We start from the raw sequence: 72,089 nt of genomic DNA, 5'->3' as shown, positions 1-72,089 counted from the left end.
AGTTAGGTATATTAATTTATATTAATATCTTACAAGATATTAAGCCTAAATGGTTTTAGATTCTGACAATTGAACGAAGCGATGAATGTATTCATCTTTTAGTGATATTTTTTTTTTTAGCTGTCATCTCCTTTGGGAATAGTAAAAATATTTCTATTTTCAACTTTGATAGTCGTAATCAAAATAAAATTTTATTTAAATGGTACTTTAAGAAGTAAAAAGTTGTTAAGTAAAAAATTCTTGGTACTTTTCAAAATAACAAAAACAAAATTAAGCAAAACAGGGATTTTTACGAAAAAATAAAAATCAGTACTTGACAAAATTAATTTTGTTTTTTTTATATAAGTAATTCAAAAAAAAAAAATTAACTAGAAACATTAACTAGAGATTGAAAAATTTCCTTAAATTTTTATACTAGCATTTTCTTTACATAATTAATTTTTAAAAATATTTGACTCTTTTTGAGTTCCATGTATATTGTATATAATATATATATGTATATTATATTATATATATAGCAATTTTTGATTTTTGTTAAAGTTTGTTTTTCTGTAATAGTCGATCAAACATTTTTTGCTTGGTCAAATATTTGAAAATTGTATACATAGTACCTCATTAGATATAATTGTTGGAATTAAAAACAGAAATTGTTGAGAGTCATAAAACAAGTTATAAGTTTTATAAGCATTTGATAAAAATTTTTTACGGAATTGGATATTTACGCAAAAAATTTCGATTTCTCATCAAAAGCTTTATTTATTTCATTGTAATTCAAAATAAAATTACCAAAAATATTTAAAATGTTCACCAAATGTTTATTTTATTATTTTTTACATATTATTGTTTAATTTTGTATTATATAATTTAATATAAAATAATTAAAAATAATAAGTTTAGACAAAAGTAAATATTAGACGAAAATTAATGACTAGGTAGGTAGGTAGGTAGTTATTTTTTCGAAATTTATAAAATATACTAATATGTTATATTAATACCATATTTTATACACTCAATACAATTTTAAAATCCGAATTTCTCGTAAAAATCTACCATATTACTTATTACAAAATAATTAATTAGTTTATTATTAATATTAATATGTAATAAAATATACTTAAGAATATACAATATAGACAGAAGACCATCATTTCTCAGGACTGTTTTTCATATGCAATAAGTTATTACTGAATTGATAGAAACAAACATAATAGTAACTTAATCAATGACAAAGTAAACTTCACACAGCCTTCTCTAAATTCTATAGAAAAGCGGGGTTTTTTATTATTATTATTATTATTAATATTTAAAATATGTATGAAGTCATACATTACTTTTCTAAGGAAATACTTTAATATCTACTCTAAGTCTACAGTTTAAAACAATAATAAATAAATATTAGTCGAAGTTCATATATGTATAGTATAAAGCCATTATTTTATTATACACAATTTTTGTATTAACATAAGACTTTTATCCTTTTTGATAACAAAGTAAATTCTATTAAAACAAAAATCATAAGATTTATCCTTGTTGTATCGAAAACATTCTTTAAAATTTAATTTTAACTCAATTTTAAACATACTTTTTTTTATGTTTTTTTAGATTTATGGGAACCTGGACGCTAAAATCAGAGAAAGATGGTGATACGGATGATGGCGAAGTGGTAGGCTCTTTAAGCTGTTATAACTCCGCGGAATTTCTTGGAGTGCCAGCAAGGATGCCTCACCATTATGGCCCTGAAGCTCCGATGCAATTTCGACCGGAACAACGTCTAACTAGAGATGCTATGGAGAGATATCTACGAGATCGCAATGATTTAGTGCTGGTTATTCTTCATGCTAAAGTAGCTCAGAAATCTTACGGTAATGAAAAACGATTTTTTTGTCCACCCCCTTGCATATACTTATTTGGCGATGGCTGGAAACTTCGACAAGAACAATTGTTAAGAGAAGGAGTGTCTGAAGCTAATTCTCAAATGAGCGCCTTTATTGGTATTGGAAGCACCGATCAAGAGTTACAGCCACTTGACCTTAACAACGGAAAGCAATATTGTGCTGCCAAAACGTTGTTTATTTCAGATTCAGATAAACGAAAACATTTTATGTTAATGGTTAGAATGTTTTATAATATTGGTTATGATATTGGTACATTCCATAGTAAACGAATAAAGGTTATATCAAAACCATCAAAGAAAAAACAATCGTTAAAAAATGCAGATTTATGTATAGCAAGTGGAACAAAAGTAGCGTTATTCAATAGGTTAAGGTCTCAAACAGTCAGTACACGATATTTGCACGTTGAAAAAGGTAATTTTCATGCCAGTTCGACGCAATGGGGTGCATTTACTATTCACTTGTTAGATGATGATGAGAGTGAGAGTGAAGAATTTAATGTTAGAGATGGATATGTGCATTATGGTAGTACTATCAAGCTAGTCTGTAGTGTCACTGGTATGGCATTGCCTCGACTTATAATAAGGAAAGTCGATAAGCAAATGGCTCTTCTAGAAGCCGACGATCCAGTATCACAACTGCATAAGTGTGCATTTTACATGAAAGATACGGAGCATATGTATTTATGTTTATCCCAAGAGCGTATAATTCAGTTTCAAGCAACACCTTGTCCTAAGGAACCCAATAAAGAAATGATTAACGATGGTGCTTGCTGGACGATTATAAGCACGGACAAGGCCGAGTATCAGTTTTACGAAGGCATGGGTCCCGTAAACTCGCCAATAACACCTGTCCCAGTTGTTCATAGTTTGAACTTAAACGGCGGTGGTGATGTGGCAATGTTAGAATTGACCGGTGAAAATTTTACCCCCCACCTACAAGTATGGTTTGGTGACGTTGAATCTGAAACTATGTATCGTTGCCAGGAGAGTATGCTAGCTGTTGTACCAGACATATCTTCATTTAGGGGTGATTGGCTGTGGGTGAGACAGCCAACCCAAGTACCAGTATCTCTAGTGAGAAATGATGGTATCATTTACGCCACAGGGCTGACATTTACATACACTCCAGAATCTGGACCTAGAAATCACATACAACCCACAGACGACATTATGCGAGCGCCACATCCTCATAATAGGTTACAACCAGCCATAAATGATGTTCCGTGGAACCAACATCCCAATATTAAAGAATATCAATGATGAAGAATAGCGTGATTTGGACCAATGAAAAATACCTAGATGGAGTGTTGTTAAGAATTAAAAAATGTAAGAAACATGTATTGGAAATTATTTATACGTTTTCTTTGCATTTTAAGCCTTACGAATAAATAATAATTTACAAACACATTCTAATTATGGTACAACACTGTAATATTTTGGCGTACATTCATGAAGTTTCTAAAGAATCACATAAAAATAAAATGAGAATATCTAACTTATTCATTTTTTTCATTTCTTAAATATGAAAATATTCATTCATTTTAATTGTTCAATTTATTGGAGAGAGTATGTCAAAGTGTAGACAGTGGGTGGTAATTATATTTATAGTTGAATTCTAATCAATAAGTTTATTTTTATTTGAATTATAATTTATAGTTTCACATAATTGTTCGCAAGTTGGTTCCTTTTAATTTTTTTGTCCAATTATTCTTGTGAACGATTTTTTTCCGTCCATTTGATTGGCTAAACAAGCGAATTTCTTACTTAACTCCAAGATCGTAATGAAATTAGATACGTTGGCATGAAATTGGACGCTACACCTGTTCTGTTATTATATGATTGTGCAATGTCATTAAGATACGTTTTGGGAGAACCATTATAGATACTGCACGTTACTGCATATCTTATAGTTGAAATTATACATTTGTAATTTGGTGTGTGGATCTCACAATATAATATCTTGAATTTCAAAAGTGAATCAATTACTATGCAATATTCATCCCGGTCTTAGCTCCCGTTACAAACGGTTTTGATTTTAATGACTTACCTTAATTATCTATAAGCTTCTCACGAAATTACTAGTTACTGACATAAATTAGTCTTGTCTACAAATCGACAAGAGTAAGAACAAGTTTGATCGTTAATTGAAGTTGTTAACAGCTTTCAATTTTAAGTCAAATAAATGTTACAAAACATATAATTATGAAACGATCAATACAATAAATTAAAAATAATGACTTTCGTATCTAAAAATTAAAGAGAGAAAAAAGTAATTACTTTACTATTGAAATTCGTGACCCTTTTAATTTGTATTATTTTTAAGTTTATTTTTTAAGTATAGAAAAGCAAAATGCATATTCTAAGGTGCTTTAAATTATATGTTAAAAAAAATAAATAAAACAATATTATTGTGCAAATGTGCAATGGTCAATGATATTTTGTTTCCAAATCCAATTTTGTAGTTTTAATTTAGGCATATTTTGAAACAAAATAAACTTATTTTTTTGCATTTTTTTTTATCATTATGATTATTGTAATTAAGAGTGCGTGATAGTTATGGATATAATATAGTTTGAAAACGGTAGTATTATGAAATCTGATCATTGTAAATTAATGTTATTAGTTTTAGTATTAAAAATTATTAGTTTGTGGTAAAAAAAATGTATTTTTAATCCACGGCGTAATCTCGAAATGATCCGTTTATTTTCTTGTACATCATGTGTAGTACCTATACTTACTACACAATTTTGTACCAATTATATATTTTATTTATTTGATTATTTTACTACTTATATATTATATAATATGATACGTATGTAATACTTATTGCTGTACCTGTACTTGACTGATTTTATAAACAAAGCGTAGCATTTTTTTTTTTTTTTTATTTTTAACCTGTTATAACTAAAACTTGGTTGATTTTAATTACCTACTAGTTTTGCCGCCATTCATGCCAAACACTTGATGACTATAATTTATTACTGTATAATTGTATTTTATATAATGTAACTATAAGACAGTAATGCCAAAGAAAATTTAGTTTGTAATGGTTGTGATCGATATTTTAGAGCATTTATTTTGTTATTCTTGTATAGCTTTCTTCCCGTAGATATTTTCATGAAAAATCTGTTGTCTATAAACACACACACACACACACACATATATATATTATATTATAATATTTATTGTATTGTAATTTATTTCTTCGGTGGGTATATTTTGTTTGTGATTTATTGGGGCTGTTCGATATGTTTTTATCTATTTTCTCATTTTCTTTTTTCGATTTATATGTTTTTATAATGAATAAACCACATGTGTAATATTTAATTTATTTAATTGTTTTTATTTTAAAAATGAATACCTATATTCAATTGTATACCAACAGTTTATACAATATAGTATTTTTTTTCGTTGTTATACCTTATAAAAATGTAATGTTTCATTGTATTTTACTTCATTTATGATCTATAATACATTTACTGAATTAATAACGTATGAAATCATATAAGCTACTTATTTAATTCAATTTATTTAAAAAAACACGAAATTTAGGTACACATTTTGTAATAAGTATGTTAAATAATTTTGTAAATAATATATAATGTTATCAGCTCTAATAAACAATTATAATTTTATTTTTAACGAAAAATACTTGTCTTGATAATTATGAATTATTATACAAATATATAATGTGAGTATTATAAAACGTTTTAATATTCTATGTGTATAATATATATATGTATAAAGGTACTTGTATAAGTACACGTATGTTTATATATATATATGTGAATGAAAAAAACGAATTAATCTATCAAAATGTTTGTCGGTCGCGTACTTTATTGTCTTACAATATGACATTTTCAAGTTTTTCCTAATTGATTTCCATAAAAAAATAAAATAATAATAATAATAACAACAACAAGCCCATTTATAATAATATTAATAGGTTTCAGTTGAGTTGTATAATATTATACTTGAACACTGCTCGCGTCATTTATACCAAAAATGTAGTAAAATGCGATGGAACGTACACAATCAAGTCAGAGGCTTTAAAAATGGAATATTTATTTCGGTTAAAGTAATTATATTAGGGCTGAATGACATAATGTAAAGTAAATTTTTCGGAGCAATGATAATATTATATAGATTGTTTACCCAAAAATTTGAAAAATAAATCATTAAACGCTCGTTAAGTTTTCGAACAGAAAGAAAAAAAAATAATATAGGTAAATTATACATTCTGGTCACGGCGAGATGTTCAGGTTCAATAATTATATGATTATTGTGACATTATATAATGAACGTGATTGGATTTGATAAGCGTGATGCACGGGCAGTAAATAGGAACCCAGTCGCCAGCTCACCCGTAGCGAATAGCGACGATATATTAAAATATAATATAAGTGGGCATGCTTAGGTACCTCTTATAATGTGTAAATGTAGGTACCTATATAGCTGACACGCAGTCATTAATCACACATGCGGCAAAGGTTTTTCATCCACCGTATAATATTCGAATTAAAAATAAATATTCTTATTATTATTGGGTACATTACGGATAAGTATATTATAATTTTAAAATATTTAAACCGTTCGAAAACACACACACACACACACACACACACACACACACACACACACACACACACACACACCACACACACACACACACACACACACACACACACATAATATCACATATTATTATAATATTATAACACGCGCGCCAATTCCTTGTCTCACTGTTTAAACTGTATAATGATTATTATTCGCGGTCTTGCGTGTAATTGGTGCCTACCCGTGTATCATATATTATTGTAATTTCAATTCAATTATTGTGCGGGAGAAGGTTGCGCGCGTGTGTAGTATATAATATTATGATATATAGTGTATCGTCGGCGTCCAATGTATACCTACATTAAAAAATAGTCCTCGTAGAGGAGCATCGGTATTTTCTATATAAATTACTACTATGGTTTGAAGAATCCATAATCAGAAATTTATATATACGCCAACATATAATATATCAGAATGGTATTTTATACGTGAATAATGTATATCATGATATTATAATGTTTGATTTCACGACAAAAATTACCTATGAACCGGCACGTTTTATAAATCGACACGAATAATATCGAATACAATACAATATTATAATATAATAATAATTGGTATATTATTATTTATTATAATATATTGCTTATTGTTTAATTTATTTATGGCACACAATATCAATTATTATTACCTATATTCGCACATAAATGTGATTGTCCAGTGTCCCACCTATTTGTGCGTATAGGTATAGAGATAGGTATACTTAGTGTCTAATGAAATTTTTTTTTTTTTGTTATTTGTGCATGTTATAAAATGAACGGTAGATTGTCATCAGACCATATTATATACATTGATTTTATGCTATATATACTATATACATCATTATAAGTTCACTAATCAATAAATCAATCGTTAAAACCTATACATAGGTAAGCACATTATAACGTATTACATGTGTAGAGGTTCAATGGTATTATTTTTTTTAAAAACTAGGTATATAAAGGTATTTATTTCATTACTATATTAGAAAAATATTTTTTTTGTTTCTATTTTTTAGATTAAGTAAATTAAAAGTTCTATAAGCAGTGAAAACTATTCCCGAACTGGAACAGCCCGTAGGATCATGGGTATTAGAACCGCAGCTTCAAAGTATACTAATACGCGAATATGCCGGTCACTCAAAATATGTATACTGATGCTTTTAAATATAGTATATAGTATATCGTATATTGCGTAATATCGCTTAAAAAATTTAATGGAATGAAATGAAATTATAATTTAATAAGCGTTCATTTACAAGTGTTCAAAAATGATGATATTTAACCGATGCCGTCGCTGTATGCAGCACAGATATATCTAGATTGTAATTTATAGGTTATAAAAAATACCTTGTATTTGATCGTATATATTTATGTTAGCATATGTATAGACATTATAAAATAAGCTGCATAGTAAACAGTATAAACTGTATTTCAGGTAAACGGTGAACATGCTGTTCGAATAATATATTATATGTTATTAACTTAATATTATACTTATTAAAATACTATAAGTACGCGCTGAGAATTCAAAAAATATCACCGCTAACGCGAAGCACTCAATATGCTGTATTCCGTGTTTCCGAGATACTCGCGGATAATATTTTTTATCACTCACCGTTAGTCGTCAATATGAAAAATAGTATAGGTACATTACATATTAAATTTTCTGTTAAAAGTTATAACTTTCACGGTAAGAATTCCGTTTGTAAATCCGTTAAGTGTATAATGTAGACATGCAGTGCACTGTATAATATCGTATATAAGTACACCAAGTAAGTAGGTAATCAAGTAAGGAAGTTTATAGAAAAAAATGAAAGCCAAACACTGAAACAATCATAATATATATAGCACGTAGGTACAACATTCAGTATGAAATTTTCATTTTGTAACGATTTTATAGGATATGCATATTCAAAACATATAATTAATTCAATTGGTAATATGATTGAATTATACGACGAAGTTTCGTAACTTGTAATTTGGAAATCAATATCACTTGTTCAGCTATGCATCATAATATACTCATTTCTATAGGTACTTATAACGGTGTCGACTAAGTGAATACAAAATGTGAGAGATCTGAAGCGTAGGTAGAGCTATTTAAAAAGACAAAAATCTTATTGAGTACATCGAATTATAAATTTCAATCAAATTGTTTGTTTTGTTTTTTTTTTCAAATTGGAAAATCTTAACAACTAATCACTATTGATAACCTATAACAAAAACTATAAAGTGATATTAGTAGCCTATATATTATTAGCCTAAGTGGGTGTTACACTTACCCAACTTTACAATTAATGAAAGATAGAAAAGTATGAGTAATAAATAAGATACAAATATTAGTAATAACTAATAACTAATAATATACAGCATAATAAATAAATAGACATATTAAATAACTATTGGTAGATTCATACCAATAATAGCAACAACATTTATTACTAAATATTAAACAACTAATCGTAGGTATATATAAATTAAAAATAAATATTTACTCTCTTTAATGAAATTATAAAAATTGAAAAAAAATGTATGATCTAAAAATTAAAAATTACGAGTGTAGCAGCAGCCAATAAATATATTATAAATTATAATATTAATTAATAAATAGTTAATATAATATTATAAGCTGTCGTATAAACTTAAGTCGCTACTATGCATGCACCATACGAAAATTAGTTCCAAAAGTGTCATTCATTTCGTTATCTATTAATATTATAATATTAATAAAAAATTAAAAAAACGTATTTACGAGTGTTTTTATCCCCCGCGGTTGGATTTGTATCGCAAATATCTAGTTCATTTTTTTTTTTAATCGATTTTTGAAATATAACTACAATCAAACTTCCACATACATTTGGATGCTTATGCGCATATTGACTTCATATTTATGACTTATTTAACTTATTTGTAATTTTTTTCTCTTGTAGAATTGTAGTACCTATATCATAATATTGTTTTAGTAATTTACAAAATGTATGTACCTAATAACTAAGCCTAGGTTTTATACGCAATAAAAAATTAAAAACATGCATTTGGTTCATTAAAAATATAAAAAAATATGTAATTAATATTATATAAGTAAGCAAAAAAATATGAAATATACACTAAAAAAAAAAATTAACATGTTTTAATGTTAATAAGATATTATTCTTAACTATTAACGCTATTAAAATGTATTACCCGAAATAATTATGTATATTAGGTATTTTCAAAACTGAACGATTTTCTATTAGACTTTAATATGTTCTTATAATATTCACTAAAACTCCGTTCGACACCACATGATATAAAACCGTCTAGCAACGAAACATATCATAAAACATGCATTTTTCACATTTTTTCAATCGAAATATACAATAATATTAATTTTATTCAAAATAATTATACTATAAATATGCATTTTGGCAAAAATATGAAAAATAAAAATACCATCATTTACCGCCGGTTACATCATAATATATATAAATTTATTCACTTTTAAAAGCAATTTTTGGTCTTTCGCCTGTAGGTATTGTGGGTATGATGGATATAATGTCTGTGGAAATCAGTATAAAAAAAAAATGATTTGATTCATAGTAGGTATATAATACCTGTATAATAATACATGTAGGTACGAATTATATTTCGCATACCTATACCTATATGTGTAGGTATATTATTATTGTGGTCGTTGTCAGGCACACGTATTTTCTTCTTTTTCTTTTACGTATAATTATGCAAAACATGATCATTTTAAAACTTTATGTTATTATCCTTACCTATATCGCAGAAAATTTAATCGATTTTTAAACTCGCTCGTCGTTTCAACACAATTATTTGAATAATTGCATGTAGTACACTATATTGCATAAGATATTATTATATCTGCAGTAAACCAGGGTAATTATACGTACTTTTTATTATTTAATTAAATTATATCATTTTACGTGTATATAGAATAATAATATAATGTATATTCTAATACGCGTAATGCATCATGTTCTCATGCAGTCGTCTATTGCATTATATTTTTTTATTATTGTATTTAGTTTATATTTTTATAATAAATAATAATTATTATTACCCTTCTGCATGTATATAATATATAGTTATGGCCGTTCGTCCCGTAGGTAAAATATTTCGAATTATTTTCATTGAGATTTCTTGTAGGTACCTGTATAATAGCTATCATTAATATCAGACAATATCCATAAAATATGAAGAAAGAATGATTATAACAAGGTAATTTTTAAAACGATTAATACGTATACCTCTCTATATGTACTGCACAAAACTAGCTTTATATTATTATTATTAAAATGTCCCACGCATATGAAAATAATTATCAAGTAACGACCAAAGTGTTTCGTATACCTACATATATTGTTATTTTTTGTGTATAATAAATACGTACGCCTTGTCCAGGACGAATCCATAAGGGTTAATGAGTGACATATTACTATATTAGGTAATCGTAGTGTTTTTGGGTTCACATCGCTCCACCACTTCAATAGTTTTTCAACGCAGCAATACGATTTTAAAAATGATTTTTTTGAAGACAAGACATTATACTTTTTTTTTTTTAAAAATAAAACGTTTTCAATCGAATTCGTTGTTCTTGTTATTACAAGTGTTTTATGAAAAATTATCTTTTATTGCGTTCGTTTAAAGTATTTATCATCGTCCCATGCATCATGCATAGATGATACATTTCACATGGACTCTAACAGGATACGGATAAAACATCATGCGGGTAAAGCATGTGTGCAGTAATTTCATGTATTATCTAATATTAATTTTATATTGTATTATATTTTAATAACCATAAATTCAGTTTTTCATTTTTGTTCAGTATATAACACTGTGTAATTCTACTTTATACGATGGAGGCCCGATACAAAAGATTATTAATTTTGTCTTTCTAGGATTTTTAATGGAGAGGATAGAAAATTGATTGAAAAGTTTGCTATGGGGTCATAACCTCTACAACCACCCACAATAACAACGTATAGAATTATATACCTATATATTAAACGCCAATAAATATTATTTTTAGTATGTCTCGTGTTAAAAAAAAATTTACTACATGCTGCAATTATCTCTCGGGAGTTTTCGTAGACACTTGATATATAGTGCATAATATTTCAAATTATTGGTAAATATTGAACGATTATTGCATATATATGGGTACGTAATAATAGAGTCTATTATGGTTGTTTTAGGAAATTTACATATCTTTCAGTTTTGTCTGACATATTCTTAATTCTGCAATATAACGTCGATAACGGTTTATATGTCTGAGTTAACGCGTACAATGTAACACGTTTTTCAAATTATTATTACCCAATAAAAATAAAAGGAAAAATGTAGATAACTGGTCTGCTGTATAGTATGAACGTAGAGTGTACCTCGTCATTGAGTATAGGTCACTGTATTGAATTTGCTAAATTTTTTTTTAACCGATAATAATCAATCGTACACGAAAAAACGATTCTGAACGGAGATTGTCTTGACATGCTTTGTTTTCAACTTTTTACTTTGAAGATAGTTTCTGATAACAAATTCGATGTAGTTAAATACAGGTCAAACACAAAAAAATTTAGAATTTTTACCAAATGCTTGTGTTAAATTTTTACTCTTTTGGAGCATTTATACTTTATAGACATTTGGAATTTGAATTTTTTTATTCTATATGAGTAAATAAAGATAACAAATTTTCTGTGTCAAATTTTTTAAAATTTAATACAAGATGTTACATAATTTATTCTTATATCTGTATAAAATTATAAAAATATATAAATACATTTTTTTTCGACAAATGTTCAACACATTTTGTAAAATTCGTCAAAATCCCAACAATTTACAAGCTACAAATACTTTGAAATAAACTGCAATTTATAAAAATTTTAAATTTTATAGATGAGGTTTGGAAATAATATATTGTCTTTCTTAAATAGTTCATACTAGAGAGTTAAAAAAATCTAAAAAAAAACAGTTAAAGAGGTGTGGACGAAAACACATATCTTAACATATGAATAACGATAATATGATGTGTTAATTGTTATATTATAATTCAAAAACATTATTCGTGGTGACTTCAAACTTTTACATAGGTAATATAACCTGTGTTATCAATTTTATTACACACATTGCCATTTTCAAATTTATGTAGATTAATTAGAAGACATTATTTATTTATACTATGAATCTATTCAGACTATTTTATAGTAAGGTAGTATTAACTCAAACATTAATAACAAATAAATAATAATATATCTAATATGATATAAATACATATTCTAATAATTAATTATATTATACTAATAATATAATTAATGCAATGTTTTTGATAAAAACTAAATCAATCTATTATTATAGTGTAATATTAATAGGTAGTATAAAATATGTTAAAATCATGAAATATAATTAATTTTACTTAAATATATGAATTTAAATCATACAACTATTAAAAAAAAATTACTTGCTTATTCAAATTAAACTTAAATAAATAAAAATGTTACTTCAATTTTGTATTTTTTATCACCTAAGCATATGCAATTATATAACTCACATCATTAATATAACTCATTATGATTAGTGATAATTAGTACGTTTGTATATTTGTTTTTTTTTAATATAAATTAGATCATCGTTATTTTATAGTAGGTATTTAACAAATAATTATATTAAACTTATTACAAATTAAAATCCATTCTAATTAAAAAATTAATTAAATTTGTATACAAATAAAAATAAATGGCCACATAGTAAATTATATATTATACATTCATAGGAGTGCAAAGACTTTAATTTCAGAGGTAGGTATATCTACAGAATTTTTGCCCTTTTCTCAATTTATTTCTTTGAATCTTTAATATCAATTTCTATGATAATTTTAGTTTTTATTCATGATTTTTACCTTTGTAAAACATCTAGCTGCTTAACATAATAAGTTTTTTCATGTATCGGAATCCATCATATGTATAAAAAATTACATTTCTAGGATTTCAATTTTAGGACCCCCAATTACAAAATGTGTGCACGCCTATGTGGGCTAGACGACGTATAAAATGTATATTATACAAACATAGTATACCTATTTATACTCACTCCACGGCACGAAATTAAATTACATTTTTAATTAATACACATTTTATACATTTATATCCATAGGTATATCTATGTATTATTAAAAATAATGAATATAATCGGTTTAAATTATTAATTTAAGACCAAGCTACATATAGGTATATGTATAATAGCATAAACACACACAATATTATATATACCTTTATCATAGGTATTAAAACATAAGTAATACATGTATAAACTGTAATTGTATACCTAATATACATTTAGAAGTTATCGTGCTATATACTACATACGCATAATAATAATTAATATTATATTATAAATATGTATAATACGTCTATACATACATAGTTTATCTTATAGCATTTATAAAATTCCGTTTGAATATTTTTAACTAATAATACCTAACTAGGTATATGTACCTAATAGCTCATACTACGTAACTACTAATATATGTAAACATAAAACGATGAGTATAATATAATATTAATAACTGTGGTCATTATGCATATTTTTGACAAAATGGTAAAAGCATATTATTGTATACTTTGTATAAAATAAATATTGTTGCGTATTTCGATTATAAAAACTCGACAAATGTATGTTTTATTTTATAGTTCGTTACTGGCCGTTTTTACGTCATATTATGTCGAACATACATAAAATATAAGAACATATTAAGGTGTAACAGAATATCGTTCGGTTTTGACACTTTTAGACTTCGTGTAGGTATAATTAACCATGTATAATATTGTAATACATTCGAACAGCGTTAATTTCTAATAATAAAATTAAATATTATATTATAATTTTTAATAATTATAATATTTTGTTGATTTTAAAAGTATTGATTTAATTTTTTAGTGTATATTTTACATTTTTTTTTTTGCTTATATAACATTAATTGCACATTTTCGCATATTTTTAATTAGCCAAATTTTCATATTTTATAGTTTTTTATTGCATATAAATCCTAGCCTTATCTACTTATAATATTATAAGATCTTTGGTATAATGTTTATTATTCGCATTATTCGATTTATTATTTAAATAAATTTGCATGTAACTGGTTTATGTATGTATATAAAATGTACATTTATGCCACATATTAACCGCGTGGACTACCGTAATGGCATAAACATGATGCGGTTTGTATGCATGGATACGGTCGTTTTATGTATGGTCTATAGAATTATTTTTTTTTTTCATATGAAAACTCAATGTAAAAATAGGTAGGTACTCAAACATCAAAATTGGAGTAGAGGGGTAATAAATATAATATATATTTAAATGTGCAGCAACGGATGAATATGTCACGGTATGTCTACACACATACATACATCAGAAACTGTAATTCAAAATTACATGGATGGTATATTATTATTATTATTTAATATTGTTCCGTAAAAATTATATTTAATATAATGTTCGATTTGTACATTTATAATGTCATACACGCAATTTTAAATATTAAATAAACATCTTTTTTTTGATATAATACACTATACCTACAATACGTATGTAGTATATATTACACTAGTATTACTGTATACATATATATATATATATAGGATTATGTATTATATGTAATATGTTACAAGTGTGAATAACAACGAAAGGTAATATCGGAAGCAAAGAAACTCCCAAACGCGCACCTGTTAATCAGTGGGATTGCACTCGTGGGAAAAAAGGTCCGTGAGAATTCCGCTCTGTACAATATTCAACGGTGGCACATCGAAATTTTTGAGTGAATTGAACCGGTTTCCCACGGTCAATATATTTTTTTACTTATATTTATTTTGAAAAACTGAGACATTTTTTACCTAAACATTATGTATTTTTGTTTCGTACATTATAAATATTACTTTTATATATTTACTATGTACGCCTACATAATATAATGTGAAATGTTACATATAATATAGGTATACGTTGTATATAGGTATAATATCTATTGTAATAGGTAGTACAACAGTTTGTGCTAAAAAATTATCTATTGATGAATGATGGTGATTGTGATTAACAAAATACCCATATATTATTCGTACATGGTTACAACAGTATAGTAACAGCTGCCTACTCCATAAATTAACCCGATCCCAATTATTGTTTAATACGTCGATCAAACTATATTTTAAAGACGAGATTTTTGATATCGATAAAGGAATTATTAAAATATATTTTCCATTTATTTGACTTAATTGTTATTGATGTTATATTAATTATTAACTAGAATTATAGAATATTGTGCAACTATACCATTAAAGATGTTATGAAACCTGTGTATTTAGAATAAAAGTGATGATACATTACTGTATTGTTATTTATATCTAGTATTATCTACTTATTATTTAAGGATTTTAATAAGTATAGAATGTTAATATATGAAATAAATAGTTGACATAGATACTAATGATACTAATGTTTATGTATTTTTTTTTTAATTTGATATACTATTTGATATTTGCAGTGTAATTAACGAGTAAACATTAAAATAGAGAAGTCACAAAGCCCTATATTGATCTAACAAAAATTGATAAAACATATGAGTACCTACCTATTCTTTTTCTTATGTTGAAAAATCATTGGTATAATATTTTATTAAGTTTTTTTTAAGTGTAAAGATATTTACTATAGTTTAATTATTAAACATGTCGTTATACGTGTGATAATTATGTTTGCGTTTAACACAACTTATTGAATATATTATAATGCATCATATTTAGAAAATAAATTGTTTATGGTTTTATAAATAAATTACATTATTCGTTTTGTATTAATTATTAATTTAATAATGGTGATATCATATAATTACCATATAATTAATTCAATTACAATTTCCCGCATGCTGTTAAAATGTTGTTTATTTTATTACCTATATAGCTATACGTTTATAGTTGTTGTATTTTATAATTGCTTTTTCGTTATTTCTGTTCATTTTTTTCCATTCCATTTATTAATCATTACTACTGATAAATATTATATATTTAATAGGTAATAATAATAATAACAGTAAAAATTACACGGGTTATATAGTTATATTATATTAATAAGTAATAACACTACTTATTGAAATTTTAAAATATGTAATTATATTATACTATTATAGGTATCGATTTTAATTGGTGTGTTATTAAATGTGCAAATGTGGGGTACTCGTCTAACTCGGGTATTCGAAGACAGACGTGTATCTAGCTACGAAAATTAGGTGTAGGACAGTAGGAAAATATTCACCAATACAAATAGAATAAACCGGTGTTTCCTAGTTGTGGACAAAGTAATAAAAGCCATGTGAGTGCGGTCGAAATCGACGAAATCTAAAAAGGTAATATGCGAATGGCGGACACATTTTCAATCATTATTTTTAGTATAACGATTGCGGAATGCGGATGTTGGGCAATTATTGTATTTTATATTGACGATTATTGCCTATTGGACTGATTATTTATCAGAGACGATCATTGTGGTTAGCTAAAGTATATATATATATTGTACTAGCATTGATTATAGAATAGATACTAGAATAGTCTATTCTATAATCAATGGAACTAGGAATGAAAAGAGAAACTTTTTAATAATAATTTTTGGACTACCATTTTTTTCTTCTGATGAAGTGGAAAAATCCATAATATTTACAAAACAAAAAACATTAAAATATTTTAAGAACAACAATTGCTCTTTTGCAAGACAGAAATATTTTTTAACCCTACCTACCAATGTTTTTGGTAGGTAGCTGGTCCGAATTCCTGAAAAAGTGGTAGGTTAGGGAAATATTTGTGTCCGCAATTAATATTATGATAAAATGTGTCCTTAATTGTTATGTTATAATATTGACCTCAATAATTCGTCCGCAACTAGTATATTTTAGCCGAATTCACAAAAACAATGCCGGATTTATGTGGACATGAGCAGTAGCGAATCTATAACAACTATAACAATTCAGACAATATAGGTATTTGAGGTGCTACGAATAATATTTCATACAATTATCTAGCATTCTAGCATAAAAATGATGATAAATAATGTAACTTTTTATTGTAAAAAACAATATAAAAATTAACTGCATAGATCATGGTGGAGGTGGGGTATTCCAAAATCCTATGAATTGCTAGAACCCCTCCTGGACATAAGACCCGGAGACAGAGTGTTATGTGTTTCAAAATCATAAGTTCGATTTCATTTTATATTCAAACACAAAATGTACGAAAAGATATACCTATTATGGAAAGGTCATATTATAAATATATTATATATTCAAAAAAATATAGACATATAATATGTTGTAATAAAAGATTATTTATAAAATAACATTTTCATTTTATATTAATATGTTTTCTGATTAGTTTTAACTATAAAAATTAATCGAAAGAAATGTTAAAATGTATTAAGTAACTATAACAATTCTAAAAACTTGTAAATGATATTATTGATATTTTTTCCACGAACTCGATAACAATATTATAGTCTGAAATTTTTAGTTTAGATATTTAAAGTACTATCTATAGAATTACATTACCATATTTTATTTGTTATATATTTTATTTTTTCACAATGTCCTTGAATAATTTTCTGTAATATACAATTTCAATACTTCATAATATTATATATATATATATAACGTAATTTAATATCAATTGATCACGGATATTCTTGGATTAATGTAACAAAATGTAAAAACGATAACGTACCTACACAACTAATAATATTTCGGGCATAAATTATATTAGAACGTAAAATCAATAGTAATTCTATTATGAATAAAAACAAATATAATAAACATCGTAGTATCTGTTTATTTGAGATTATATTCTACATGCATATATTATATTAGGTATACAGGGATACATTAAATTTTGACACTAAAAATATAAAATATTTTTTAAATTTATGTCTGTTAGGGAATTATTGTTTTAAAAAACAAATGAAAATAATTATTATTTATAAAAATATTAATATATTATAAAAAATTAAGTATTAAATATATTACAATAGTACGATATACTGGTTTACAACTCTGATTAATAAATTTAAATAATATTTGTTGAAAAAATTATATTAAAGGTAAAATTTTATATTAATCACGAATTTCGAATATATATTGTACCTAATTGGCTATTAGACATATAAATATTACAAATCTCAAATATTCTATACTTATCACTCGTTCTCACTCCACTGGGTTATTGAATCATTCCTAAATATGAAAAAACCGTTTTACTGCAGGTGTTGACAATCAGCAAGTTAATAAATGATTGATGAATTTTAGGGTATTTTTCCAGATAAGAAATAGTTTTATTATTATCATTTAAAATATTTTATAATAAATACTTGATGAATTCTAATTTACTATTAAATGTTGAAGTATTGTAAAATATTGTATTATCAGTTATCATTCATATTTCATTTTGTATTTTGAGTATTTTCAAAATGCAAAATTTACTTCAATTACATTTGGTCAATTAATATACCTAGTGCTCATTATTTTTAAATATATATACGTGTACGGTGTTACTGTACAACAATAAAATAAAATGTTCATAATATTATTTCATAACATTATAATCGGTGTATTATTTAACAGATGATTTTTCACACTCCAAATTCGAACGAATGGCATTCAATGATTCAAAATTATTGTTTTTGAACACAAGACCCTTTTTTGAGAGTGGATCTCTAAAAAAAAAAAAAAAAATACTTTTATTTTTATACATCACTACATTTTTATATTTACCTACATATACCTAGTATGCGTATTATTATAGAATAATAGAAGTGATTTTTGGTAAATTTAAATAAAAAGTAATAAATCATGTCGTTGGTAGGTAGGTCATTTGTCAGAATCAAAAACCGTAAGGTACCTATTACATAATTTTGTAAGCTTACTGATAAAAAATATAGAATCGTTAGAATATTTATTTGTATCCAATGTCTTACATAGAAGTTAGTGAAAAATCGAAAAAAACCGTTCATACAAAAATTGAAACATGGTTTACAAAAGTAATACTGATGGACAAAATTCAATCCAAATTTCGCAATTCAACACTCGTACTTTCAATAAAAATCATTAATTTTTTCATGTGTTTATATTAAATAAGTGGAAGAAAAATAGACATAATAATAAGTTTTGGTAAAATTTTAATTAAAAAAAAAAAATTTAATCTGGTAACTAAATAAAACATTAACTTGCTACAGATTAAAAAAAAATTAAATATATTTTCAAAATTAAGATATTGGACGGTTGGTATTGGATGAATTCTTTTTTCTCTTTTGGTGTTATCCAAAACCATGTCATAGAAAAAAAACATATTTGAACGTGCTCGAGCTGATAATAATGTGTGCTAGAATATTTCTAAGAATCCTAACCGGAACCATATCATTAATGAGATATAGTTCAGACTTCGGAGAAGTCACGCACACTTATGATTATTTAATACTTACATTCTCACACATCACTTAGGTAATTAATAGTTATTTATAAAGTATTATCTATATTCAACCCTTAACAATCTGCTCAGTTGTATCGGAACTGTAGTAGGAATCCTGCAAGTCACTCGTCACAGTTTTTAGCTATACCTATTCAAGAAATTCCTAGTTGTTTCATTATTAAACTGCTGACCGTATTTGTCATTATTTGTTAAATAAATGTTAAATTCACTGAAACGAAATATACGACTTGTCTATGCTTATATATATAAATGTACCTATTATAATTTAGGTATTTAAGTTATTAGGTACTAATTTACAATAGATACCTAATATAATATGATGAAATAAATATGGATTTAATAGTATAATATTGGGGACATTGGGGTACCTACTATTTGGCCATGAATTCATAATAATTAATATTATATGGTTACAAGGTCAAAACTTCAAATCAATGTCTTTAATTTGAATTTACAAAAATTTTAATCCGTTTTTTATAGATTATGTAGGCACTAATAACAATTATATTGATCATCTAGAAATTATGATCTAAAGTTTAAAAGGTTTTAACATCGATTATGAATAAAGTGAGGAAATACGGATTTAATGTACAATTTTAAAACTTTTAGGTGCTATGCAAAATATATGCATTAAATACTTAATATTTTATTCGTGAAATCGTGAAATTAATTTACAGCTTACTAAGTGTAATCCATAAATGTAGTGTAAAAACTATGCAAATGTAACAAAGTTCAAGCACTACTTATTGCTTATACCTACTTACTATATTGACGAATAATATTATTAATAATTATTAGATACATACGATTAGAGAAATTTTATTTTATATTAATTATACTGCATGAATTTTCACGGAACACATCTGTATAAATGATTCTAAAAATTGTAGAAAATGTATAGACGTATAGAAACGATTTTAGTGTTAACTACAGTAAAGGTCGAAATAAAATAATATAGTCGATAACTATTTCTGAAATTGTTTATAATTGGTTCAAATTATTTATGATTTTATCGATAGGTATATGTTAAGGTATGTAAGTATGTGTTCGATAATCATTCTCTTTCCTTTGCCACAACACAAATCGTCTAAAATATAATATTACGTTATAATAATTAATAATACACATAGGTAACACATATAGGTATATGTAGACGTTTGGGTCATCCATATCATCGGTACGTGCATCTATAAATCTTATATGTTTTTCTTAACGAGATGACCGGATCGAGTGTGTTGGGCGGAGATTGACACGACTGACTAAACACCGCTGTTGTACCTATATAATAATAATATAAACACACTGGTAGACTTTATGCAGTTAATATAGTAAAAAATAAGAACTAAGACGGAAAGGGCTTACGAACAAACCGAACACCGAACTATTTACTACGCCGTCATTGCGGTCGAAATGGATTTTTTTCTCTGCCCGTCGTTTACCAATGAATAGGTAACATTTATTATTATTATTATTATTTTTTTTTTTTTTTATATATATATTTAATATGTATACTGTTTAGGTGATCAATTGATTTATATGTTGGAAATTAGTGTAAAAACGAACCGTAACCGTAACAATAATACATTAATACTAGCCTAGGTGTATGTATATTATATATTAGGTATACATTATAATAATATAATAACAATTATTTCAATGTCTATAACTGTAGGTATAGGTACATTATACACACGCCTATATGGCTATATATGATTGTTATTGCTCTATAATGACGTTACTTTTTTAATCTGTATAAGTACCTATACTATAATGTTTATCCTGTGACCTGCACATTATTGCTTTAAAAGATGGACATGTCATTTAGAATATTATAATTTCGAGAAGACTTCAGGGGTGTTGGGTCACTATATAAATTATACTAATAAATATATAATATGATTTATAATAGTCGTCACGGTTCGTTCGCCCCAGTGGTAGGCACTGCATTGTTATTTTTAATTTGTGAGCAATGGCAATCACATAGGTATAATTAATTATTGTCATCAATCATAAAATTATTATTCAGCAGAGCGAATAACTTGGAATTCACTAAACATTCACTAGAGCTTGTTAACTATTTAAGTACCTACCTATAGTGTTTTCTCGTTGTTTTCCTCTATTTTGACTTTTTTTTTTTAACTGTACTGCAAATAGTATAAACGAATTATAATATTGTTCTATCAGTACCTAAGTAAAATCATATAAGTACACAAACATATATATACTGCAGGCTTGTCAAAAAATTACAATAAAGTTGGTTTTGTAGTAATCATAGGTCATACGCAATGTGTTATAAAAAATAATAATGTATTAGGTAGATTGGATTTTCAAATAGAATTTTAAAATGTTTTTTCTTCCCTGAAATCGACAACAAGCAATTTACAATGGCTTATAATTCATAAATGAATATTGAAATAATTAATAAATAATAATAGCCCAATTTTATATAATTAATGAACGACATTATAAAATGCTATCGTATGGTTTTATTAGAATAAGACATATTATTAAAGAGTATGACAAGATAAAAACAAACCAATTATATTTTACATACCTATTTTACTTTTTCATAAATATCTGAAAACATCGTATTTTGGTATTTCATTGTTACTACGTTTAGTTGTATAGTATGTATTGTAAAATATTTTGAGCACTTTTTAAAAATATGTACCAGAAATTATTGTAGTCAAAACATTTTCACTGAATCAAAAAGTTTAAAAATGTAATACATTATCACACAAAAGTAATTTTCATATAGCTACCTATTTAAAAATATTTAAAACACAGAAGCACAATATCGTTTTATAGATATTTTGAAAAATCTTAAATTTAGATAAAATTACATAATATTTAAATCACGAAGAGCGACGTAAAACTATTTTATTACCTATAACTCAAAAACATTGTTCGCGAAGAGGGACTTTAAAAGTTTTCGTTCATTATAGATTTTTATTAAACATATTATACCTACCTAGGTAGGTAATGTGCATTTTTATTAAACGAGACTTATATTTATATCATAAACCTATTCACACTGTTTTACTGTGGGTGGGGTATTGAGTCAAATGCAAAGTATTTTTGTTAATTTAAAAAGAAAAAAAAATACGAATTACTTTGTAATTATTGCAAATCTTTTCGAGCCGTCTCGTTATTCGTGACAGCAATACAAAATACATTAAACTCATAGTAATAATAATATTATTTACGTTGGTGCTGTGATCGGACTACCTCCGCCGCCGTCGTGCTTACGAGACAACCTCCCCCACCAATACCGCGTTATCGTCTACATTGTTATCATAATAATATTGTTTGAGTTAACAGGCCGAGTATTGATATCGCCGTGTTGTTATTGTGTAAAATAGTATGTGAATTGTGAAGGAGAGACTGATTGAAATGTTTTTTTTTTTTCCCAAAATGTTTCTAAGTATTTCAGTTTTCCGATTTTAGATTAATACACTATGGGCGTCCAAGGCTTATGGAAATTATTGGAATCGGCTGGGAAACCGATTCCTGTCGAAAAGTTGGAGAATAAAGTACTGAGTATTGGTATCCTTTTATTAAACAACAACAATTACCCTTAATTTCATTTTGACATAATGTATAATAATTGTTTGTCTGTTTTTTAATCGTTTCATAAAATTGTTTGAAAACACCATACAGGTATTGATCTCATTTTACAACGAGACACATCTGTACGCCTTCCGTAAATAATAATTAAAATTAATTAAGTCTTACAGTTGGCGTTAGGTACTCATCACTCATGTATTGTGAATCTAATTGTTGATTAATTATATTGACTAAAATGACTTAAATTGTCTGACTATTAAACACTTAAAAACAATTTAACTTCTAATGACGAAATACCTTATGTATGCTTGAATATTTCCATATGGTATACTTCAAAATTACTTTATTAAGTCTTCATTAACTAAGTATGTATTTTAAATAAGATAACCAATACTTAATTGGTGTTCTTTTAGCTGTTATTTTAAATTTTATTCACCTTAGAGTTAAGACTTAACGGTTTTATCTACAAAAATGATTAAAGTTATCATAATTTGACTAAATAAAATTGAAAATTTAATATTAAAAGATATTTCTTTGTTTTTTTATTTTTTTAATTAGTATCTATTATTATTATTATTATTTTGTATGCCTTCAGTATTATTCAGTTGTCTGCATTTGTGAAATCAGTTTTATTGCTTATCTTTAGATAGAATCGGCGAACACAAAAAAGTAGATTTAAAAGTTAGATATTATTTAATATTTAGTGACTTTTGTTAAGTGGAATTAATTTCTTTTTAAAGTATAAAATGAAAATTAATTTTTTGTAAACAAGTTAAAACATAAGAATATATTATTTTAAAATTTGTACATAATAAGTTGTTTAGTTAATAGTAATAGTAATAGCTTTATTAAATATAAAATACAATTTCTGATACTTATTAAATTTTTGAATATTACATTGATATTTTTTTAATTTTAGAGTAAGAAAATTTAAACTGCAATTTAACTTAAAGCTTTTTATACAAGTTTTCTGAAATTTTTAGAATTTAAAATATTTTATTTACATTAATGGTCAAAAATACTGATAGAGCCTGATTATTTTTTAATTGAGATTAGGTAAGTTACATGAAAACAATTTAAAAAAGAATTACCTAAATAATAAAAATATTGTTTTAAAATATTAAATACTTAATTTAGTAAGTTAAATGAACAGTTTCAGTTGAGTAATTTATAAATTTAATTATGAAATTGCTTAAACAATTTCAACTTTTATAAGTTTTTGAATATTTTTTTTTTCATACCATCTAAGCAACTATTCGTTATTTTTGATTTAAAGTTTATATAATGTTATATAGATTTACAATTTTTTATTTAATTTCTGAAAATTATAACATATTTTAATAAGTTAAAATTGTTTAGTTAATGATTGTGTTGATTCATTTTTGACTTAAAATGTAACTAATTGATTCTTGTTATAAGTTTTATCTCATTTGATATTAGTAATATATGCCATTTTATTATTTGAAAATCAATATAATTATTTAAAAATAGTCAATTATTTTACTAACTTAAATAGTTAAAATTATAAAGTATATAATATCTATACTAATAACTAGGTTGTTATAAAATTACATTTTAGAAAGATTTAAGAAAAAAATATTATTTTTAAATTTTAATTTCAAGTCCTGCTATAAATTATTTATTATTTCTATTAATTTACTATTAACTATTATTAATCATGAAATAATAAATAAATTATTTTGTTATAATTTTATAAGGTATTCTGTTATTTTATAACTAAACATACTATTGCCTATAATTAAATAATAATATAGAATTTTATATTTTATATCATAGTATTTTGGTAATACATATGCATATACTATTTATGTATACATATTACATAACATTATTTATATTGATTAAAATAGAATTATTATTTGTTTGATATATACATTTTTTTTTAAGATGTGAAAGCTCTTCCATTTTGTTATTGACTTGATATTTAATATGCTCTAAAGTACACTCAAATTTTTGTTTTCCCATGGCCATACAATGATGTATTGTTGATTGTATATAAAGCAATTATAAAATTATTATGGGTACAATAATTAATCATGGGAATTCAGAATAAGATTGTACGTATTTGTGTAATTAGAAAAAAAAATGAAACACTTTAGCCTTCTTCAAACTTTCACAAATTTTCTATTTTAAGTATTTATTTTTAACTTGTGACCCATGTGGTATAAAATAATTATAAATTCTTTATTTCTTTAAAAATAAATATGATGTATTTAAATGAGTTTATAATGTTTTAATTACAATTTCCGAAAAATTTGTTTATTATTATTTATTATAGTTAATATTTAGACACCTAATACATTTTTTTAGCAATTCAATTTAAAATGTTAGCAACTGAAGATTGCAAAAATCAATGTGTAAGTGTTAATAAAGTTAAAAACAACTGTGTATTTTACCTAAATATGTAATATATTCTGAATATGTGGATATTTCTGTAATAATATATAGACTATAGAATAAATATAATAAAGTTGTAGTAAAAAAATAAATGTTTTATTAACTTTTTATTTAAATTAATTAACTAATTTATTTCTTATATTAATCTATAAATATATTATATAATCAAATTATTGCTTGTATTAAGATTTTATAAATATATATAATTAACTGACCATCCATGAAAATATCATGGGTTCATACAAATGAAATTTTTTTTTTCTGCACATTTAGTGAAAATTGCGATCAAATTTTTTACTAAATTTAAATGATATTAAACAAGTTGTAACCATGTTAGATTATATATATGTTTTTTTTTTGGTAAGCACAACTATGTAAACATAATAATATGTAAAATAAAATAAGGTATTTATTCATTAAATTTTATATTTTTTGAATTGTCATTAGTTTATGAAATATATTAATGCTTTGTTTAAAGCATTAAAAATGCGGCAATCAAATGAATTTCCTTAAATATATTATCTAACAGATGTTTCAATATGGATGTACCAAATAATTAAAGGTGTTCAAGAAAGTGAGCATGGCGCTACAACAAATGGTCATTTAATAGTAATGTTTCATAGAATATGTAAATTATTGTTCTATGGTATTAAACCAATATTTGTATTTGATGGTGGTGTACCAGAGCTTAAAAAAATAACTATTGTAAGTATACAATTAAAATTTTAATTACTGAAGTTTAAACAAATATTTTATTGATAAGAATGAATTTGTTAAACACATTTTCATTACAGAAATTAAATATTTGTATTGCTATTAACTATTATAAGGTATAATAATATACTTGATGTATATTTTAAAATTTTTATTATTTATTATTATAGATAGTTACTTATTATTTTACACTTAAAAAAATTAATTATAAATAATTATTGTTATAGTTTTAATCTAAAATAAACAAGATTAATTCATCATAGTTTTTTAATGTGAGTTATTTTGGATACTAATAACTAGGGCTCGGATTTCAATGCATATGCATCTTTTTTTTTGGATGTCTTACGCGATGCTTTCCAAGCTACAAATATGTTTCAGGTTCTCCGTGTTCTAACCATTTTTCCATTTCTAAACATTTTTTAGGACATTTTTTGCATTTTTAGCACATTTTATACTTTTTAGAGCATTTTTTGACGTTTTTAATGCATTTTTTTATATTTTAGGACATTTTTTACCTATTTCTCGTATTATGGCTAAAAAAATTGACCTCATTGAAATATAAGTTCTATATTATAATTTATAATATTATAGTATAGCATTACTGACGTAAAATAAATTATTTTCATTTTGAACTTAACATCAGGGGTAATCTGGTTTTAAATTAGACAAGGCTGAAATTTATCTTTAAGTCACATCAATTAATTGATAACTAATTTTTTTATAATAATTTGAATTTATTTAATAAATAATTAATTTTTTAAAAAGGTTTTTTTTGATATTTTTAATACATTTAAATCCGAGACCTACTAATAACATTTTACAATGTTTGGTCTTAGTGAGAAATGTTATTATGAAGTTTTATTTATAGCACATACAATTATTAAAAAATTCTTTTTAATTTAGGGTGTCGTTAATTTAAATAATTAAATTATGCTATTGTCAAATTTTTGTAGAGTATTTGTGATAAAATAACAAAAATGGCCCCAAGTTTTATTATTTTCTCACATTATTTTCGAGTTATTTAACAGTTAGATATTAAATAAAAATAGAGTAAATATCACTGATTGTTTCTGTTTTTAGTTTTGACGATCATAATTATTTTTGAGAATCCATGGGAAAATCGTTATGTATTAACTTGTTGTTACAGATTCTGTGGGAACAAAAATATTTTTTCTTGACTAATAACTGTTTGAAATGCATAGTAATTTATTTAAGCTATAATTAGTTCTTAATTACCATGAATCAGCTTTGGCATTGTTTTCATGGATGTGCTACTTATATACAATACAATTTATAAAAAAAAAAACATCTGATTATAATCAAAACTAGTTGAAATGTCAATAATTTTTCCTATTCATTTCTGTATATTAAAAATAAATCATAAAAAAATATATATTTTCTTTATATATTTACCTATGAATCATTAGTTACATACATAATTTCATTTTTAATTGTAGGCATTATACTATTAATCATGAATTTAATATTTTTGATTATTTTATAATAATTAATAGTTTCTAAGTGTTATAATATTATAAAGATAAAGTAAATATATAAATTGTATATATAATTAATATAAACAGTATTACATAATTCTAGCATTTATTTAATATTGATTCAAGTAAATATATTATATATTATAATGTATATTTTAGTATAAAATGTAATTACTAATGAGTTAATAAAATAAAAATAAATTATATTATAAAGATTAGGTATGAGGAAATTATATAGGTATTTTTAGATACATCCTGGTAAGGTAGATTTAGCAATCAGACAAAAATTGATGTATTTAATAAGCTATAATAATTGGTTATTAATATTATACAGTAAAAATACAACATAATATTTTTAGAGCTATATTTATTAAATTCTATTTAACAAATTTATTCATCATACAATTGTTGTTTACTGTATTACTGCTAATACATGTATTATTACTTTTTACTGTTTTAATTTAGAAGATTCATTGTTTATAAATATTAGGTAATTGTATATTATATGTAATACATTTTTTTTTTTCATGAGTCATTTTATATTTGAAATATTTCTGGTTTTTACTTATTAATTATTATTAATACTTTATCGTTTATTTATTTTACATTTTTACATTAAATAATTATTTTATGTGTTTAATAAAATGTTCACATTACAATAAATTACACTACACATAAGTCAGGTTTAATAAATTTACGGATATAATAATAATAATAATAAAAAAAAATTAAAAATTAGTTAAAGGAAAATAGTCCAATAGCCACCAATGTATAGTATCGTTAATATTATAAAATAGTTGCTTATTCATTTCTTTGTAAATTAATTGTATGTTATTTATTAATAAATTAAACTGTAAAAACATATAACAATCTAACTTAACTAAATGTAGAGAAAATTAAAGCTCAATAATTTGTTTTAGGAAACTGATAAAATTTAAAATTATTTATTATTCATAAAATAATTATATAATAATAGATATTAAATTGTGAAATAATGTAAATATTACAATGTTTTTTTTAAATAATGTATATGTGTATGCTGATTACCCTGCGATTTATAAGTATTTTTAAATTTTAAATATTTAACTTACTCATAATATTTATAAAAGTTGAAATATTGTAAAAACCCAAAACTTTTTTCATTTCAATTTTTATAATAGGTAAATTCACTCTAATATTAAATATAATAATGCTAATTTGCTCTGTTGCACATTTCTCAGAGAAAAAATAAATGTTTTGGTTAAAATCTTCTTTAGGTGTTTGTTTATATTCCATTAATTTTTTGTTTGGTTATTTTTTTAATGGACACTTTTTTAAATATGTATTTGTAATAGTTATTTTAGTTAAAAGTTATAACTTATATTATTATAAATGTATGTTAATATAAATAAATAAATTAGTAATATTTATTTTAGGCTCAAAGACAAGCTCAAAAAAACCGTGCCAAAAAATCAACTGGAAAAACCAAAGAAAAATTATTAAAAAACATGTTAGAACAGGCAGCCTTAAAAACTGTTATGAATGCTGAAAATGCATTGTCTGAAGATGAAGTAATCTCTAAAACTGTTGGCCGTTTGAATAAAGGAGCTGAAACTGATTTGTTTGAGCTACCAAACCTGCCAGAACCCATGTAAATTAATTCTTATTATATAATTTATTTAAAAATGAAGTAATTTTTTTTTAAGTTTATGACTAACTATACTCCATTTATGTTTAGAAGTGACCCAGGTGTCAGATTTATGCTCATGAACATGGCATCGTTCTGTGTATAATTTACTGTTGATTTATTAAATAGAAAAACAATTATGTGAGACTAGTGCACCACCAAAAAACCTGGTTGCTTTTAAACACAAATGGAGTTAACATATTATTATTTTTTAATTGATTTGGAATTTTAACAATTTGTTTTTTAGTGAAATTGACAAAAAAAGAGTACCTATTAAGGAAAAGGATCAGTCATACACAAATTTATCAAATGAAAATATTCTATTGTTAGCTGTAGAAAATCAAAATAATGATTTTTTATATGCAAATATTGCCAAGGACAAGGAAAAAAGTTCTCCTGTGAAATTAAATGTATACACGATACCTGATAGCTATAAAAAGATTTATAACTATATTTAAAAATAACTCTATTGTTTACAGTTTTTACATACTAAAATTTGATTCCAGGCATTTTCATCTATGCAAATTGGGGAACTTTTGAATGGTTATTCACAAGATCAAAAACGTTTATCAGAAAAAAAAAATCAACAAAAATTAAAACGTGAAATGACATTTAATGAATTAGAAATGTTTTTAAATGATGACAATAAAACTATTAATAATATCGATGAATTTAGTCAAAAAATTGATTCTGATCAAGATACTGTTTTTTATTATGAATCTGGTATGTAATTAAAACAGTAGATGAAGAGAAAAATGTATAAAACTAATTATCAAATTTGAAATTTGTTAAAAATAAAAACATTATGACCCACCTTAGTAACTTAAAAAAAAATAAAAAGAACAACAAAATATCTACTGCCTCATTCAATAAGATAAAATATAACTGTAGTTGTAAAATATGATAGCAATCATATTGCAAGCATATCATATTATAAATCATAATGATAGCATTTTATGATTTTAATACTATCTTTACTGTAAAAATGAATCTAGTTTCTTTGTTTTCTCACTTAATATTTTGTATTAATCTTATTTTTATGTTATTGTTATTATATAGATTGGCAATAGGTTGTATCCTACTTATTATATATTTCTTATTTATGTATAAAAGTTGCCAACTAAGTAAAAATAATGTAACTACTAAGTATATTTATCATTGTCATTTTTATGAATTGGTTTATTTTATTACTATAACATTTTTAGCTGCATCAATTCTACTATTAAGTAAAATCTGATATTCTTTTTGGACATGTTTTATAATTTTATATTCATCTTAGATAATTGAATGTTCAATAGAATCAATAAAATAGATCAATAATTTTTGTTTAATATTAACATAGAAATTGTTTTAACTAAAAACATTACTAAAATATAATTTAAACTAATTAAATAGATAATAAACTATAATATTTATATTACAATTTTTATTTATATAGGTATCAACAAATCAGCCAAAAGTAGTAATTTAAAGAATAATGAAATGCCTAAAAAAATAAAAACATCAAATTTTGAAAAAAGTGTTGAACCTGAATCAAAGAGTACAAGCCATAAAATTATTACCACTGACGCCATTGGATCACCTACTTTAACAGAAGGTTTGCATTAAAAATTGTTTAGACGACTATGCCTTCATGTGTTGTCCCAGTCTTACACACTTAAAATATAGCAAATTTGTGTTAAGTAGAATCCATTTTGCATTGTTAGTTTCAATATAATAGTAAACTTACTTATTAGCGTGTTTAAGTGTAGATCAGTTATATATTGTTATCTTTTCTGTTTCTTTTATACTTTAATTTTAAAGCGAGTTATAAGTACTATAGTGTGTTGAATGCTCTGATTTTAAATTAAGAAAACACAGATAATAATCTTATTTTTGATTTTAGTAATTGAAAATTTACTATAATATTTAAACTTAAATTTAAAATAGATTCTGCTGAACACAAATTTGGAACGTCATATGTTTATGAAAAAAAAAGAGGACGCTTATATCTTCTTTAGTGAAATTTTTATAATATATTTTTAGAATGTATGCATATTAATTATTAAATATATATCTTTTGTAGATATTGATGAAGATATATTTAAAGCACTTGCTGGTGATGAATCCCTTGAAGAAGATAGATTAGCATGGCTCATCTTTAATGAAAATAAAATAGCTAGTAAAAGACGATCAAGTAATCTTTAATTATAAAATAATACTAAAATTATAATAACATTTTCAACAAGGAATTAATTGTTGTAGGTGAATTTGAGTCACCAAATATAAAATGTCCTAAACCTGATACAGGTTTTAGTAGCGGTTCTGAAGTATTAACATCAGATATTGAAGAAGATGAAACTGTAAAAAGTAACAAAGTTTTGTCCAAAAAACATTCTTCCAGAAGTATTTTTATTACAGAAGATGATGTATCAAATGAAAATTTAGATAATTTCAATGAAGAAGATTATTTATCATGGGTATCCCATAGTATAGGTACACTTTTATAAAAATTTGATTGAATTAATTATTAATTATAATTTATGAGCTTTTGTTTCCATCCTAGTTTTATCTTAAAAATATTATGATAGACTTATTTAATAAATGCGTAATTATATTAAGGAATTATCTTATAAAAAAATAACATAAGATCTAAATGGCATTTTATTGAAAATATAACATTGTTAGTTAATAATAATTATTTAGTTTAATTATTTTTTCATTGTTTAATATTAGACGAATCTAGTCAAACAAAAAAGGAAAACAAAAATTCAATCATTAACCCTCAAGATATTCCATCTACAAGCAAAGCTTTTCCATTTCAAGAAAATGAGGATAATATATCTAAAAGAATTTCTGTTGATCAACAACATATCAATGAATCAATATATTTTGCATCAAAATCTTTAAAAACTGAAGAATTGAATGTATTTAATAATGATTCGCCCACAATAGAATCTGATAATTCAAATGATTCTTTTTCTGAAAATTCTGTTAATTTTTCACCTGAAGAAAGTTTATCTGAGGATGATGCAAAATTACAAGGTTTGTTTAAATTTTTCTAAAAATATGAACATGAAAATAGGTAATTAAAACAGATTATAATAGTTCTACATTTTTCAATAATTATTTTTACATTCATATTTTAAGTAATGTTTTAAGATCATGTGCCATTTGAAAACATATTAGAAGATATAAGTATGCACACATTAAAAATGATTTACAAACATTTTAAATCTGGGTTATATACGATTGTATAAGGCTTAGATTTGTTTGTCTAATTCTGCTTATTCAAAAAAAAAAAAAAATAATAATAAATAAATGAGTTATTTATTATTTGTATATTATTTATAATTTTAAAATATAAGTATATTTATTTTCTGATATTTATGTTTTTTATTTTAATTTATTGACTTTTAGTACCTGTATTAAAACTTTCTTTTAGATAATAAAAACATAAAATATGTCAATCAAGTTTCTGATAAAAAGTCAGATGCTCCAAAAGTTACTAAAAATGAATTCAAAGAAACAAATTCAACAAAAAATGGTAATAAAAAATTTGTATTACAAATTTTGATTTATATAATATATTTGCCCATATTCTAAAAATTGTTCTGCTGTATAATTTTTACATTTAATTATTAATTTTTGTTTTATAATTAGTTATAAGAGAAAAATTTAATTCTCCAACAAAATGTAATAATATTTCTACAAAATGGCCCAAATCTCCCAACAATGAATCTAGTTCTATGAATGAACAATATTTACAGTCCATACAAGTGATTATATAAAAGATAGATAATAGTAATAATAATAAATTAATAATTGTTATTTTTAGGATACATTAATTAAGCGTCAAAATGATTTAGCTAGTTTACACAGAACATCTGATCGAATGGCTTCTTCTGTTACACAAAAGATTACATCGGAAATAAAGGTAATAATTGCTAGATATTTTAAGTGTTAAGTTTTTATTAATAAATTAATTAAAAAATGCTTGATATCTTTTGAGATTTAAAACATTATGTTATTATTTACATTATATTATTATGATCCAATATAATGTAATATAATGTAATATAATGTAATATAATATACTACTAAAACCAATGCAGCATGAATTTTGATTGCAATCTATTATCACATGAAACAAATTATAGAAAATAGAAATAAAAACTTATAATAGTTATAAATAAATACATTTTTATTTTTAGGGTCTCTTGAAGCTGTTTGGTATACCATATATAACAGCACCAATGGAAGCTGAAGCACAATGTGCTTTTTTAGAAAAAATTGGACGAACAGAAGGTACTGTGACAGATGATAGTGATGTATGGTTGTTTGGAGCAAATGTTGTATATAAAGATTTTTTTGATAACCAAAAATATGTTAAACAATTCAAAAGTATTGATATTAAACAGAAATTTGGTAATATATCTTTATGTGAACTCATTATAAAGTATAAAATTGTATATTTAAATGTGTTTTATTTATTTATTTTAGCTTTATCTAGAAATAGTTTTATTCAATTAGCATTTCTTGTGGGAAGTGATTACACAAATGGAATTGATGGTATTGGTCCAGTATCTGCTATAGAAATTTTATCTTTTTTTGAATCCAAAACTAAAAATATGAACATTGAAGAAAAATTACTAAAAATTAAGGAAATTGTTAATTCAAAAGCTGAAGTATATTGTGATATACCATTTATGAAAAAATTAAAATCCACCAAAATTGGCAATGGTAAATTCATATGTTTAATATTATAATACAATTTTAGACAAACTAAAATTAAATTTCTTATTTTGTAATTAAAAATACAGATTTTCCTAATAAAGCTGTTATAAATGCTTATCTCCACCCAATTGTAAATGAATCGATTGAAAGCTTTAATTGGGGTACACTCCAAGTGGACTCGATTGTTCAATTTGCTCAAACTAATTTTGATTGGGATGTTTCTAAAACAAAAAGCAAATTAGCTCCTGTATTAAAAAAAGTTTCTGAACGAACAGTAAGTTTATAAAATATTCTTATTATTTTTTTGTATGATTAAAACATAGCAATTTTTTAAAATTATTTTATTTGTTATTAATTGGTTTAAAATATTTTTGTTTTAGACGCAAACAACATTAGATTCATTTGTAAAAGCTCTTCCCAAATTAAGTAATACAAATACTGGTATGAGTAAACGTGTTAGTCAAGCTGTCAAAAGGTTGCGAAATGATAATAGTTCTGTTGAATATAATAAGAAATCTGGTAATTCAAAAATATCATTATCTGATTCAAATGATATTACTAATAAAAAACGTAGGAAAAATCTAAAATAAATGTTTATTCAATTGTCATAGAGAATGAAACTGTGCCAAAATGTATTGTATCCAATTTCGCTCTAATTTAAACAAAATAATTATTTATTAAATATGAATACATTTTTATGTGATCCATATGCTTCACTGTTTTTGATATTATATTACTGTTATTATTCTTTGAGTAAATTCAGCTGTAGAATTTCTAGTCATTCATAATGAGAATTTAATTCTTGTAACATTTTTAAGTATTGAAATATCTATATATATATATATTTTTAAAAAAATAACAAAGTAAAATCTAAATTGATTTTTTTTTTTTTTTGGTTTAATATTATTATTATTATTATTTTTTAATAATAATAATTATCCTAGAATGTAGAATAATTTAAATATTTATTTTGATAATAATATTTATTATTTTACAATAAGTGTATTTTTACACAGCACAGTTTAACAGTTCATAGTTTACTATGTACATTATTAATTTATCATTTTCTTAACAATTATAACTAGAATATGATCTATTACGTATGTTAATTAACTTTTATAAACTGTTTACTTACCTTTATCATATTTCAAAATAAAGTTTTATAGTAAATAATTTATTGCAAATTCAAACTTGAAAACATGTATAATACATCACTTATTAAATCAATATTAATTTATAAGTTAAAATTGTTTTATATAATAAATTAATATTACTTTATATTAGGAAATTTAAAAATATTTTAAAGGAGTTTTATAGTAAAGTTTATATAAGGAATAATTGTTTTTTTTTTATTTATTTATTTTATTTTATTATCATCTAATTTAGTTTAAATTAATTTTAGTAATTTTTATATGGGACTGATTAAATATATACAAAATATTATCATTGAACCTTTGTAAAATTATAGATAAGTAAATGTGTGTTTAAAAATTGATTGACAAAAACTAAAAACTGTTTATTTTTTTATGTATATTATATAATACATTTGTGATTATTTCTTAAGAGGGCACTATTTATCTATAAATTATTGTTTGCTTAAAGGATAACTATTCAGGCTACAGTCATTGTTGAACTAAATAATATGTGATACTAAAAGTATTCTTTATTGTTTTTCTGAATTATAATTAGCTTAAGTGGTTATTTTTACTTGCATAATCATTATTCTATATTATAATTTTGTATTTACATAATGACCAACAATGGTACTAACATGGGACCACTTGTAAGTTATTTTGAATAAGTATTAAAAATTAAAATATATTATAATTACAATTTTTATTTTTATTGTGGTATCATTGAAATTGCATTCATTTAACTTCATAAATAGTGGATTTGTGCTGTCTTCTTAAGAGTTATAGTTTTTATGATAATTAAGCTAGATTCACATTATAACTAAACTATGTTATTCTTTATATACTTAATATGTAGGTAAAAAAATGATTATAACACTTTATCTACAAGTTAAATATATTAATAATTCACATTAAATTGTAGTAATGTAGTATAGTGTGAACTGATCGTAACTCAACAACTGTTCTTGTTATGTGTAAGATTGTACATTTAAATTAGCTTTATCAAACAAATCAAAAACTAACTTATTATTATTGTTATTAAACACATTTACTAATTTATTGGACTAGGTATATGAATAATTTATACCTGACATTCCCACCTTAGTAAGAGTTATATATTTTAAATTTTACCTAGTCACACATATTTAAGAATATTCATATTTTAGACCAGTTGTTGTTTGACTTAATTCATTTTATTTTATTATCCTTAAATATTAAATTATATATAATTATTCAAAAACAAGTATAATGTATATATTATGTTTGAATTTAATTTTTAAGGTTTACTAAAATATAATAAAATTATAAATCTAAATTTTTGGTTTTTTTGTTTCTTCAATACTTAATGTCTTTACTATAATTTTAATTATAATAAATTATCAAATGTATTAATTTATGGAAATAAAATTTTTATTGTGATATTTCACTATAAATAATTATTTTGGTTCATTTTAAGAGTAAATTAAATCTGTGTTATATTTTTTTAAGCTAAGAATTTTGAATGATAATTTAATCAATTAGATATAATATAATGCATTTTATTTATTAACTTGAATTTATAATAATTAATAATACATTTAAATAATCTATATATCATATTTAATACTTGATATTATGTTAAAATATGATAATATTTAAATTAATTAATAAAATAATGGTTATTATGTTAATAATTTTAACAATTATTTTTTGTTCTGAATTAACTATATTATGATAGGTATACATAATGATTCATAAAATTAAATATTTAACTAATACAGTAACAAATACATTTAAGTATAAAATTTAAAATGTTTGATTAAAGTAATTATTTAAATTATCAATAATTTTAATATTATTTCTACAAGCCGAACATTTATGTTAAAAAAGTTATAATTTATTACACTATGTACTTATTTATTCAATTTTAGGTCAGTAATTATTATATATGTATTTAATTTTTAGTAAAATTCATTGTAGTGTCTACTGTCCAATGTTAATAACTAATATAATATAATAAGTGGTTTTTAATTTAATTTTTATATTATGTACCTACTTGAAATTATATACATAAAATTGTACTTACTTGAACAAATAAATGTGCTTAACGGTATTATTGTGTATTCAGGAATGTTTAAAATTATAATTTATAATTTTTAGATAAAGCTGGCCAATTTAATGACATAATTGAAAATACTCGTTAGTATACAATTTTTGAGAGTATTAAGATATATTATTGTATAATTTAATATGCTAGAATGCTGTTTAGAAGACTGTTTAAGAGGTTTGATATTAGTAACTTTCATTATATTTTGAGAACAATTTTTACTTTTGTTTTAAATTTATTTAATACTAATTTTTTTTCAAATTTATGTATGTCTATTTTTTTAAAACAGATAATAGGCTGAACCTAATTTAGCCAGCTGGACAAGTTTTAATACAAAGATTTTATAACTAAGGAAATAAATATGTTGTAACCTTAGGCTTGCTTATTTTCTAATTAAGTGATGTGATAAAAATGTTTGAAAATATTTTGGATTTTAGAACTAAACTGCATTTATTTTATCTTTTGAAATAGATCAAGAATTCTGAACAATTTTAATATTGAAGCAAAAAATGCATTAAGAATTAATATTGACAGTTCTATCATCGCTTAAGCAAAATTTATAACTGTGATAATAACAATACATTCTTCATTTGTCATTGTTCTCGGAATAAAAATTTGTTTAAGATAAAATATAGTTAATTTTATAGTATAATTTTGATATAATTTAGTAGATAGATAATTATCCAATAAAATAAAATAAAACATTAAAAATTTAATTTTAAAATATTTGATTTTATTCTTAAAATATATACTACACTAATGTATTATCCATTACAATGTTTAGTATTCATATAGTTATTTAAAAAAAAAATAATACTATTAATATCCTTAAGAATTGTTCTAAATTATGGATGAAATGTATATAAGCATATGTTTCCTTAATAACATTATGTTATACAGCAAAATATTTTTTATTAAAAGATATAAAGGTATTATTATAATATTATTACTTATTAGATTATGTTATATTAAACATTATATAATATAATTATAAGTAAATAGGTACAAAAAAAAAAAAAAAATAATAATAATAATAATAAAAATTTACTCATTGACGTTATATCCATTAAATCTATACCCCCTCCCCCACCAATACTCAAAATTCAAAATTTAATTTTACTAGAGTTTGGGTTATTTGTTTACTTGTATGTATACATTATAAATTTTAAATATTTCATTGAATATATGAAATAATTAATAACAATTAGGCTTCGGAATTTTAAGTGGTAAAATTGATATAGAATAGCATTAAAGAGTAAAAATAGCATTTTAAACGTAAATAAAGCAATTTGTTTTATTTAATTATTTAATTATTTTTAATTATAATAAAAAAATGTCATAAGCAAATTTTTATTGTAAAAACATACTGTAAACTTTCATTTATCAGAGCTAAAAAATACTTTATTAATAATTCTATTTGTAAAAATATGACTAACGCATGTATCCAATTAATTTGTATCATTAGTTATTATCTGATACCAATTATTCATAACATATCGAAATATTGTTGAACTAATTTATTAATTATGTATTTATGTTACCATAACTACATTTGAGTTATCGTAAAAAAAATAATATTTTAATATTAAATTTATATACAAAAAAGGAATTTATAGAGAAAATAGCTATTATTATACAGCTTATTATATTTGAATGTAAATGAAATACGCTTATGTGGAAAGTATTAAGGGTTAGTTTTCCATGTATTATATGTTTTTTTAAAAATAAAAAAGTACTTGATTTTAAATCCTAACTCTAATAATAACTGTATTTGTAACTGAAGTAAAATATAAACTAATCTATGCATTTTTAAATTTAACATATCCGATTTAACTTTATTATCATTCTAATTTTACTACTTCTTATACTACTTACTTATAGATTATATGATAAGAACTTTTTTTTTAATAGTATCAAAATAAGTTTAAATTATATTTAAGTACTAAATTATATAAAATTTGATCATTGTTCTTTATTAATCAAAATGGGACAAAAAACTTACTTGTTTGGTAATATTAGTTTTGAGTTGATAATTAAATTATCATTTAATACTTATACACAGGACTGGGCAGTATTTTGTTTAAAAAAATTTTTAAATATATGTTTGAGATAGAATTATAATTAGTATCTTTTTATGTTTTAAATCATTTTATTAAAACCTTATGCATGTGCTTTAGATTATTTGCAAGGTCAAGTTAATTGTTATTACGATGTATTAATACCAAAATTATATTTTAGTTTAAATTCTGGCTTGAATAGTTAAAAGAAAAAAATTAAGCTATTTATCTTCTATAATATTCCCATTTGTACTATTGTTGACTAAGAGATTTGATTGTTTTTTGTATTTAACATCTGAAGTTAATGATGTTAATGTAAGCTCTAAAAAAGTAAGTAATTGAGAAAAAAAATTAAAATTTATTGTATCTATGAAAGAGTATGTTATTTAAAATAAATTCCTAAGTTGAATTCTATTCAAATGGAAAGTCAGAGATCAGTGGACCCTTTTATTATTTATTTTTTAGTCAAACAAGTCAATATAACAATCAACTAATAATCTTGAAGTTATAAGCTTTTTAAATGATAAAAGAAATCACTTAGTTGCCTAAATAATTACCTAAAAATAAAAATGAATGTTTCTAAAATATAATATACAAGATTTTATTCTTAAATTGCAGCTCAACTAATTTTTTAATATGCTAGACTTGTTTATTTTCTATGCAGATTTAGTATTTTTAGATAATACTTTAAAAGTTGAAAAGTTAGTTTTTTAAAAAAAATTACCTAACATTTAACAAGCAATTTATTGTATAAAATATTCACATAGGTTATAAACAGTTTTAATCTTCATTGTTCATGCGCCATAAATTAAAAATTTACAAACTTATTATTTAAAAATATAGAATACCTACTAGAAATAAGAACTGTGATAATTTAATAAAAATCTTTAAAAATATAAATTATTATGTATCTTGTACTTAGATATTAATATGTTAGAAATAAATGTATTTTGTATTGAAATACTTTTTTTGAAGTGCCTACTCTGCCCAGCCCTACAGCTGATCATACATATTATTTTAGACTTTAATAACACTTAATAAATATCTACCTATAAAATTAAAAATTGAATGAGAAATGAAATATAATATTTTAGTTATATTATTCTAAATACCTACTCATTTTAAAAAGGTACCTACACATAACATATAACATATTATCTATGTAATTATTAAATCATAAATCAACATGAATAAATAGTTAATTTATATTATAACTAAATATCTAATCAATGGTGATTTTTATATGATATATTATCAAGAGGTTGCTTTACTCTAAATAGTAAAAATTATGCATTTCTGGCAACAGTGTGATAAAAACATGATAGCTACCTATTCTTTTTAATCTGTAATAAAAGATAATATTGTTATTGGGGTTCTTTCTTGTGAACTTTTTCTTGGTTCTTATTTGTTTCATAACATGTTTAATAGGTTACTAATAAACTGTTGAAAATTTTTCTTTTTTAAAACATATTTTATACATTCTCTTTTTATAAAAATTCTTACCACAGATTTTTTTATCTCAAATTTTGTAATTAGATATCTATGACTTTCCCTATAGAAGATAATTTATTATTTAAGGTAGTTAATGTGAAAGAACACAAAATTATCAATAAATATATTGTTTATAGTGGATTAGAATTAAAATTCAAAATATAATTATTATTTAAAATGTTTAAAACTATTGAAATAATATTATCTATTTGAAATTTGTGCAAGAAAAATGTCAATAAAAAATATCTGTGAATCAAAAATAGCATTCACTAAATATATCACATCTCATAATATTGGAGTCCCTGATTTATCTGATAGGTACCTATTCACTCTTTTCATCATGACTTCTAATATGGAACTCTATAATGTTTATTTTGAATAGTATCATTTATTCGTCTATTATGCCGTTTGGTCACCTAAGTAATTGCTTTAATTTCAAAATGTTATTTTCTCTTATGGACTATGGTAGTATAGTTTATAATAAACGAGACAACGCTAGTTAAAGATTATTGTGACATTTTGTAATTTTACTAGGTAGGTACCTACTCAATAAGTATTCTGTAAATAAGCAGCCATCATGTTGTAGGTTAAAAATGCTTTCTATGCGGTTTAACATTTGTATTAGGTATAGGTATCATACTATTAAACACACATTTATTATATAATTTTAAAAATAACAAATATGCGTATTATAATGAAAAAGTTCTTTTGGTATTTTTTTGTATGACATAGGTACCTACGTGTTTGTAGTTTCGAGAAATTAATTTTACTTTTATTAATTCAGTGTTTAAATTTCGAAGTTCGATCGTAGATAGGTACACGGAATTCCATGAAGAGCGTTTTCAGAACAGGTCTTTGTGTGAGGTAGATTTTAGAAACTTGTTTAAAACATTTTCAATCAAATCAGACCACCTCTAAATTTAATAAAAACGAACGATATTAAGGTGAGTACATGCCACACGTTATTTTTAAGTAGGTCAGGTTGAGTACTAGTGAAATAACATTTTATTCTTACTTTGTACTGAAAATCATTGTTTTCGAACATTTTCAAAAATGTTTTCAAAATGATCGGTTGATAGAGCGCTGTACTATTTTCAATTTTGCTGATATGATGCATCATAGTGAATACAGATTCGTTGACTATTTCGCTATTTTTTTCGTAGTTTTGTAGCACTATGCCATACTTGTGCATTATGTCAGGAACAGCAAACCTGTAGGCAGTAAGATTCCGTATTTATAATTTTTATAATTATTCATATAATATAATCTGTTAATCTGTATTATATTTACTTCTTGATGTACGCATTAATATTGTCATTCAAACTCCGACAATCTTTAAGGGTATCAAACAATGACAATACCATATGATTTGTAATTATTAAATCATGCAAGTATTCAATGATCTGTATGTCACTATCGTAGTAACGAATTAGCAATGTGAATAGAGACTTGAGGTCTTTTGCCCAAGTGATCGATTCCGGCGAGCTGCTACCCGAATCTAAAAAACACATCAATTTTCAATTACTAAGCATAGTTATAATTTTGATCGATGGTAGATAGATAGGTAGACTATACCTATAATACCTAACTACCTATCTATATGACTGTAAAATGCATGGGTACATGGGTGCCCATAGGTAACATTTTTGGGGGATCAAAATAAAAAAAATTCTCAAATGTAAGGTAATAAAGATAATAAATAATATTATGGTAATATTTATTGAGCTACAAGTTTTTAATATTTTTTTCCTATAGGGGGCAAGAGCCCTATCTTGCCCCCCAATGGGCGCCCATGCATAGGTACTATAATAAAACGGCATCACAATAGTAACTACAATTTATTAGTCGGTGATGTATATTATGCTGTGAATTGCTATATTTGATCGTAAAAATAATTAAAATTTTAAGTTGTAACAAATTGCTTATTCTACGAAACTATTGTAATAATATAAGCGTTGAGCGTGTACTTAAGGTATAGTGCGTTATTTTGAACCACCCATAAAATTATGCGTGAGTGCGTGAGCAAGTAACAATATTTATCCAGTAAAGCTATAAATACTTTTACCAAACCTTGGCATACGTATAACATTTTTTAAGCCACAACACTACTATTAGATTTTGTATTGATATGTGTAGGTACATAATACTTTTGTAGATTATCTACTTATCAGACATTATTGTGAGAAGAATATGGTGAGTAAATATTTATAGTATAATAAATAAAAGGTATTTAGTAATATTTGTTGCAATGATGTAGGTCTATAAAATTTGATAGGTACAAGATTATGTCGTGAACAATGACGTATTTTGGGTTTTTTTTTTTTGGGGGGGGATGTCCCGATTTCTGTTAATACTTTTCCCACACAAATATTATCATAGTTTCATTACGAATTCATACTTGATTATAATAAACCTTTTAAGTAGAAGTTTCCTTGTAAAAATCTTAGGATTAGTACTTAAATTTTTAATTACCTATAATATTATGACTGGAAAAAAGTATTAAAAAAAATAGACTAAATAAATTAAAACTAATTTAACGCTAAAATATAATTAGGTACTTCTAATCTGATTCTTCTGACGGATTGATAACATGGCTAATCCATGTAGCATTATAAAAATATTTCGTTATTCGTCAATAATATTTTGTGATACCTATTTTAGCAATGAATATAATAACTAGAAAAAAATTTGGAGTAAGGGGTTTACCGTAGGGGCACTCCCTTAATACCTATACCTAAGTTACTGGATGTGAGTAACAATTTTGGTAAAAATGTGTGTAATGATTTTTTAAAGTTCTACAATGTATACATTTATGTTTATATTCAAGTGTAATACAAATAATGTAATGTTGGAATTAATTTGTACTAAGTAGGCACCCATATAAAGTTGTTATCAATCAATCAATCAATCAAAGATGATATTTTTAGTGTAAGTACTTACGTAAAATATTATAAGATGCAAGATGCGTAACATCATAAATAATAGTTATACATAGATAATATAATATATTACAAACAGGTGCGTATACAAAAAAATTTGGGTTGATTGTACATTTTCGTACTTATAATACAATCTATAACCTAACAAGAATTTTATGCAATTTCAATCATAGTAGGTACTATTTATTTCTCATAAAACTCACCATTATTAAAAAAAAAAAAATAATAATCTTTAAAAACATGTATTTTTATAATATAAAATCTAATTTGCAATGCGGGTAATTAAAAAAAAAACTAAACTAATAAATAATTAAACTTATTTTCTAAAATGTATTAACCTAACCCCTAGCAACCCCCTTGTATACGCACCTGATTACAAACATTATTCAATATGTAAACGAATAGTAAGTAAGTAGGTTATAAATTGGCTTATAATATATGTTATTTTTCGATATTGAACTGTATAATGTTCTTATATTTTACTTACTCTGAAAATCTTTTAATAGATCTGTATAGATTGGTGAATCGACAGCAGTTTGACGATAAAACTCAATAGTTTTTATCACCTCTTTAATGGCCATGATAGACTTTAAATAGTAGGCATGGAAATAAAAAATAAAAATTAACATATTTTGAATGAAATTAATATTGTATAACGTACCAAATGCAAATGTCTGACTTTTAAATGAATATTTGGAGATTTTTGTCGTTTCGCTATAGTTAATTGTTCCGATATTTTAAGACCCTCGTGTACGATAAATGAAATCAGTTTGAGGGATACAACTCGTCTAGATGTCATGAATAATATTTTTAAATAATTTTTACATAGGTACATTATTATTATTATTATTATTTATTTCGGTCGCAATAAGTATATAATATCGACTATAAGCATAACTACCTGACTAATTTCAATTCGATGTTGCACAACTTGCAAAATCTACAAAAGTATGTCAATAACCAGAAATAAAGCGAAGTATCTATGTGTTGCTGTGAATTAGACGTAAGCAAGCAATGAAGTTCGTCGACTAAAGTATTGAATCCATTTTGTAAAAAACAAACAGTAAACTTTTGAAGAAAGTATGATATTATGCATTTCTCGTTTGGCAAATTGAACTGTATTGGAAAACTTGGTAATTTCAATCTAAAAAAAATCCAATGAACAATTAATTTTAACAATAGGACAAGGTACAGTGATAAAATCATAAATTTCTCACTTTGTTTTAAGAATTTTTTTCGTGTATTTTTTTTTCCGCGATACTACTTTTTTTCTACAAATGTCACTTGCAAAAGTGGGTTTGTACGCTTTCATTTCAAATTCAAGTTTAATCTGTTCAAATGAATTTCTTCTGGATTCTCTGTTCGAGTTTTTGGAATTATTTTTTTCTTCATCATCTTCTCTAAAATAAACAAATATTTATACCTAATATAGTAAAACGTTAAATAAATAATTTAGTTCGTGGTAAATCAAAACGTCCGTAAACGTATAGTAAAGTTTTATATTAGCTCGTTAATTATAATATTATAAGCATGTTCTATTAATTTTTAATCATTATAATTATTACTCTTTTAATTCGTGCCCAGGCAATAGTGAAAGATCTTTGTGTATAGTTTTAGTTTCGAGTTTATCTTTTACAGTATTTACAACTTCTTTAGAACTATTGTCTTGTCCGTTCATCAAATCGTTTTCACGTAGATTCTCCATCATTTGATTCTGATAATACATAAATAAATAAATTATCAAATTATTAATTTCTGAAAGTAATTACTGCAGTAGATGCCTTACGCCATTCATGACCGGTCAAAAACAAAAAAGTTATGCAAAATATGGACATTTTTATTTTTGTATACCTAATGTACAGAATGAGAAAAAAAATAAAAAGATGTATAAATACCGCATTCAAATTGTTATCATTATCATTGTCCTCTGTGTTTGATAATTCAGATACATTTTCTGGTGATGAACTTCTTCCGTTCTTCTAAAAACGTTAAGAATCATATTTTATAGATTAATGTTATTTTACATCGATTTTAAAAATATTGAATAAAAAGTTAAGAGTTTAGTTAAATATTGTAATTCACTTGACACATATCTTAAAATGTAAATATATTATTTATTACTGGATATAATGACGATGTATTGCTTTCATTGTCTTCAGAACTATCAAACCTTATAGTTTCATTCATTTTAATAATTTGCTTTGACATTTCGTCAACGTGTTGATTCTTAAAAATCAGAGCTATTAGTTCAATGATTAGTACTGCCCAATGTCCTCGGTTAGAATTGGCGATCAAAGCAATAATAATCTAAATACATATATAAATCATTAATTAATTTTTTCTCTGCATTTAATTATGATAGTGTTAAATTTAGTTTAATTTGAATTTGAATTTCATGTTTTTTTTTTTATAAATGTTCGAATTTAAAATTTAGTCAAAATTGATAAACTATTTTCAAGTTAAAAATTTGTATTTTTTTAAAATTTTTATACCTAAAGGTTAAATTTGTAAATACGTTTTTTAATAATTATTTCTCATAAAAATTAATAAAACAAAAAAGTATAGAGTAATTTTTATAAGACTATGAATTTACAATTTTTACGTAATTAGTATTATAAATATATAGTACAAATTATTTTTAGAAATATAGACTGTAGCTGGTAAACTATACTGGTTTCTGCTCAGAATAGTTTTTCATAATATAATAAAATAATTTATCATTGGATTCAAATTTAACATTGAACTGAATCGATAACGAAGTATTTTTGACGTCTATAATACATTAGCAGAACTAACATTTATAAATTTGAATTTACAGATTAAATATGTTTGGCTTTAAAATCATAAAATGCTTTTCACACTAATGTGAATAATAAATTTAGCGAATCAATTTATTAATTTATGTCCTACAAATTAAACATTTGATTTGCTACATGATAAAATATAACATCAAATATTGATTTTTTCTATAAATAAGTGTTATTATTCTAGTTTATAACATAATATATATAAAAGACTAATGAGTAGGTACTGCTATACCCGTTAGAGGTAAATAGTATACACTGTTTCTCGTAAAACTGATACTTCCGATTTTAATATTTATTTTAATGAAACAATAATCATGTGACATCTTAAGTTAAACTTTGGTAGTTTTCAATGGTACTTTTTTTTTGTTTAAGTTGAATCTTATAATTTACTTTTGTTCGAATAATATTATATAAACAATTACCTCGTCAAATTGTTCAGAAAATATCATCCATAATAGACTGTTTTGATACTGTTCGTTGGGTATGTGAAGAATATTTTTTATTAAACGCAAACAATTGCTTATAAATGATATACTTTGATTGTTGATATGTCTCGCTTGATAGCAAGTCAACTGAAATAATAAATACAATAATAATCAGTAAATTTAAAATCATATATACATTCAATATATTTCAAGATTAGTATGAATATTAATAAACAGGATAATAATTAGTAACTATAATGATATTATATTACTATATTAGGGAATGGAATTTATTTATGCATTCCTCATCATGTCGGTGCTAAAATAAGGGCCATGGTCTAATTTCGTATATTTTAATACCAGCCAATGTATTAGTTACACTATATTAATTATACAATAAGTGGCGTACCCACTATACATTTTATGTTTATAGACTTGTACATATTGTAGACGATTAGATAACCAATTTGCAGACATCCTTAAAAATGTTTTAATAATTTAAATAGCAATTATATTTTTATCATTAAAAAAAAAAATTCCTTAAATTTGTTTAATACTAAATTCATCGATCTGTAGATTAGTAATTATTATATAAAATACATTGGAATATAGTAAAGAGTATTTTTAATAATATTAAAGTGTAAATAAAATCTTAATCTATTCTATTATAGTTTAACCTTACAAAATAATTAAAATAAACAATTTAGGTACTTTTTTCATGTGTTCCTTTATAATCTGCATGATCCGTTTGATGGCTTTTAAGTCAGTCCATGTAGCTTTACTTGTCATCATCATCCAATTCATCCTAAGTAACGTGGAATTATCGCCCTTTTCTCCAACCTTTTTTTCAACTAGCATCAAACATTCAATTGGTGATATCAGATTAACAAGAATCCTGTAAAATTGATTAACGAATTAAGAATATTAAAGACAATTAGCATGATCGAAAATCACATACTTCAACAAAATGTCAATTATATTGTCGTTATTAACTGCAATAAACATCGGTATGAGGTGCTAAACATGAGAATATAACATTATATTAACTAGGTATATATCTGATAAGTAATAATTAATATTAGCATTTACATTAATTATATTATCATTTTATTTATATTTGTATGTATGTATAATGTATAATGTATACATGTAATAATAATCTTATGCTTATGCATATTGACAATTATTTTAATTAATGTAGTTAAATAAACACAAAAATATTGCATATTTAAACATTTAACATTTGTGTTCATAATCCGATGTTCAAAAATAAATTATAAAAATTAAAAACATAGTTGTCTTAAAAAGAGTGAAAGGTTTTGTATCATAATGCTATTAAATTGAACGAGAAAAAATAAAATTACTTAAAACAAAAAAAAAAAAGAAGGAATTATGCAAATTAAACATTTTGAAAAATAACTTTTTTTTTAAATTTAAATGATGACCGTCATTTCGTCAATTTTAAACTAAGAATCAAGTGTTATAGATCAAATTAACTTAAATATATTAGCGAATACTAATCGTGTGCTAAAAATAAGTATTACACTTCAAAATAATTAATTTTGTACATTTCACGCACATGATATGTTAAAAAATTTTAAATTTCTCTAAATGTGGTTTTCACTATATCAGTACCTTCTAAGTTTCTCTAAAAATTAATTTCAATACAAGGTAATTTGACTGAAATATTTAGTGTTGCCTAAAATCATGATCACACTGCATAACTGTTTATGTATTATAATGTATCTAGAGTATTGATAAGCGGAGTAGTGGACCAACATTTTCGAGGTACTTCTGTGTCATAAATTACTATAATACTCTGCTTATGATGTAAATTTAAAACATTTATAAATTATTACTAATTAACTATTCGATCAAAATTTGATTTTTATGTATCAATATTCAATAAACACAGAGGAAGAAGATATACTCGTATATTTAAGAAATACATTTTATTTTTTCACTAAATATCATTAAAATAGCTGATGTAAAATCGTTTAAAGCGGATATGCAGTGATATCCTTTTTTAATTTCGAAGCATTTATTTATTTATTTTTGTTATTGAACTATTATTATTATATATTAATTATCCCTATAAATATTATAAAAATGTATAAATTATTTCAATAAATATAAATATAAGTTAATTGATTGTATTAATATTTATTGCTGTTTTAAAATCAAAACCATAATTTATGAGAGATTTATAACTTCTGATATCTTATAGCAATAGCTTCTACGTTCTGGCTCTAAAATAATGTATGAATGAAGCATAAAAGCAGTATAGATCCAGTGCCGTAATAATAAAGATAAATTTGAAAGAGACTTGGAGCGACTTAGTCGTTTGGTTAATTGTTTCTTAAAATTGTATTTTTTAACATATTTGTAAATTATTAATTAGTGTAATATAATACCTACTTTAAAACTTCATAAGCAATATAATAATATAAGTAAACAAACTTTGCTTAATAGTTGTGAGAATCCAATTATCTGCCTGAGATGTATTGCACTTTCTTCCGATGAATTCAATTTTTCGTAGATATGCATGAGTATTACTGTAAAATCAAAGAATCAACATGATTGGTGTATAGTTTTAAAAACATAAATAAATAATAATAATACGTTTTTCTAATTTAAAATTTAGACTTATAACTGAAGAGTATATTAATTTAAAATATAAACACGCCCAAATAATTAGGATTTTACCAACACTTCTGTGTTTTGTGCATACATTGAACAGAGTGATGAATCTATTGTTTTATAATATAGTCATTTTTAAAGAAGAGAAAATGTTTAAATGTTTAATTACTTATAGAGTATGGATTTGGGTAGAAAATTAGTTATTAAAGAGGAGGAAAATCAAAATCAAAATGCCAGTATATATCTTAAGAATCAGGAAAACTAAAACATTACAAAAAAAATGATATTACTTACATATTATATTTATTTCCGTGTAGAAATATTGTAAGATTATATTGTTTTTTTTTTTTACTTTTGATTTCCCAAAGTATAATTTACTTACGTCTTATTCCTACCAAAAACCACTCTCAATATTATATGACAACGATTTTTTTAATGCAAAAACCACTCACGCGTTTTAAATTTAAAACCAATACATTCATCAGTCGAAAGTTTTATAACAGTAAACCATATTCCATTATAGAAATAGCTTTTCGAATGTGATAATTTATCGTCACTTTAAATTTTATAAAACAATAAAAAATAATGTGTTTGCAGACACGTAATCATTATATTCTTTCTATATAATATAAAAATAAAACTATTATATTATGTGACAGCTGAAGATTGCATTTAATATGTGTGTATGGTTTTAACTTGTATGTTTTTCAGAATATATCTTATTTTTTGGTCAAATCGTATATTAGATTTTTACAAACATAATAACTATTGAGCTTCAGCTTATCACACAAATTAACTATGTTGTACTTGATGTTTGATATAATCACCTATTTTTAAAACCCAAATAATTATTTACTCTAAACATACCTATTCGTGCGTACTATTTTAAAACGTAAAAGGCGATGATAAATATAATACAATAAAAAAATTAAGAAAAATAATTTATTATACGTTGTACTTACTAAAACAATTCTTGGATGGTACGTAATCATTACCAACTCGGTTTCCCAAATGTGCAAACATGTTTTGTGTGTTACTATTTTTAAATAGTTCATCCATTTTAATTATTTTCGTTAAGCGGACAGATTTTATCTAAAAACATGACAATAAAATATAGGTAGATCAATTAATTGTATACGAGGTAATAATAATAAATGATCATAATTTTTTTTAAATAATAATTATTCACAGTTGACATTCAACATAGCGATCGTTCAACGATTTGGGAACTTAACAAGATCCTAACTGATTCGACTCTTTTTAATAAACAAAATATTTATCTATTCTGAGCCCAGTGCCCAGGTATACCTTTAACACAGGGTATATCATATCTAGCACGTTCACGACCGCATGCAAATTGTGTATCATTATAAAAAATCAAAAATTATTTTATTATTTTGTAAATTAAGTAAAACACGATCTAGTGAAGCTATTCAAAAACTAATGATACCAAATGATAAAAAAAAATGTGTCGAATAAAATCATACAATAAATATGGTTGTTAAAAAAAACCACGTATCAGAAAACCCTATTTACTTAGATAGACCTCATGTCAACTATAGTTGACATTGGTTATTTTAAAGATACCCCGTGTCAAAAAAAGTTGACATGTGGTCATGAACGTGCTAGACGTAAGTACCTATAGGTTAGGTTATCTTAAAATGTATTGTATGTCATAATGTATGATTTATGGTTAAATCTTGTGCAACTGATATTATCAATTTGGAATCTTAGACGTGTAAACTTATAGTGATATCTAATATTTAATAATATACAACTAAGAATGTTCTTATCGTGGGTTATTAATTTGAAACTAAACACTATTGTGATGACTGATGATAAACTCACTTTAATAAAACAATTTATAAAATATTATTCAAATAAGAAACACATATCGCATTACATACATTTTATTTATAATGTATTATATGTCAATCTAGTATATTATATATATATATATATTTTGAAGAAGTTTTTACTTAATAATTAATGAGAAACAATCGTAATACTAAACAATAATTTATTTTTTCTATACAATATTGACGTTATTTGGTCTAGGATCATCTTTTCTATAAATATAATACCTATACAATAACATTAAAGAAGTAGGTGCCTAGTCCAGTAGTACCTAAGTATTAACAAATCTAATATTGTATATTTGTAAAGAATGAACACTAATAAAATAAGATGGATAACCACAATTTTTTAGTGACTTTAGAAGAAATTCAACCTAAAGTGAAAACTCTTTCTAACGAAACTCGTTAAAACGAAAAACTTTACATAACGTAAATCTTATAATATTATAATGGTTGGTTTGATTTATAACCGATATTAATCAATTCATTCGCAATAGCGTATTAGTCACTCTCAATAACGAAGCAATATTTTATGTTTTACAACATAAATTCAAAGAAAAAAAAATATTGGCAAAGTAGTAAACAAGTTCAAACAAGGATGGCAAACTATTTTAAATAATATGGAATAAAAATATATAATACGTAAAATAATTTAATAAAATAATAAATATATAATTAATAATTATATACTTACGTAATGTTAAAAAAAAAAATAATATATAGGTATATTATATACCTGGTATAATACCATTATACAAAAATAATTACAATTTTTTTTTTTTATAAATAACCAAAGAAATCTCTGGCTCCCTTCGGATTTGTTAAAGAGAGTTTTCACTGTATTTCAGAAGTTTCTTACGATATATATTTTATTCTACACTAACTTAGTTAATTATATGAATAGACATAGACATTAATATAATACCTACGTCACGTTGACTTAACGTATCACGTGTACAATAATTTAGTACATCTACCCCCTACCCCCTCCACACTACCACAGACATATACTCACTTCAAAAAAATTGCCTCTGCGGTTACATAACCGACAGTCACGTTGTTGAGCGTCGAGTTTTCGCTATTACCATAGTATACCATTACAAGGAAATGTGAGCAATATTTTAAGCACACCATACTCCATGATAATTTTACAACGTAATATCTATAAATGCAAAGTGACGTCGTACACAACTAATCCAGTAAAGTTTAATCATTACAAAATTATTAATTAAACATTAAATATAAATACGAGTACATAACCTCGAATCGTTGACATCAGTACAACACGAACCTATTTGAAAAAAAAAACGTATTGTTTCGGTAGAAATATCGTCTAGAATATTATGTTTCTCTTTATCGGTAGATGCAATGATTTTGTTTTACGCAATCGTCATTTGGTGTCAAGTATGCATAATTGTCTACACTATTTGTCTTTTATAAGTTTTAAACATAATGTTCAAACACTTCAAACGATAGAGCTACGATATGATTTTATGTTTAGTTGAAATGAGAGAAATAAAGTAAACGAAAAAAAATTAACGAGTTCATATTATTGTTTTAGTTTTAAATATGGCTTTTAATTTAGATTGTACGAACTTCTTTAAATGATTGAATTTTAAGTAATATTTTAGAAAATATAAAAAATAAAGATTAAATATAGGAGATATTTGTAAACAATTGTCTAATATTCTCCTATATAGGGACTGTAGAATATATTATTTTTATAACTGGATACACCGAAGATATTAATATTTTTGATTTTAGAAATATAGATCGTTACACTAAAGTGTTAAATTTTAGTATAACATCATTAGTATAATTTAAGAGGATTACTCGCTTTTTTTTCATCTTATAAGACGCATGTCATAACATATTTTTTTCGGTAGTTCACTTTTATTTCCATAAGTTTTAATATTAGAGCGAAGTAATTGAGTTAGTATCAATCGTAAAAATAACAACATTATCCATATCATTTGTGTTTTAAATTGTAATATTTTACACGCTTATAACTTATTTTAAAGTCGAAAAAATCAAGAAAACACATGTTTTTACGACGACAAACGTTAAGGTGTGTTTTAAGACGTTGAGCACAAAACGCGAATGTAACGTCAAATTTTTATGTAAAACACTGTTATAAATAAAACTATTATCATTTTTACATTATTATACTTATTTATAATTCTATAGTATATATTAAATCTTATATTATAAAATGAATATGATTTATTATTTTTATTTTAATTTCTTAGTTTTACTTTAACGCTTTCAAATCAAAATAAACAACTATAGCTCGATAAAACGATAGTTGACTCAATATTCAATTTAGGGTACTTTATAAGTATAATAATATCTTTAGAGAAAATAAATGCACGTATTTCAAAAATTATTTCGGTTGCAAAATGGTAAAGTAAGTATAAGATAATAATGATTCATTTTAAAAAGTTGAAAAAATTTAAAATATTACCATTATAAGAAGTAATAATATATTACTAAGAATGAGATGATTCTTACAATAACTATAACTTTGAAATAATACATTTTTTTTTTCGGAAATCACCAAATTCCCAAAAGTGGCTCAGAAAATGAGTGCTATACGTTGTAATAAATATATTGTATTAAAATTCTACTTTTATTTCTCAAGGTTTATTATTTAATTCTGTATTTTTTTTTTCAATAAAATGAAACTGTTATTCTAAAATTTACTTTTAATGCAGCCCAGAAAAACGGTTGATAGGCATGAGTTTCAGATATAGTTTTACAGATTTAAAAGCTTAACCATTCTAATTAGATGTAATTTTTTCAGGTTTTTAGAGCTAATTATTTTAACCAAAATAAAAACGAATGAAATAAGGTTAAAAATATATTAAATAGGTTTTAATTAGTTTCTCAAAGTAAAAAAATACGTGTTTTATTTTATCGATTAAAATAGAATATTGTGCCTTTATGAGGTTGATAAAAGTAGTGTATTAGAAAAAATGATTCACCAGCAGTGCAACACACGTACCCAAAAGAGTTAAAATAACTCTCAACAAAAAACGAAAACTCATTATAAAACACGTACTTATTTCAGTGTTAATATAGTTCATCAATAAAATTTCAATAGTGGAATTTGTTATACTATTCTATGTGAAATAAATTATGTATTTATCAATTTATGGCAAATACAAGTTTTTCACAAAATTATACTTACGTAACTTATATATTATGTAAAGACGGTTACTATATTTTACTAGTTATATTATCTTACTTAAAATAAATATGAAATACTGAAAAAACGTACACACGGCAGTGGTGTGCCTAAAAAGCCTATACAGAACGCCGTGTATGTATAATTTGATTATTAATCATATTATCCATTAGTATTAACTATAATAACATTAATAAGTAATAACTAATAACTAATAATAATAATAATAATAATAACTAATAATAAATTCGCTATAGTTATACATATACTAATTATTAATGAAATTAAAAACAATAATTAACTTTATAATATACTTTTTATTACTGTACTGAACTTTGCATTGGAAATAATATATGATAATCATTAATATAGGTACATAATAATAATATTATGTTCAAATTTAAATTATTTACTATACTTAATAAAGTTTATAAATTATCAGTATTATATAAAATAATATTGTATAATATGTTTAAAATTATTTAAATTTAGAAACCAATAAAATACATGTGAAATTTATCTACAATCTTTTCTATTTAAAATAACTTTCAAGTGATTAGTTTATGTTATTTTATAATGTTTCGTTTGGATTTTAATTAAACAATAATTTAAAACATAGAGTAGGTATTACAAGTAAATTAGAATTAATGATTATTATTCTAGTTTGATTATATATAATATATATATAAAAAAATGATTATTTTAACTTAGGTATTTATTTTATTATTTTATTAAAAAAAAAAAATGTTTGAATGATAAATAGCGTTAAAATTCAAAAACAGAAAATATATAAAATATGACTTTCTACGGGAAAAATGTATTTTCAATAAATTATTGAATCTTTATTCTTATTATTGAACATTTAGCGAAACATTAAAATTATTACTTCTTTGCTGAGTAACACATTCTAAAGACTAAATAACTGTATAAATAAACAAATATAAGTTTGATAAATAAATGATACTAAGATATTATGACTTATGAGTCATAAATGATTTGACTTATAACAATTATTGTTCTGATTATTGTAATTTTATATTGAAGTAAAAGTTAGGTAAAAAAACTCATTGTTTATTATGTCATAATTATAACGTACGCAATATAGATATTAATTTTTTTTTTATTTTTAAATAGTCAACAATATGTTTTCAGCAAAATTATTATTTGCATTTTTTTTTCTATATATTATTGATAAATAAATAATGTTCTTATCTTAAGCACTAATGATTATTAATAAAATATAATAAATAATAATTACCAATAGAAGTGAATTGTTCAGTGTTCTTATATTGTTATGCGTATTTGAATAGTAATCTAAAGTATACTTTGCAGTAGACGAGCTCGAAGTAGAATGAACGAAAACGACTAGACTGACTAACGCTGACTGTTGAATTATATAATTTTTATACTCGACTATTTTGTATATTATTACATATTATGTAGGAAGTTATCACGTTTTCGTGCAATGTGACGGACCGCAGTCACGCGTACTTTGTAGATATATATATGTAAAACTATTACATTTTGAGTGACTTGTTTTGTAAGTATAATGCTCAATAACGCGTATCGTTATTATGTTTATTTACTCTGGAATAATTAAGAATTAAATAAGTAATATTGTTTTACGGCTTTCACGTGTGCCTGCTAATCAACAAATTAAAAAAAAAGTTGTACTGTAAACATTGTCAACACTTACAAATTACGTATGAAAAAAAAACACTAACTACTAAGTTTTCAATATTTAATATCCTTTTCAAACCATTATGATTACCCAGATAAACTATGGTAAATATTAATTATTATAACAATTTACAAACTAAAATACAAAACTGTAACATTTTATTCTGAAAATAAAAAAAACCTAAAACATATCCATGCATATTTTTTTTCGAACTTAGATGAAACTATAAATTTATTTTAAACTATAAACAACGATGCTCATTTTTTCATTATAAATCAAAAACATCGTTCATGGAAACTTAAAACTCGTTATTACAAGCATTAAATATTTTAATATTAATTACTGATAAGAACACGAGGAATCTTTATATATTGAAAGTTCAATCCTCAGCTTGTAAGTAATACAATAAAGCATTTTATACACTTCTAACTACTAAATAATTTGAAAATGTTCGTGATTTTGATGATTTTATCAAAATGTTAACTTTAAACGCCAATAAAAAAAAAGGAAGATAAGTCTGCTGCTTCGATGATATTATGTCATTGGATACGAAAAAAAAAATCAGAGACAGTCATGTCATCTCATGTTTTTTGATATGCATTTATTATAAGCTTAAATTAATTTATTTTATCATTAGTTTTTGCTGCAGTAGATAAAGTAGATTGAAATATTTTTTTCCGAAAACATTGGTTTTGAAAATATTATTATGTTTAGTATTGTATAAATTTTAATAGTATACGTAAAAGTTTTCTGTCCTCGTAAAATGTAAATAATGTATTTTAATTATAATAAAGGAATATAATATGTTGTAAATAATAATTCAACTATAGGTATGCAATTTCGTTCAAATTTGAACTTATTCTTATATATTTTTTTAGAGTTTTTGATTTCAATACGAATTACTTATGAAAAACTTTTTATTACATTTCCAAGCCTTAGATATAAAAATTGAACATTTTAACAGTACGTTTAAATTGTAACACAATTTGCGAATGTTCGTGTTTTGGAAGAATTTTTTCAACTTTTTAATAAACTACGCTTATAAAAATATATTGTGACGAAGAATTTTAAATATGTTTTATATATCTATAAAAAAATTTAAATGTGATCTTGCATGCAGGCATCAAAACATTTTATCAACAAATAATGTTTTAACGATATTTGTTATATATATAAAAAAAAAAAAATTGAAAAAAAAATGTTGTAAATTTAATGTCTTTAAATAGTTCAAAAATAGTAAAGATATTTTGAAAATTATGTATTATGTTTTATTATATATTTAATTATGCTTACAGTAGTATATACACAAACTCATATATATTTCTAAAATAAATCTAAAAATATATTCTTTATGTGATCTTTATTTGGTCGCTACTGGTTAGAAGTTTCAATAGAAGAGTATACTAAAATCCAGTTAATGAATAGCTAACAAATAGTTAAAACTTTAGGGTGGATATTCATTAGCAATACGCGTGAGACGAAGGGAATTTAAAATTGATTTATTGAATGAGGGTAATAGTGTAAGACAGTCGGTCGAGTTATTTAATAAATAATAAATTTGCAATGGGCCTACGATCGGTAAGGCTAGATAAATTAAAAGTTTTAAGAAGAAGTTCATAACTTTAATGTGCTGTACAAGATTTGTCTTGCCTTCGGAAAATTGTATGTAATATGTGTTATTAATATTAGTTTAATACCAATAGGAACACGTGTTTGACGTCATAAGAAACAGATACTTAGTTTATCTATTATATAATAATTTTCTTTTTTATCGAAATAGTTTGTCACATAATAATACGTTTTAGTTGTAATGACACACATACACACACATATAGCGTATTATATAATAATTACTTTTTTTACCAAAATATTATTACATAACGTTTTAAGCATAATATGTTGCTGTAAATGTTGATTTCACCAATTATTTCCACCCAAGTACATACTGAATGGAGTACTTATAATGGCTAAATGACGAGTAAGTATACGTCTAATATACACGTTTATAAACAATCGATTAAAAAAGAACATTTAATTTTTGACTAAATAGATTTTGTTTATAAGTACGTTGTAATGAAAAAAAAAATAATAAAAATAGGTAAATTACGGTAGACAGTATTTAGTCAAGATGTGGAACATTATTCATCAAGTGAAAAGTACATACTTAACGTTCGTCTTCTTCATCATATATGTTGTTCGACAATTTATTCATATTTAACCATGATTTAATGTTAAATACCTAGTTTCTGAATACCGATTGCGGTCCTTAAAACAAAAATATTTGCCACGACAACCCAATTGCGTCCGCAGCCGCAGTTAGGTTACACAGCACGTCCGAGTCGCATCTATGGGTTTTCAGCGATTGTTCCGAGCGGCGTCCGCAAGAATAATTTTTATTCTATTTCTTTACGTTCGGTGATGTATTTGTAAATATATATTTGTATTATCTAGTTATCGACACCGTGTCTGTAAATATATTATTCACCTGTAATTAATTTTGTTCTTGTTAAAATAATTAGTTACACCGTGACACTTACTGATATGGTTAAACGTGTCCATCTAAAATGTATCAAATCGTAATAATAATTTTAACGTTGCTACAATGAAAGTAATCAAGATTTTTAATATTTTGAAAATTATTTATATTATATTTAATGATAATTTAAATATATTTGGTGTTGAACATTTTAAGTTACGGTGGTTATTTGTTTTTTAACTATAACAAAATAAAGAATTAATTTAGTCAAAATCCGGTTTACCGTGAAAATTCTCGTTTTCCCTTAATTTTTTGTTTGTTTTTACTGATTACAAATAAAAATTACTAAGAATTTTTGATCTCGGCTTCTTAAAAGTGCAAACTAAATTTAATTTGTTATCCAAAACCACCCTCAAAGTTGAAAAGAGTTTAAAATTAAAGCAATTTATTGAGAATTTATCGTGCACGCATATACCCTTACAAAACTTCTACACACAAACATATTATCAATGTAAAATCAATACATTCAAATTAATAATATAAAACTTTATGTAAAATATTTTGGAAATATAATATTGTATAATTTTTCATTGTAAGAAGAATACTAAAAAATAATATAATTATACGTATTATGGTTTATACATTTTACAAATTGTGTAAGTACATTATTAGAAATTGAATATCTTTTTAATTCAATTTTATTGAAATGGTTTCGGGTTATTAATTTAGCTATATTAAAAAATATTATATTATATTTTGATACTAGTGTATACGACAACTAGGATAACCAGATTAAATTGTTGTAAATCTAGAATAACAAAATATTATTATCGTCGATAATCCATTAATACAGAAACAGACAGTTACATTAACAGAACGCAATCCTTGACAAGTCGTACCTACACTTCGCTTCAAAATATCGTTGTTTGTATTTTTTCTTTAGTAGAATGGTGGAAAATTATTTTGTAGCTTCTCGTTATAATTACAACGTTTTTAGATTAAAAAAAAAAATAAAATACTAGTAAAAGTTAGAACAACTAAACATAAACGTATAATAATAAACAGTTTTTTTTTAAATTAAACTGAAGTTACTTATGCACACACGCGCGAAGCACTTTTATATAATATGTAACAATAAAATAGATTAAAAATAAGTATAAAAGAAAAAAACAAGAACATTAAACAATCATTTTTTTTAATCATTTCCGCTCCATCAGATAATTCATTATATCCGTACGCTTTACCCGTTTAATGCGTACGACCTTTATTTTTTCTTGTGATATCACAACTGAGGTGGAACCATGATAGTGTTATTTTCCGCTTTTGCAGTTGTATTGTTTATTGCAAGTGTTATCAACCAGAGGAGCACGTCTTCTTAGGCATGTGTAGATATTTTTAAAATACTACGAAAAACGAAAGTATTAAATAAAAATTATTTCTCTGATTATTTATATTTTGTTCGATAAAATATTAATAAAATATATTTTGATAAATTTTATTTAGTCAAACAAATTAAGAAAATTTGAAGCAATGTTCAGTGTTTGGTCACAATATAATATTATTTTTATTAAATATCTGTCTAAAGTAAGATTGAAATATTCATCCATTTAATCAATCAATTAAAGGTGCAAAAATAATAGGAAACTTATTCATTGATCTTCGCGGAAATCACCTACAAGAATAAGAGAGTTACAGTGAAGAAATTAACATATTTTTTAATGGTAAAAATTCAACTATAAATACTAGATAATATACCAGTTAAAGAAACTTAGTATCTCGACCTAACTAGAACATTTATTTTATTAAACAACATTAATATTAAATGTTGAAGTTACTAAGAAAAATAAAAATTAGCTTAAGAAATTTACTGGATAAAATATAATACATTAAAGTAATATATTCTGATCATAAATTATAAAGTAAATAATTTTTAATTGTAGGTACTTTTAATTTTTAAATTATAATTTAATGTCTTACTTATTTAAATTTATTTATATTAGCCATATAATATTTTATTTTTAGAGTCTGTGTGATACACAAAATTATTTTGAAACATCCAAAAAAAAAAAAAAAATTGTTATTTTAATGTACTAAATAAAAATAAGTTTTCAGAAAAGTTACTCTTAACTATATTATATATATCTTCGTCAACTAATGTTTTCTGTGATACTCTTTTATCCAAGATAAAAAAGTAAACATTTTTCTCAACAAAAACTGATATGAAACTTATTACCCCACGAGTTCATTGAAAATTGAAATATAACTTTTAATCTTTATGAGGCGTTTGGATTTGCAAGTCAACGTCATAACATTGTATAAGTTTTTATTGTTGAAATAAGTAATGATATAGATTGAAAACTTATACTATTTATCCCATGCCTATATTCTAACGTATAAAATTCTTTGGACAATAAACTATGAATAATGTTGATTGGTTACTTAATTTAGTAAAAATCAATATAAAATAGTAATTTTATATTGATTTTTACTAAATTACGAAGGTTTTCATTGTAAATTATAACGTTTTTAAAATATTAAATTGATAAAAGTATTATTTGGGCAATTTCAGTGGTAGTGTTCTATACCGATCGACCCGTTCTGAAATTAGTTGTAGTTGTTGTTCGAAAACCAATAAACCGATAGATGCCGTCGTCGGGTTGTTATACAAAAATCTTTGGTAATCAACAATTATAATTCAAAAGTCATGATACTTATTGTATATTATAAAAATTTATTGGAAAATTCATACTGATTACTGTTATACGGAAGTAGAAAAATTCATTTTTTGTTTAAGTAAAATTTACGAAAAATATTTCGTCATTATCTATATTATTTATTAATTTGTTTAGACATTTTTTTTTTATTCAAGTATTCACACCAAAATAGGTCAAACATTAAGCTTTTAATTAAGGTTATGACTAACGAGTAAATGTATAGATTTTAATACTATATATAAATTGATCACAATTTATAAATAGAAAATAACAATTTAGTATCAATTCATTTTATCATTGTTATTTAGATGAATGCAAGTCTTAACAACATTTTCTTGCTTGCAAGTTGCAAGTTGCAGCTATTAAATTATTATAATTATTTTCAGTATACAGTTAATTTTTTGTGTTTTAGTCCTTTTTAATTTGGTAACAGTTTTCTAAGAGTAATTAGTAACTTTGTACTATATTTACTACCCATTTTAACTAAATATAAAGATTAATTTTGATGAAAATTTGGCTCCATAATGCTAAGTAAAACGTAAATGATGCCGTATGCCGATGGATAAGAGATTCTATTAAAAAATCATTTACAATTTTACAGAATTACCTATTGTATATTTTACACTATATAAACTTTACTAATGGAATGAATTTAAAATGTTTTATTTTATACTATAATAATACGCATGTTATTGACCACTGATAGTATACCACGTTAGGTAAATCACAATTATTAATACCTAATCGCTACTTATATTATGCATTCATATTATCATTTATTATATATTATATTATTATCTGTTGATTTATATCGTAAAATATTATCTACTATGTTTTATGATTATTTGATCATTAATTTTTTACAATATATATAAAAAAAAAAAAACATTGTATAAGTGCTAACAGCATAATATGCGATAAAATATGGAAAAAACAAAATTGTACATACATTTTATGCGTGAGTAATATTTAAAATAATTTAGATTTAATAAAATATGTAATCGATGTACCCATGTTTTATTTATAAAACAATAGGTAGGTTAATTAAAAATATAATTAATACTATAAGCTAAATCCACAGAAAGTCCTGTGTACTTTAATATTACTAGGCTGGAAATCCTAGTGGCTTCTTTTAATTGTTAAGATTATTTTTGACTAATATTTATCTTAGAAATTATTCAACAGTTGGAAATGGAATCATTTATATTTTTCTATGGTTTTGCGGCTTATTATCATAAAAAGACGTAATCAAATACAATACATAAAGTCACAATATGCCATTTGAAATCCAAATTATTATATTTCTATTATTCTATGATTAGGATGTATTTTAATCCGGCTATTTGTTGAAATCAAAATCGTATATAGGTAGCTAAAGAAATAGTACACAAGAATTAAGTATATAAATAATAAAAAAATATATATTTATATTATACATTTTTATGTAAGTAATTTTTTATAATATAGATAATTCTCTAAAAAAAAAGTGAAAAAATATTACAGTCAAAGAAAAAATAAATTGCAGAAAAATAAACATTAAAAGAAGAAAGACAGATGCAAGAAAAATGACGGTAATGACAGAATATTTAAAATTGACAGTGGATGGATAATATTGAAATTCTTTTTGCGGTAATAGATGGTGACAATTTTAACATAGTTTTTTTTTTTTTTATCAGTATTCGTTAAATTGTTACAACTAAATTATTACAATTAATTTAAGTCACTTGACCACTCAAATTCTAAATTAAACATTTTTATTTGTTATGTTCTACAATCAGAGTAGGTATCTATACAATTTGATTTATCGGTAACAACTGATCGAATTAAGCAAAATCATTCTCCGTCCTTAATATGAAACGTAAATTTATATTATCAATAATACCCATATAATGAAAAAGTAAATATTTATTGTTTTTATTAGAACCGTGATTTGTATGTACCTAAACACGAATTTTTCTACACTTTAATTTAGAATAACTCAGATTAATTAATATCATGTCGATATTTTTTCACGCATATATGTATAGATTCTGTTTAATTTGTATTATTATTTCCGGGTATATCGTTTAAATCGGAAGTAAATAAAAATCATAAAATAAATACTAGTTAGTCGTAGTAGATACGAATGTTTGAAATACCGTCAGTTCTAAATTAAATGGTATTATATAATAAATAGACTATTAAACTTAATATATATTTTGATGCAAAACGGTTCTGCCCATTTAGGGTCATATTTTCGAGTGGCTCCTAAAAATGGCATACTTGAAATTACTTTTGAATAATCAATATATTGTTCGGTACACAATATCTACTACAAACATTACAAACACAACTCATTGATGTGGTTTTATACCAGCCACGAACGCATAAAAAGGCCAAATTACAATTTTTACAGTCTTTTTGAATATTACATTATACACTATACCAGTATACGACTTGTAAAATATAATGTAACTATATATAGACATAAAGTTGTCATTTCTAGCCGAGGTCGTAAAGAAAAATCAATACAAAAAAATTAATTTAATGCATTACGGATTTGTGTCGTGAAAAATCCATCACCGATAAGCATCCTACGCGATCGTAATATTCATTCCGTTCTGCTATGTAGAGCGCTATCTATTTTTAAGTCGTTTAAAAACACATGTAAGTAGACGCGCAAAGAGCGTGTAATACTTCGTGTTTTATTAGTAATTTGTAAATAATATATATTGTAATTTTCTTATTTTCGCGGTAACCGTACTAAACAATGGATACGAAACACGTATGATTCGTAGTATGTAAATCATTATAAATTACAGATGCGTTTAATCAATTTCCTGTTTGCATAAGTATAATTATATTACTATATCACTACCTACGTCGTATTACGATATAAGTCACGTTATGATTAATGTATTTATTTTAAATTAAAAATTTCAGTTGTAATATTATTAAGTAATTTCATACAATCCATGAACTCGTTGTATAATTATATTATTATTAAAAATAAATATATTACAGTATATCATATTGTTTTTAAATTTATTATATGTATGAACTATATTATTCTGTGACGCCTACGTTATAATTCATTACGTGTAATATAAATAATGCACTCATGTTAATATATATAGATGTGCAATTCAATGGCAAAAAAAAAAATAAACAACTTGAATTAGTTAACTCAGCATTTATGCAAATATTTATCTAGATAAGATAAAAGATAATTAAATAATAATTATCAACTCATAATTTATTTATCAGTTATTACTTATTATTATTTAATGGGTTTTATTTTAAAATTTAAATTATGTATGACAGACGTCCACCGTATTCAACCAGAATATCCCGATTTCTACTAATTGTATCGTTGTCCTGATATCTTTCTTCGGGACACTAAACTTTTGAGCCAAGTATTCGATTCTTAAACTCACTGTTTTTGCAATAATTCATTGTGCCGAGTAACAAAATTCCGGCTGCAGATCTCAATTCATAATCAATTGATTACGAGCTACCGTTATAAAGTGAGTGTTTTATAATTCATGTAAAAGACGGTTTACCCAGAATGCTCACTTCCATTTTATTCTTTAATACAAATTCTAAATTTTGAAATTTTAATTTACCTAAACTTAAGAGCCATTTTTTTTTTAAAATAGTTTGATTTTTTTTTATCATTTATTATAGTCTTGTATTGATACGAACTACTTTTTTTTTTAAAATTAGAACCTTCGCTTTTTTCTATAAATTATTGAGTAGATAATTTTTAAAAAATCGAAAGAAAAATTTTCAGTAATTAATCTTAAAACACACTTATATTCTAAATATTTTATAATTTGTAAAATTTTTCAAATTATAATACCTATCCTAACCTTAAACCATTTTATTGAAGGACTATTATTCTTATAGTATGGATGCGTATAAAGATTAATAATTAAGAAATTACTATTGTTCTAATTTCCATTTAAATTTTAGATGCATCAACATTTTTAAAAAAAATTATCCGTTTAGTAACTCATAGTAGAAACGAGTGGTTATCTTTCGGAAAAAAAAGTTTGTACCACCCAAGTATCAGGATACTTCATAAAAAAGATACGAATCTTAAATATTTTCAACCTTCAGACCTTTTAATTTTTTTTAAATATCAATATTTGAAAAAAGGATAAAAGAGGAACACTCTGAATATAGATGTCTTGGTGTGAATACATATGCAATGTCGAAACGTTAGGTTATAAACGGAATCTCTGGACCAATGATGACACATATATATTGCCACCCATTTACTGAAGATTACGCGTTAGACGAGTTGTCAAGGTAGGATGCACAAAGACAAGACAAAACTGACTAAATTTAGTGTATTATTCATAGGTTTTTTTGCAGAAATACATAGTTTCGTTCACCTTTTACTACCGTTATTTAAAAATTAGTATATATTGTTTTCATATAATATATATATATATATATATATAATATAATCTAACCCATTATATATATATATATATTATTATAATAAGAATTTATAGAGGTTTTAAAAATTCAAGTAAAACATTGTTGAAATATTACGTTGTAAAACGACCAGTCATCTAAACTCTAAAGCATAAAATACAAAACAATAATTTTTTCACTTTAAATGTAATCATTATAAATTTATAAATAACGTTTATTTATTTTTCTTATTAAACATCTAAAAACGAATTGAAAATTTATTTATTTTAAAAACAATATTGCACGTATATTTCTACATTTCTAGCGCATATCATTACGTATTTTTGAGCATATTTTAACGTTTTAATCATAACAATTTCCAATATTAGCATAATATATAAATTTTAAAATAATTGAATATATGTATAACTGTATAAGTTAATAGAATAAAAGAACTTTTTAGTGGTCATGAAAATAATTTATATAATGATCAATTGATCATCAGAAAATAGGTATAGAAGATAATATAAAAATAGGTAATTTTAAGTTTATTATTATTACATTTAATGACTTTATTGAAAATTAATTTGTTAACCTATACTTATGCTTATTTGCAATGTATTTTATATTACGAGGCGGAACAATGAATGTATTGATTTTATAATTATTATGTTTCTATGTGTATTGTGTACCTATTGTGTATACATTATAAGTAATCGAAAAAATGATTTGATTTTACACTTTTAGGTGGTTTTGAAAAGATAGTTGGCACATTAGAAAGGTAAAAATTAAAAATTACTAGTATTTTTTAAAAATAGATGGCAAAAACAAACGATAATATTGGAGGAAAAAATGAATTTTTACATAAATCTGGGTTTCAACATAATTAATGTTATTTTTTTTGTGCAAGTTGAAAAAAATAACCAAAATAGCAAAATAAATTTTCAATAAATTATTATTCGATTTTCTTTATATAATTTTAAAAATATCTTGATTGTGATTAATTTATAGATATTTTAAATTTCCCATTTTTTTTTTTTTTTTGTATAAATATCAATAAAAAAAATAATTAATGGGTAAAAGTGCGTGTTGCAATTCATCATTAGATTAAAGCACACTGAAAATACAAAATACATAACTACAATTTTTTTTTTTACAAGAGACTAAAATTAGAATTTCGAAAATGTTAAAACTATTTTGTCGTTAGAAATTCACATGAATTTTATTTTTATATCTACGGTTTGAAAATTGATTACAAAATTTTTTATTAATAAATTAACCTACATAAAAAAAAAATCCACTGGAAAATTAAATTATTTTTTTATGAGCGAAGTTAAAATATTTACAACACTGCATATTTCTCCATCTTATAATGTACCTATTTCTTTTTAAACAATTTTTGATATATTGTTGTAATTAAAAAATAAATAGCTGTAGATATTTAAAATGTTCGTAAAATGTTTATAATATGATACATTTAAAAATATTTCTTACTGAGTTATTTAAAGAAATTTAAAATTTTCTTTTTTTTTATAAATGACGATAAAAATTATTCACTGATTAAAAATATTTGAAAATATCATAAAAATCTCATATAAGTTGCTCTTATAGATAAATAAAAATATTTGAAATATTTAGGTACAATTTTTTTTATAAGTATTAAAAATTCAGTTCTTGAAAAAATGTCTCAAAATCACAAAAATGTGTAAAATGTGCAACTTTTATACTTAAAACTTGAAAATGTAATATTACTTTAATCGTTTCTCATAAGTATAGTTTCATACTGAAACTAAAAAACTTAAGAAATATATAAGCATATTTATTTTTATTGACATTTAATTATGATGAAATTACATATTTAAACAACGCGAATAACGATACTCGGTATTTTGTTATAGTTCAAAAACATTTATCATGGAGACATACGACAACTTTTATGTAAATGTTTATATTTCATACACATAGGTAATGACATTTTTAAATGAAATGTTTTTTGAATGAATAATTTTAACCTACCACTTTGTTAGGCGTACTAATAATAAAATAAATAACTTTATCTAATACCATAGCAAATAAAACAATATTAAAATACATAACATGAAACTTAGTGATGTAGGATGATAGATCGTCTCCGCTCAGAATCGGTTTACATACGTATACAATGGATAGTATAAAGCAGATTGCTTAAAAAAATGCGAATTGTTCCAAAAGTAAATATAGTTGATTTATTTGATAAAGTTTTGACTATTCTTAAGACTGTAAAACCACTATGTTAGGCTGGCAAAGCCCTTTTTCTTGTTTATGTAATTCAAAAATCTCGTGTTAAACATCAAGATGTGCTCGATTTAAAAAAATAATGGTGTGAAATAAAATTCCCGTAGTCATAATTTACCAAAAATGACGTGTAAATAAATAAAAAAATATACAAAAATAGTAATATGAAAATAAAAGTATTTTGTTTTTATTTTACTGCTGATATTTTGTATTTTTACACATTACACTTATAAAAAAGATAATAATTTTTTAAACAACGTGTTTGTTTTTTATAATCACAACAATATTATGTATTTGCAATATAATAGTAAAAATTCTAATTCAAAAATATAAAAATAATTTATCAATAAGCATGTGGATAAAATTAATTTAAAATTAATTTCGTCTATTTTCCACAAGGTGAAAACTACCGACATAATATAATGGGGGTTTTTTTTTTACTGTAAAACATAGTTTACACGAAACAGATAAATTTCATGAAGTGGACATCTACTTCATGAAAATAACGATTTTGGCAAGTGGATGAGATATATGAGTATAACCTAACCTAACCTATATATTATATAACAATATTGAACCTAATGTGCCTTAATAAAATTGTAGTTGTAGGATGTTAATAAGCTGTACTTAACACAATTTTGTTTTAAAATTTTGGAAAGTGGTGACTGGTGAATCGGCACCTATGTTTTATTTTATACTATCGGATGTAAAAAACAAATTTTAAAGAAAAAATGCAAAATAAATGGAATAATACTATTTTTAAATTGAAATTATTTTTGTCATGTATATTTTATGATTTATTTTGAAAAAGGCAAAAACCATCGTTAATCTAGCCCCAGTTAAGCTTAGTATTTTCGATATCAAATAAAAGAGTTATGATTTAAAACCGTTTTCAATAATTATTATAAAACTGTTGTTACGCTCGAAAGTATATTATGTCTCAGACATAGATTAGTTTATTACCTACTTTACTTACACTATGATTGATTTACAATCTTATATCTGATTATCTTTTACATTGTGTAGTATTTTAGATTCTGACATGAACTCAAATTGATTTTATTGGTTTTACAAAAGAGTCTTCTTTGTTCTCTCTCAAAAAACACTCGTAAAATATGATATTATAGCCTATGTAGTCTGCGGATAAATAGAATAAACGCTCTAAGAGTATCAAGTAGGATATGATTTCGATTGGAAATTGTATTCACTTTATATAAAGATTATTGTTCTCTTAGGAGTTTAGGTGCGTTATGTTTTTATAACTGAAGGCTTGAATGATCTTTATTTTACAAAATAAAAATATGTTTAGCTCTGAATCGTTGTAAAATATTATGATGATAACATTACATACTGATGTCAAAGGCTGTCAACTAAAGACCCATGCAAACCTATACCATCAAAACAACACATGCGGCGTCTGATAAAAAATAGTTACTGACTTGTATTCATCGTTGTTCGATTTATGAAATATAAAAAAAAGTAAATTTTTAAACAAGTTTATGATTGGAGCCTAGGTATTCGTTTTAGTTTTGAAAATGAATATTTTTCAATGCAAATGTATAACATTTCAAGTATTAATCTCGTAAACACATTTTTGAAAACCAAAAACAATCATCGCCGTAAACTTGAAGATGAATTCAAATTTAAAAACTATTTTTTCTTTTTAAAATCAAACTAGGTACTTGAAACTTTTCTTAGGCCATGTGTTCGTAAATCAAGTGATTTTGAATATATAGATAATAAACTGTTGAAAAAATGTATTACGTATATTCTATTATCTATGTATTACACACCCTGACCCTTATAGTTTATTTTTAATCAAACAATAACAATGGTGTGTGTCCACGAGTAACAACACGATTTCCGATACATAAATCCTTCAAAAATGACGGGTTTTTTTATATAATTTTTTAAAGGACATAAGCAATTGTGACCTTTCTGTTTTATACTGGATCGTCCTTTAATTAAGCCTAATGTCCACTTATCCCGACAAAACTGTTTCAGGAATTTCTTCATTGGATTTTTCTCCAAGTTTTTATTTAAATTCCAATACTATTCCGTATTAATTATTTATTATTAATGGGTAAAATATCATGTATACTTAATACTAATGTACTAAATATTAAATGTGGATTTAAATATTAACTGTGGATTTATTTTCGAGTAAAATTAATCGCCGATAAAATTATAATATTATTGAGTATGATAAACGATACTACAGATTGACGATCATCAGATAAATAATAGTAATTTAATAACATCGGGGAAGTCGCTCTGCTGTATAGTTGGTTTAAAGTGTATTTCGTCATTGAGTGGGTCACTGTAATGGGATAATATTATGTATAATTTAAATTCAATGGTAAATTATTAAAAACAAAAAAAAAAAAACTATTCCGAACGGAGAGGCCTAATCTCTATTTATGTAAGAATATTTTATAACGCATTTGTTTTAATTACTATAATTATGAGTAATTTATTTTTCCATATACATATATGTATAGTACAGCACGCTGAATTAATTTTCGCTAGAAAATATCTTATATAGTTATCACATTATATTACACTATTTATAAATAACTCATTACAATCAACATAAAATAATACGTTTAAAAAGATTAGGCTGCAGGTACGAAGTACCTACAACACATAAATGTATATTATTTTTTTGTCGTAACTTGTATGGTTGTTTGGATATATTGAATTACGAACGGCAGACTGAGGAAATATTATATTTAATTTTGTATTTTGTATTACTGCACTGCAATGACAATAATTACCTACCCGAGGGCGTATAACATAATAGGACACAGATATAATAGGTATATGACATTAATAATATTCATATTATTCTTAAAAATGCTTCACCATATCATTTTGTCGTATATTGCTGTTATTATTATTAAATAATACATTGCAAAAAAAATGGTTGTTAGTACTTACAATATAATAATGTGAGATATCGACAACGCACATACTGGAGGGGTTTTAAATTATATTTACAAGAAGTGAATGTATATAACATATATTATAATATAATGTCTTATACGTTTATGATAATTTTTATTGCGTTACAGTTTAGTAAGTTTGGTTCTACGCACACGCGTTGTACATAACATTATTATATCGTTGCAGATATGCTAATAAAATTATTTTGAAAATGTGTATACAACTTATTCACTCATCGCATACCTTACGTACATTAAAGCACATATTAATATATAAATATATAAATATCATATACATGATATTGTAATATGATTTATATATTAAAGTTCATGTATAGGTTATATGTATATATACATATTATATTTATATATATATAATGTATAT

The 72,089-nt window shown here is 23.9% G+C and overlaps 3 protein-coding genes across 3 annotated transcripts in view; 2 read left to right on the top strand and 1 right to left on the bottom strand.

The window, feature by feature from the left end:
• Window positions 1-5,221, top strand: part of LOC114119014 (recombining binding protein suppressor of hairless-like) — an 11,596-nt gene extending 6,375 nt beyond the window's left edge. The window contains exon 2 of the mRNA XM_027980466.2: window positions 1,603-5,221. Coding sequence (XP_027836267.1) covers window positions 1,607-3,154 — 1,548 coding nt within the window. The 5' untranslated portion in view covers window positions 1,603-1,606 and the 3' untranslated portion in view covers window positions 3,155-5,221. The remainder of the gene's footprint in view (window positions 1-1,602) is intronic.
• Window positions 5,222-23,334: 18,113 nt separating this feature from the next.
• Window positions 23,335-35,604, top strand: LOC114119015 (DNA excision repair protein ERCC-5 homolog). The gene is made up of 16 exons (XM_027980467.2): window positions 23,335-23,558; window positions 26,527-26,702; window positions 29,623-29,837; window positions 30,121-30,283; window positions 30,380-30,596; window positions 31,312-31,470; window positions 31,939-32,049; window positions 32,118-32,348; window positions 32,589-32,897; window positions 33,298-33,399; window positions 33,516-33,631; window positions 33,691-33,789; window positions 34,067-34,280; window positions 34,356-34,595; window positions 34,676-34,863; window positions 34,970-35,604. Exons 1-16 carry the CDS (start codon window positions 23,471-23,473, stop codon window positions 35,177-35,179), a joined length of 2,838 nt encoding a protein of 945 aa, XP_027836268.2. The 5' UTR covers window positions 23,335-23,470; the 3' UTR covers window positions 35,180-35,604.
• Window positions 35,605-41,998: 6,394 nt separating this feature from the next.
• On the bottom strand, window positions 41,999-56,578 carry LOC114119016 (protein timeless). The gene is made up of 16 exons (XM_050207636.1): window positions 56,469-56,578; window positions 51,130-51,259; window positions 49,988-50,082; window positions 48,486-48,544; window positions 48,239-48,422; window positions 47,525-47,674; window positions 46,417-46,602; window positions 46,191-46,274; window positions 45,861-46,009; window positions 45,513-45,695; window positions 45,197-45,439; window positions 44,957-45,083; window positions 44,783-44,882; window positions 42,647-42,854; window positions 42,372-42,567; window positions 41,999-42,270 (listed from the first exon to the last, which is right to left on the bottom strand). The coding sequence occupies exons 2-16, from the start codon at window positions 51,224-51,226 to the stop codon at window positions 42,199-42,201; spliced, it is 2,133 nt and encodes a 710-aa protein (XP_050063593.1). The 5' UTR covers window positions 51,227-51,259; window positions 56,469-56,578; the 3' UTR covers window positions 41,999-42,198.
• Between the last annotated feature and the right edge of the window lie 15,511 nt (window positions 56,579-72,089).

The sequence above is a fragment of the Aphis gossypii genome, chromosome X (assembly GCF_020184175.1).
Source record: "Aphis gossypii isolate Hap1 chromosome X, ASM2018417v2, whole genome shotgun sequence".
Lineage (NCBI taxonomy): Eukaryota > Metazoa > Arthropoda > Insecta > Hemiptera > Aphididae > Aphis > Aphis gossypii.
This window is presented reverse-complemented; position numbering and strand designations above follow the sequence as displayed.

Coding starts and splice junctions, on each gene's coding strand:
- LOC114119015 (XM_027980467.2), top strand. CDS start 23,471: ATGGGCGTCCAAGGCTTATGGAAATTATTGGAATCGGCTGGGAAACCG. Junction 30,284..30,379: donor GTTCTCCTGTGAAATTAAAT/GTATACACGATA, acceptor ATTTGATTCCAG/GCATTTTCATCTATGCAAAT. Junction 34,281..34,355: donor TGATATTAAACAGAAATTTG/GTAATATATCTT, acceptor TATTTATTTTAG/CTTTATCTAGAAATAGTTTT.
- LOC114119016 (XM_050207636.1), bottom strand. CDS start 51,226: ATGGATGAACTATTTAAAAATAGTAACACACAAAACATGTTTGCACAT. Junction 45,084..45,196: donor ATCGAATTGAAATTAGTCAG/GTAGTTATGCTT, acceptor CATGACATCTAG/ACGAGTTGTATCCCTCAAAC. Junction 42,855..44,782: donor TCTATTAAAAGATTTTCAGA/GTAAGTAAAATA, acceptor TGTGTTTTTTAG/ATTCGGGTAGCAGCTCGCCG.